The 72,089-nt window shown below is 40.8% G+C and overlaps 1 protein-coding gene across 1 annotated transcript; it reads right to left on the minus strand.

The window, feature by feature from the left end:
- Positions 1–6,718: 6,718 nt before the first annotated feature.
- Positions 6,719–24,361, minus strand: LOC131085936 (basic helix-loop-helix transcription factor scleraxis-like). Its single transcript, XM_058028516.1, has 4 exons — positions 24,252–24,361; positions 10,897–11,221; positions 10,368–10,751; positions 6,719–10,235 (listed from the first exon to the last, which is right to left on the minus strand). Exons 1-4 carry the CDS (start codon positions 24,359–24,361, stop codon positions 10,185–10,187), a joined length of 870 nt encoding a protein of 289 aa, XP_057884499.1. The 3' UTR covers positions 6,719–10,184.
- Positions 24,362–72,089: the final 47,728 nt, after the last annotated feature.

The following is a 72,089-nucleotide window of genomic DNA, read 5'->3' on the forward strand; positions in this document are numbered from 1 at the left end:
CAGAATTTTTTGCTGGGACTCACAACTGCTGTGCCTGACAATTTAGAGAGAAAATATCACTATTCTGTTATTTTGTGACTTTTTTAATACTAAAATTTATTTTAGAATTGCAGAACCTCCTTATATATGAAAATCTAAAACAGTAAAGCTCTTAATTAAAAAATATGAAACCATTATAATTTCAGAGCAGTATAACAGATTAAAATTTATCTTTATGCATGTACTAATGACGCCTAGTTATTCCTAGTTATTCCTAGGTACCTGCTGGTATTGTCTTCATTCACTGAAAGTGAATGTCTAAATGGATTTTCTAATATATAAATATTTTCAGACCATCTATTCAACTATGAATCCATCTCTTTCCACTGGTCTACTTGCCAGATAGAAACAGGCCCCAAAATAAAAGCATATAATTCAATTTCTGCTTTTTAGTTATACATCCAATTATAAAATGCAGAATGATACAAAGATTAGCATACAGAAATGCATTTTTTTTCATGACCTATTAAGTTATTATGAGTTACTTAATGAAATGGTGGGGTATGAAGATGGGCAGAACACATAGTCCTACTAAGGCAATAGACTGCAGCACTGCTGTTACTGTCACTCATGGGTTTAAAATACTCCTCATCACAAGCCTTTCTGTCAGCAACCTTGAATTAAATTCCACAAAGCTCCTAATTAACACAGAAATGCACAGTAGCCTCCTGGAACTGGAGATTTGTTACTGTATGGAGGACTTGCTAAATCTTGCATTGATTTCATTTAGAGATGAGCTCCCAAAGTAAGAGCTGCAAGTTAGTGTGTGTATTATTATTACTCATACTGTGCTGCCTGAATTAAAATTATTTATTTTGGCAGTGTCAAAGCAAAACAAACAACAAGCCCTCACAAACCCAGATGAGTTCTTTTTGCTAGATTACCAACAACTATCCAAGAGCCATCTGCAGAGGGCTCAGGCACCTCAGAATATTGAATGCTTCAATTTCCTCTCTGTTACTACATCACAGTGCTCAAGGCCACTTCAGTGCCTATTTGTCATGCTTGTGAGCACCTGAAATCTGATTTTTCTTACTCGCTGTGCAGCCTCTGCTAACACCAATATAGAAAGATCTATAATGGGATTGGAAAGTTTAGTGAACACGACACTTAATCAGTGCCATGAAATTTGTTTTAGCTATACTTTCATATACAATCAGAACAAGAGGTACTATTTTAATTTTCCAAGGTGACACAGAGTTATTAGAAACCTGTCCTTACCTATGCAGGCAAAGTGGGCTGTAGGTTTCATTTCTGCCTGAAGTGGGAGCATAATGGAGTACCAATCCTGAAAAAAGATTGGGACTGGGGCATTATCTGGTGTAATATTCCAGTTCTGCTTGGTAGTTGACTTGACAGGGATTCACAAGGAAGCTCAAACCATGTACCATATGCCATCAGGCAGCCTAACAGAAGGGGTTTTGTTATTTTCCTTGGTCAGCACTGTGATTTCCCTTTTCCTTCCAGGCTCCTGAGCTCTCCCTTTCCCTCCCAGGCCTGCGTGTGGCTCAGCTGCTCTGCTGACATTTGGTTGTGGAGCAGCAGTTGTGCAATGGGGACCTGCTCAGTGGAAATTGCAGAATGTGCTGTTTTCAGCTAAATGTGCATTTTAATTCTATGTCTTGGGAGTGGAAAAAGGAGCAAACACAGAGCAGAGCATCTTTCCCAGCTCCTCCTCCCTGTGCTGGTCTTGTTCAGCAGGGATGGAGCATGGATGGTTGACACATACTCTGTGTTTTTTGTGGAATTAAGCTGGGAGCAAACACTCTGTTCGTCACTTCTCAGCTGATGTCCACCCCTTCAAATTATTCTGCAATATTTTCATCATTTTCTCAATTTGGAATACACAAAGATGGTCCTTCTGTTTCTGCTCCTTTCCACACTGCTCAGTTCTTGTGGGGTTCAGGTAGAGGTTGATCTGGAAGCACATGCACAGAATGAGCTTTGTGTGTGTGTAGATGTTGATCTTTGTACTCATTGTGATTTTTATTCAGCATCTGAATCATAGCAAATTTTCCCCCATAAAGCCTTAGTTTCATTTTCAAGCACTCAAATGTTGCTGAAAATCAGATGAGTTTGGGTATTGAGAGGTAAGTTCCAGCAATTCCCGACTCTACACTTTCAGAAGGTTTTGTCTTTGCCTGTGGCAGAGTGAGGGACTAACAGAGCTGGTAAAAGGAACCAGAGCCTTGCCCACCAGAACCAACTGTTTAATGCTTTCTTTGAAACTGCTACTGATATATTTGGAGCTGTTTTCTCAGTCCAGGAGCAGTCAGTGGTGCCTACAAGACTTGATCTGTTTCTGCTGAAACTTTCAGCAGATGGAGGTGGTGAGCAACAAATTCTGAATCACTGCTTCAGCAATTGTCTTTTAACAGCTTTGATTTTTCTGCATTGCTTTGACTCTTAATATTTCTTTTTATTTTATTATTTTTTAAAAATTTTTGGCATCTGTTAAACAACTTGTGAAAGAGAAGCAGATCTGGAGGGTAATGGAGTGAAATTATTAGCCTTTTGGAATCAGATGATAATTATGCCAACATGAGAAGATCACTAACTATAAATAATGCCAGTGAAAATAAATCCACTAATTCTTATTTACATTATGGAGACCTTTGGACTCCTTTGTACTCTTTGAGGCCACAAGATCTCCAAAGTCCATAATGGAAATGAGAATAGGTCTTTATAATTAAGCAGTTTAACCATCTTGATTAAAACATTTCAAGAGCAATGGTGTTTTCCTAACAGTAGTGATATTTCAGGTAATTTTTCCTGTGTATTTCCCATCCTGGGGAAAGCTGGGCCACTTGAGGAGAGACAAACACACCAAGAGGGCAGAAAGAAACAATTTCTGCAGAGAAGATCTGCTCATTTGCAGCACATTGGTGACAGCTGCCAGAGGATTGCCTGGTGGGATGGAGGACATGGCAATGCTGCGGCATTTGCTGGAATGCAGAGGCTCCCCATAATGTGCATTTTGTCTCTGCTCCATCTCATTGCAGAGGCAAAAATAAGCCCTGTCATGTTTTACCTAGCAGAAAAGTGGTCTTTGCTTTTCCTCCTGCCTCTGGCTGGTTTCAGCTCTGTCCTGACTGTTGTGGGTTGCTGCTGTTGGCCGTTCCTCTTTGGGTTTTTCTTGTTGGCCACTGCCCGTGCTCCAGAGGGCCTGACCCACGCTTGGCTGCTCCAGGGTTGGTGTTTCACACTGCTGTAGATACTGAGAGTTCCAGAAGCTGCCTCTTACATCAGCCAGAAACTCTCACTTGTGCTGTTATCTCTCACAGCACCTGTTATTAAAGCCTGTCTTTTCCACTCAGGTTTTCTTTGAGCAGTGTGGCAAATAAAAATAATCGGTTGCAGTGGTAACAAAACAACACACAGTGGGACCTTGCTCCCTGCAGCCTGGAGCCTGTTTCCCATGGATGTATCTTGAATTACTTTGTTATACCTCTTACCACAATGCTAAAACTTCTATTGTGCATTTCTGATAGTCTAATTGTTGTATATGCATGTGTTTAGCATGTTCTCAGGCTCCAAGCACCAGCAGCACCAAAAGTTCTTTAAATGTTACCCTGGAAAACTTCAATGTCTCATAACTTCTTTTTATATTGCTGCTGGTGTCTTTGGGAGACATTTATTTGTTAATAAGATACAGATATCCTCTCTCACTGTTAGCTGATTTGGCATTCATGATCATCTCAGGTCCATAATTTCATTTGCACAGACACAGTGGTTAAGACTTTGTACTTCTCTACTTGTAATATTCTTCCAAGTTACAATTTTTAGCAGATTTTCTACCCAGCCAGATGCTTCGGACAAAATTCAGGGACATTCTAATAATAATAGAAATTATTGCCAAAAGGGGTCTTGGTGAAGTTTGGATCCAGTGTGGAGTTTGCTTTTCACATAAAGGCCTGTCATATGCAACACCTCAAAAATAATTTTCTGCTTGTCATTTGCTATCATATGCTTGTGTGGTGCATTATTCCTGCCAGCTGTGGCACTACCAACATTTCTACATTAAAATGCATCTTTTTAGGAACGTTTCTTGCTTTATTTTTCTATGAGTTAATCCCTGATTTTAATCAGCCCTCCAAAGTTGTCACCTGTACATTTAACCATCATCCAATCAAATAGTTAAAAACTCTTTACTAATTCAGGCCTGAGAGGTTCTTCTGATAGAAACAGAGCCCTCATTGTTTCTGGTTTTGGAAATTCCCTTTATGGGCCTGTTGAGCTCCTGCTTTCTCTGGGAGTCTTCTTTGCTTCCCTCTTTTTATGCATAGCTGGATGCCCCTTATCTTGTCTGGTGTATTGGATCCTGGCACTGACCAAAAGTGTAGGCTTTTCCTGTGAAGTCCTTGCACTTTTCTTTTTATTCTGTTCTACAAACTTTCTTTCCAGAGAGCCCTAAGCTCATCATTTCATAAAATCACAGGAAAAAATAGATTGAAAAGGACTTTTTGAGTTATTCCATACATCTTCCATTTTCAAAGCAAGGCTGACTTCAAAGTTAGACCCAACTGGGCCCTCACTGTGTCGAGTTCTGAGGCTCTCCAAGGAAGAGGCTTCCACAGCTTCCCTGGATGACCTGCTCCTGTCCTTGACTGTGCTTGTGGTGAGAGGCTTTCTTCCTTAAGCAAAAGAAAATAAAGATAAAATTATTGCAGTTTTTGATTTTTTCTGCTTGCGCTTTCATTGTGTGTCCCTTGGGGAAGTCTGGCTCTACCATCCCGTGTTGCTGTTGGGACACTGCTGTTGGGTTTCCACCTTCTTGGTTTTCTTACCTCCATTTTAACCACCCCTCTTCCCACAGCCTGTCCTGTGTTCCAACCCTCTCACTGTCCCATGGGTCTCTGCAGTGATTATTGTTGCTAAAGTCACCTTTGTTTCTAATATAAAGGATTAATTTCAGACTATAGAGTGAAATGATCCTCCTGCCCTTTATTTTTTACTGTTTGGTAAAGGTGTTATCCTCCTCTCATCCTCCATCTTTTCACCTGATACAGAGTTGGTATTTTAGATTAAAATGAGCTCTGAGAGTTTGTGCTTTCTCTACTTATCTGTTTGGAGACTTCATTTTGCTGCTTTGCATACCAGAGATGTTATTTCCCCAGGAAAAGTGAGCTTCACAGAACCCTTTCAGGATGGAGCACAGCTGTCTGATCTTATCTGGGCCTGACAGATGCCTACCCTTCCCACCAAGCTCCACTGTCTCATTGAAAGAATTACCTGTTTCTGCACTCTTTGCATTTAAAAATGATCTGCATACATATGCTTGGAAAGTAGGGCTGATTTTAATAATGTGAAGGAAACACAATAAGATGTTGGAGAGAGATGCCATAACAAGCGGAATTACTTTTATCACTTCCTTGTTCCATCACCCATTTCAGTGTAATTGTCTTATTTGTATTGGCTTCTCCTTTGGAAGAACACAGAGCAATTTCCAAATGTTTAATTAAAACCTCACAACACTTCTGTGATGTGAATGCTGTAAACGAAAGAGAGTAGATAAAGGCTTTCTAAAGCCACTTTTGTCTTAAGAATTTTGTTCCATTTTATCTTTCACCCAAACAGGGATCACTTTTTTTGGTGCACCATAGTTTACTTGTATCAAGATATCAAATCCTTGCAAAGAGGGACATTTCTTGGCACCACAGGGAATATCCTCCATGATGGGCTACTGGTTACTCTTCTTTATCCATCCATGCCTCCTCTTTCTCCTTCCTCTTCTGAGGAAGCCTCTGCTTCTTGTTGTACAACGCCAAACGTGGGATGAATCTTCAAGGTTTCTAAAACTTCGTATTATGTTGTAACAGCTAAAGGATTTCAGTTGAAATAAGAACCTGGGCTGCCTGGATGTGAATGTATATTCAAATTTTGAGATGGTTTTTAAAGAAATAGATCCACAGTAGCCAGTTTAGTTCTTCTCACTGTTAAGAAATGTCACTTTTCCACCTAAGCTTTCATGAAACTCTACAGTATTTTTTATCCCAGTAATAATTTTATTTTTTCCCCCCACAATCCTCATACTGATTTGTTAGAACCATTTTTCTTCAACCTTCAAAGGTTTCCTGGTGTAAGAGATCTCCCAGAATTCTTGCCTTATAGACAGGATGCTGTCTATTTTAGCTAATTTTACATAAATTCCTTCTCCTCACCTTGTATTATCCAGTAGCGCTCACTGTTAACCAAGACATCGTTCTCTTTTTTTGAAGGTGTTATTTAGGCAGTCAGTTTAGGTCTGATATTAGTTTTGGTGGCATTCTCTCAATGAAGTGTCAGCAGTCTCACAGTGACAACGCACAGAGACTCAGCAGGGGCTGCTCCCACTCTGGGCTCTTCTGCTCGTCTGCCCTGATGAACTTCCACTGATGAATCAACCTCTTCCTTTCTTCTCCCTCCCTTTCCCCCCACCCTTTCCCTCCCTCCATCTCCTCCTGTGTTTGGCACTTTAGATATTGCACAGGCCCTGAGCAGAGGAGCTCACTTTTCATTTTCCCAAGATTTCCACCCACTTCCCTTCTCTCCTGCCAATGCACACACATAGTGCACTCATACACATGTCAGTGTGTTGCTGAAATCTTGGAGAGATAGATTTGAAAAAGGTAAAGAAAACCATTAAATAATTTTATCTTGAGATGCCTATAGAAGAGAACTTCCATCTTAATGTTTGCAGTTTGTTGTTTAAATTAGTAGCAAAAATACTCTTTATTTTAGCAAATATAATCACATTTTGCAAACAAGTACAGATTTTTGTAAAGAAGCAGATTTTCCATGAAAGGGAACTTCTGTTTTGTGGACCAGAAGTGAAAATAGAAACTAACATATGAAACTACTTTGATTTACATTATGATTAATTCATAAATAACCAAGAACTATGTTAAAATGCTTCTTTAAACTTAACCAGTAAAATCAAACAACATGATTTATTCACTTTGCTAGGTGCTGTTTTTATACAGTGATGTAGCAGGCTAAGTAAAATGATTTATACAAAGTACCATGCTTGGATTATTTTAACAATAATTTAATGGGATCTGAGACCAAATGGTGTATATCTCACAGTTTCTGCTTTATTCATGCATCATGTAAATTGAATAGCCAAGTGTTTACAGGAAAACAAAGCTGGGATTGGCATCAGGCATGCTCTGTTCATACACAGAGAACAGAATGCACTCACAAATAAGTCAAACCCCAAGATCTGCAGAACTAGAGCTGGCTTGGCACCTCTGGAAGAACTCACATTATTCCAGTGCCTCACCATCAAGTAAGGTACTTGCTCTCAGACACCCTCAAGATTTTGACTTGTATATTTGTGCATGCCATGGATGACCCTGCCCCATGATTAAAAAAGTAGGACTGATAAGACACACAAGCTCATACAGTAACAATTCTGTAGAACATTGAATGATGATGAGCTCTTTATATGTGAAACCTGAGCTTCAATTCATCTGTGTCTCCAGAAATTAAATTCTTTTTCCCTTGATTTATAGAAAATCCATTACAGAGTAACAGCTTGATTTTAATTTTTTTTTTTTTTTTTTTGCTCCTGAGGTTAGAGAAGTTTTACATTACAAATATATTTCAGCAAAGTGAAGGATTTGTCCCAAATTTTCCTCATTTAAATACACACAGTTACACATACACAAACGTTCCTCAGAGAAATCATGGTTTTAATTGCTTTGCATAGACATTATCTGTCTATACCATAAATATTTGGGCCACAGTGCTCTGGGGTCTAATTTCTGCCACGATCAATCAGTGTTGCTGAAACTCCTGTATTATTTAGCAATTGAAACCCTGAGAAAATCTTCAAGCAGTTGAATTCAACAGTTTATCCTGAGTAAAGAGAGAAGAATTCAATGTTAAACTGAGCCACATTAAACAGGAGAGAAGGCCAAGTTTTAGGGCCTGCTCCTGTTTTTGTCATTGAAAAGCATCTTGTATAAACCCTTTACAAAACTAGGGAGATAAAATCCCTTTTAAAGGGAGGACATCAAATTCCTCTAGGATTGTAGAAATCATTCTTGAGAGTTTCAAGTTATGAGATTTCAGCTCTTACTTTGGTACAGAAGCGGACTTCACATTTTGTACTCATTTCCTTTAATAATTAAGCATAAAGATATCTCAGTAAATCCAAATATACTTCATTTGCCAAGAGCTACACTAAAACCTCTTAAAACTGCAATAAAATCACAGCATTTTGAAAACCTGAAATTAATAATTTTATTGTCTTTCTTACAAGTTTTGAAATTCAGAGCATACTCAATGAAAAATTTTCCTAAATTTGTTTGAAGCTGAATTATGTCCTGTCATTTTAGGTATAATATGAAATGATACAGCTAAATGAATAAATTAATGTTAACTGTCTATAAAGAGGTCAGATACTTTGTTTTAATGTGTTCACAAGAATGTAGGGCCTAACTGCAAGATCAGCTTTAATTGTAGAGCAAATAACTTTTTAAAAGATAAATTTCTTCAAATTGATTAAAAAGATCCAGGAAAATATGTTTGTAGAACTCTATGCCCACACACAGAGGCCGACACAACTCAAAAATTAAAAAAAGACTTTACACAAAACCGTAAAGAGTTCCAGCTTCACTAATCAGTGCCAAAGCAAACACAGACCATGATCTGGCAGCAATTGAAAGTTCCTCATTAAAAAAAGATTAATGATAGAAACCTTCTAAAAGCAAAAAATCTCCTCTCAATCCAGGAAAATGCAGCCTGTGGCTTTTAATAACCGAAGAGACTGACGTGATGTGGAATCGCTGGGATTTGCTTGGTATTTTTCTTTGTTAGAATTCAAAGGAAGAGCTTACTGCATTTCTGTGGGTACAGCAGATTTTTCCTCATTGGGTACAGAAAAAGTGTGTTGGGCAGGGGAGAAGGGAAATAAAAAGGTGACGTTGTATAGGAGTCCACCACGACCTCGTTCTTGCTAAGTTCTTGGTAACAACTGCCAGAATTTGCTTTGCACTTATGTAGGGCTAGAACTCTGTACAGAATAGAAAGTGAACAAAGTGCTGCTTCTTCAGCCCTCATGTTTGGCCAGAGCAGCGAGGCAGGCCAGGAGCACAGATGGCAGCAGGGGAGGAAAAAGGAGACAAGTTCTGCTTGCAGCACCTCTTGGAGTGGTACAGTTACCAGGCTTACAGAATACAGAGTGCCTCCCAAAGTAACAAGTTAAAGCCTGATTAATTATGTTATAAATAGTAATTTTGCAATAAAAATATTGCAAAATTAACCTCTGTGGTTTAAGATTTCAGCCTGCTGCTTCACTAATGTCCAAATCTGAAAACAGAATATGTTTATTTGCCTTTTGGAGTTACTTCTGAAAAACAATATACAAGTTAGTAAATTGAGGGGAGTTAAACGACCTCAGTGGTGTACAGGGCACAATTATGGAAAGACCTGGCTGATGGGTAAAAGCCCTTGGGAAACCCTCCCTGCCAGGCAGATTTAGGAATATCCCGCGCTATTTAAAGGGCTGGCAGGACTCACAGTGTTAATAAGAAAGGAGCATCGCTTACACTGCACTTCTCCCCTTTCCTCCCCTGTGCTGGCCGCGTCCCGTGCCCCTGCGCTCTGTGCCAGCGCACAGCCAAGGGCGCGGCTTTCTTTCACTGGAAGTTTTTCCAGCTTTCTGTGAACACCTCAAAATAATCCCCCAGCACGGCTGAGACCTCTGAAGCATGTCAGCTGTCGGCATCAGGCCGTGTCCCCGGCGCTGGCGTGCAGCTGCAGGGGTGGGCGGCAGCGCTGCGTGCAGCCCGGGCTGCGCTGGAGGCGGAGGGCACGGCGCGTTCGTGGCAGCTCCCCCTGACAGGGGACACCGTGTGTTTGCAAGTTCAAGTTTCATCATGCGACACAGGTTTGGGAGGCATCAGGATCAGGGCTTGGCTGCTGAGGTTTAACGTTTCTCGCGCTAAAATAGCTGCAGCGCCCGGTGCGACCGAGGCAGCGGATTTCACTTGCAAAACACCCTGAAAAAAGCCCTCACAATATGAAACAAAGTGCATAGGCTTAGAAAGGAACTCTTTTAGGACTGTGCTATCTAAATGTAAACATGCAGCACGAGTGAGGCGATGTTACCCAGAGCAGTGGTACAGTCACAGCAGGAGTGGTGCGAGACCTCAGCCTGTTCAGGGCCCGGTTACGGCTGGAGCAGGTGATGCTTTCTCTCTTTCTCGGTGCTGTTCGATGGACAAAAACACAGGTTAGGAGGCACCGAGGACAGCACTGACCCTTTTGGCAGTTCAATCCCGAACCTGCGGGGGATACCAACAACCTCCCCAACAGAGAGGCACTCAGAAGCCGGGCCTTACCCGCTGCCGCTGGTCGCTGAGGCAGAAGGTGCAGATGGAGCGGGGCGCGGAGGCACCTGGTGGCGAGCAGGGCTGAGCGGGCTGCGGACACGGCTGCGGACAGGGCTGCGGGCACGGCTGTGGACAAGGCTGCGGGCACGGCTGTGGACAAGGCTGCGGGCACGGCTGTGGACAGGGCTGCTCGGCATCCCCCGCGCCGTCCTGCGGGCGCTGCTGCAGCAGCAGCACGTTGGCCAGGTGCGAGATGTAGCTGGCCGCCAGGCGCAGCGTCTCCACCTTGGAGAGGCGGCGGTCGGCGGGGCGGGTGGGGATGAGCCGGCGGAGGGCGCCGAAGGCCGCGTTGACGCTGTGCGTGCGGTGCCGCTCCCGCGCGTTGGCCGCCGCCCGCCGCCCGCCGCCGCCCCGCGCCCGCCGCCGCCGCCCCGCGCCCCCCGCGCGGCCCCGCGCCGGCCCCGCGCCCGCCGCCGCCGCCGCCGCGCCCCCGCCGCCCCGCATGGCGCCCGCCGCCGCCCGCCCGCCGCTCCATCACTTTTATGCGCGGCAGGTGCCGCATCGCCCCGGCTCGCCCCGCGTCCCGCCGGCCGCGCTTGGCGGCTGCTCCCGGCCGGGGGCCGCCGCCGCACCTGTCGCGGTGCCGGGCTCGGCAGAGGCTCCGCGGAAACCCCCGCTCCTCCTCCTCCTCCTCCTCCTGCCGCTGCCGGGGGGGTGTCTGCGGCTCCCGCATCCAGCGGTGCGACCGGTCCGGGGATCCTCGTGGGGCGCACAAACCCCCGCGGGTTTTACCCGTTCTGCGCCCCCGCGTTCCGTGTCCGTTCCAGCATATGTGTGGGTACGGATGAACGGGATCGTGCAGGCTGGAAAAGACCTCAGAGTCCAACCTTTGACCGGCTGAAAGGTGATGACCTTGTCAATTAACCATAGCACTAAAATGTCATGTCCAGCTGTTTCTTGAACACCTCCAGGGTGGTGGTTCCACCACTGCCCTGGGCAGCCCCTTCCAGTGCTTGACAGCTCTTCATGTGATGAAATCTTCCTGATGCCCAGAGTCTCTGTCCTCTTGTCCCTTCACTAGTTGCCTTGCAGAAGAGGCTGATCCCCACCTGGCTACAACTTCCTTTGAGGTTATCTTTAGGCTGGAGTGATAGATCAAGCATGGAGGTGGATTTCACACCTTCCCCAAGCAACCCTAGACACATACAAATCCAGTTTCTCATTCTGTTCAGAATGAGTGTCTGCCTCAATCATTTACTTATTAAAAGGTCATCATAAGCACTAATTGATTGCACCTCTTTTCTTCATAAAAATTTGACATCCTGTCTCAGCTCAGGGACTCAGGAAAGGTCATGGCACAGGTTTCCTCAAATGAATCATCTCTACCTGATTAAGCAGCCTCAAATGACTCTTTCTCTTTGGTCCTGGAAGTTTATTTGTGGTGACCTAAATATGAATCCTTCTTCCCAAATTAGGGCAGGATTAGCAGAGCCTTATCTCTCTAATCATGGGTGCACACACTGAGGGCAGGCTGCTGCTTAGACAAGTTTGGCTGGGGCTTGTGCCCTCTGAAAATACAGAAGCTGGTACCAACAGGCAGGGCTACATCTCTGCAGTGCATTCCACTGCTGGGATGGCAAAGTGCTGGTTTGTGTTGGTTGCACTTTCTGTTTGGGCAGAACTTGTAGGAAAAAATGGACCAACACCTCTGTCAGCCATCTGCAGCAGTGTCCTACCTTGGCCTGTTGATGAGCAACACTTATTTAATGTGATTTTCCTTTACCTTACTTGGGAGAAAGAGAGGGAAAGTATTTTGATTTCCCATTGGGTAACGTTTTAGAGATTTTTGTGATTTCCATAGCAAAATATTGCTGCAATAAAGTTATCTTGAGGGGTTTGATAGCAAAGGCTGAAGAAATGCAAGGCTGCATGGATAGGTGTGTGCCATGCTACTGATCCAAAGGAATTCCTTTGGGGTGAGAGCAGGATGTGGCCCTTCATCATCAGATGCTGAGGAAAACTGTGTTCAAAGTCATGCAGTTTTCCTGAAGTTTGGGAATATAACCATATCCTCCTCTCACAGTAGGATATTCTGTCTGCTTAACCCTTCAAAAAGTAAATGATCTAGAAAGTTCTGGAGTTGAATTTCAGTCCTTAGAAGTGCTGCTTTTTTGAAGTCTCCGGGTAAGCCTGCTCTGTCCTCCATGCAGGCTTCTTCCTTTCTGTCACCCCCAATATTTCTAGAATGAAATTCCTGAATGACCAGACAAAGTCAACAACAAATCTCTCATTGACTGTAATGGAGGCAGGATTTCACCCTTGATATGTTCTGGTAGCTGAGCAGTGGAGATAATTGATTCTTTGTCAGACTCACTCATTTGCTTACCAGTCCTTAGCATCTCAGTTTCTTTGTTTTTTCTTTCTTTTTTTTTTTTTTAATTACTGAAAAAAATTGCTGTTAAAATCCTATAAACCAAAACAAAATCAACCCCCTTCAGCAAAAAGAACCCTGAGACAAAACTAAAACTGGTATTCTCAAAGTCAGAATTCATGGCTTATTGATAAACCAAGAATGACAAAAGGAATAAGCAATACTGAGGAAGAAAATGATGCAGAGAAAACCAGAATGATTTCCTGTGACTTTACAACAACAGCTAATTTGGGGGTTAAGGACAAAGGGGTGGCTGAATGAATCTTGTTCTGTTTCCAGTTGGAAATAGTAATGCAAGAAATGGTTTGGTTTTATTTTTCGTTAGATAAGGAGTGTTGCAAAAAGGCCAAAATGCTGGTGACTTTAATTACTAGGTTATTGATTGGGATAATATTTATGCAAGTGCTGGGGGAGCATATTCCTCGAGGAAGGTGCAGCATTGCTGTTATTTTACAATTTGCTGAATTGCTAATAGTGAGCAAGAATGGGGCTGCATGAATGCAAAGCAGAAGAGTGGGCAATATTTTATGTGCAGTGATAAGGTTTTGCCTGAAATTTGCCTTCGTGCTATGTGGAGAAAGTTATCTGATATCCATTGTAAGGAAGCATTCAACAGTATTCAAAAGACTGGAAATATGAAGTATCTCACTGATTAGTTGCAGTCTAGTGGCTGGCATTTCTTTAATTTGCCTTTATTTTTTGAAGAACAGTGTTAATAGGAAATAAAAAAAAAAAGAAGAATTCAGAGGAAGGCAATTTGGAAAAGCTATACCTATGAAAAGAGCAAGTTATTTAGAGGATAACAAAAGAAACAAATCTAAATTAGCAGCGCTGAATGTCTCTGGTCACAGCCAAGAAGCCTTCCAAATGTATTTCCATTAAATAGGAGGTATAACACAAAATTGTCCTCTTGCTAAAAAAAAAAAAAAAAGACATTCAGGGAAAAATGCCTTTAAAAAGAAGCACTTGAATGTTTGTGGCCTCATTCTGTGCCTGCAGGTCACACTGACTTCAATGAGACACTTGTTTATTCAAGAGCAGAAATATGGCAGTATCCTATGGACACATTTTTTGGGTTTTTTTCCCCAACTGTTCATATTTTTCTGCCTCACTCCATGGTGCTTCTTGCCACATGCTGTGTTTTTTGAAGGATTGTATTCTGTTTGCCTTCTCCATCAAAGCTGTTACACATACACACGTATTTTTGTTTCTGCATACAATATTGCTTGCACGTATGAGAAGATATAACTGTGTTGTAGGCAAAAGCAGCACAGATCTCTACAGATTTCCAAACCACTGTTATAAACTGTTTTATCAACCAGGACACTTCTGCAGTGCTCACCTGATAAGGCAGGTGCATGCTGTACTTCAATCACATTTGACAGAAGGGAGAGTCCAGCTCTAACAAAGAGAAGCAAATACAGGATGTCGATGGCTGGAAATAATAAATTTGACAAAATGTTATCAATTATGTGTCTGTCTTTGACTTTGGCTGGCTCTGACAACTGCTGCTGCCCTTCACAAACCTGGGTGATGGAGTTGTCATTTTTATTGCAATTTTTAATAAATGTGACTGCCATAAAATACCTGTTGATTGAAGAATCTTCCAAATAGCATTTTGCTCTATACAGGTCCTTTAAGGGCGTGATTTTAGGGAGAAAAGATTCAGGAGCAGTCAAAATATGGGATGGTGTAAGAGAATTTTTTGGCAAAGGAGGCCTTGCACAGAATCTGTTAAATGAGAAAAGGTTAATCAAGAGGTGGACTTAAGGCTTCATGTGTTAAAATCCTGTCAGGTGGGATGGTGAACCTTCCAGATCATAATAAATATCCTGCATGCATTTTGAAGTCTCAGTCTGGTAGAGCAGTGCAGGCACCCAGGCAGGGGAGGAGCAGGAGCAGCTCTGCCCTGCTCTGCTGGTAGTTGATTAATGTGGGACCTAACAAGTCCCTTCTTGATATTCCAGCCAGCCAGATTTAGCACGACACTTATCTCTTCACTTGCCATCTCTTCACTTGCAATCTCTGTTCTTCATCTGAATTGATCTGTGCCACGATTCTCTGGTGTGTTAATGAGTTTTCTGTATGGTGGAGTGCTAGAGGCCTTGTTAAACACCAGGGACATCCTGGCTGCTGCATTTTATTCATACACCCACTCTGATACTCTTGACAAAAAGAAGCTGAGTTGTTTATCTTCAGGTTTTTTTTGACAAAAAAATTTGTCTTACAGTAATTTTCTCTGCTCTGGCTGCCCACAGAGGCAAATCCAAATATATTATTCACCTGCTATTTCAAAACCATTTAAACTTGCCAAGTCTAAGTGGTGTTTTACACATTGTGCTGATACTCTCAAAGTTGTTATTAACTGCCTCAGAAGTAGTTTTTGATTGTGGTTGCATTTAGCAGAAAGATGACAAGGCATGTTCTTTTGTCTGTCAGGCTGAAGTGATATAAGGACAATACACCTGCCCTTGGAAACGAAATGTTTTGGAAGCAGTGTTTCTGCAGAGTCTGCTTTGCTCATTAAAGCTGCCAGAGCCCTCCCTTGCCTGCTGCCTTGTTTCACTGCTTTTAAAATCCATCCTGACACAGCTTGGAGAGTTGTCTAGAAGAACATTGAGCTGCTGTGCATGGGTTGGGAGCTGAGATCCTTTGCTAACCCGTTTGGAAATCCCTCTGTTGGTGACAAACCAGCCTTAGACGGAGCTGGGGTAGCCTGGGTCTCTCCGTGGCTGCCTGGCTGGCCTGGAGGGGCTCTCCCACCCTCCTGTAGTTTGCCTCAGGCATGAATCCATGCCTCAAGCGTGCACTGAAGGAGGGTGTTCAGTTTGGATCTATTGGGGAAAGGGGCTGGGAGCACCACCCAGCAAGGTGTGGTGCTCTTCATGATAGTGGAACCCTGGAAAAAGTTAAAGATAGAATCTAAAATGTTAGGCTTTGTGCTTTCCCAGATCAACTGCACCTGCGTAAGCAGTATGCTAAATTATATAATTGTTAGATGTGATGATTGTTTAGTAATTAAATGTAATTATTATATAACCATAAGAAGAATAGCGAGAAACTATGTTGGAAATTCAGAGAGGGGCTAAATTTATGTATGCAATAGAACAATATAAGTTTAATAATTAACATGAAAGTTATGTAACGATAGAGTATAAAACATGATCATTTCGGATGTATGGTGGGAGTCAGATTTGGGTTGAATATACCCCGATTCCCAGAGCTCTTAATAAAAAGCACCACATATAATCGCTCCATGATTATGTGTTTTTGAACGCTAACATTCAGACTTCTCATGACAAAGCCCCAGCAGCTCGTGCTCTCTGTCCGCTTCCAGAGGCTGTCACAGGATGGTCAGCCTGTGTGATGTTTTACTCCCCACATCCCATTTTTATTGCCTTTTCTTGGACCACTGGTGGAAATCCAGCTTTTCTGGAGCTTTCTGGGTCACTGAGAGGCAGAATGTATAGTATGAAATAGGCACTGAATTTTCACTTGTGTTCACTTCAGACTTGTGTTTGCTTGGTTTTTTTTTTCTTTTTTAAAAATAAAGGTGGAATGCTTCTGTAGAAATGCTACTAAATTTTAGTTATAAAATATAAAAACTCAGCTACTGTAATACTGTAATAATGAACAGGAACATGAGATGTAGAATCATCCACTTGTGTGGAACAACTATTGCAGACACTTCAAAATCCTTATTGCAACTTGATTTGTTCCATCTTCCCCTCCCAATCATAGCTGCATCTGCCAAAAAAGAAAGCTTTTTTCACCCCATACTTCTACTTTTACAGTACCCTTTTATGAATAGCACTATACTGCACAAGATTTTGTAGGTAGTTTAAAGAATGTATTTCCAACAATAGCTTTAAAGTGCTTAGAGCTGACTAATCCAAAGATATCCCAAAGCCCATGAAAGAAATATAATTGATTGTATAATTACCACAGCTTCTGCAATATCACTGCAGCTGAAATTGTTTGTATGGTTTCTGTCTCTCTTCTCAGCTTCCAGAGTCTCCTCCTATGAAGATACTCAAAATCTGACATTCTTTAGATACTTCTCTTTGTTCTCCTTAGTGCTTCAATTGCACACGAGCATTTCTGTTAGCAAAGACATCTCTGATCAGGATTTCTTAGTTCAAATTAGATTAAAGGACAGATTCCATTTCAGTCACTCAGGTTCAGGTCAGAACTTTTCAGGGCCATGTGATCCTACAATTTATAATAAAATTGTCTCATCCCTGACCTTTTACTCACATTTGAGGCAGGGGGAGTAGACACTTTTAATTCCAGACAGGGGTGTGGAAAGTTTTCTAAAATGTTCCTTTAGTCAATCACTAATTGAAAGTTTTAATGTGATAATTTCACAAGTTGGAAAAAATAAAACCAAAGAAATTATCTACTTAAAAACAGAATTGACTCTAAACCACTGTAATTGAAAAGAGTGTTTTGGAAGCCTAAACCCACAGCTGTTGGTGAAGATGTATTCAGTTGTTCTTTGGAGCTGAACTAATACAGGGTAATAAATAATAGGTGAATTATAGCAAACAAAGATTTTACAGTCTGAAAGCTTAGAAGAATATCCTGTTATGCCAAACAAACATGGAACAGTGCCAGTATTATGCTTTTGGAATGAATTTCTAGCTCTATCAGAGTAGATAGCATCATGTAAAATAAATCTGACTAAGCTAGTTAGATTAGGGATCTGTGCAGACCATAATAATCTCATGTGTACTGTAAATATAGGAATTAATTTTTAAAATGGTTTTATACCTATAGAATCTTCATCCATATCCTGTTGTATGGTCTTTCACACATATTAGAGACTGCACACCAAAGATCAAGCTCAGACACTAAAAAACCCACTACAAAGATTATTTGACCTTTCTTGGGGTGCCAGTGGGGATATCACTTGGGAAAGATAAATAATGCTCATTAAGATGCCTGCTGACAGCTGGCAGACCAGGTGGTCCTGCAGAACACAACTCTTGTTGTCTCTCATCCTCAGTCTTTAAAGATGGTGCAGGTATGAAGTGGCTTATTGGTGCTCCGAGTTAAACCAAACTCTGTTTTAATTTCAACATGAGCTGTTGTGTTTGCTGCACATGCCCTGCTCTCTCCCTGAAATTTGCTCAGTTTTCTGTGGGCTGACCTAGCAGCAAAGTTTGGAGTCTTGTAGAAATCTCCTTTTGTACTTCTCTTTAGTTTAAAACAAAGCTGCCTTGCGGGGTCCCCTTGGGTGGAATGGACCCCTTCCCACTGTCCCAACCAGTGCTCCTCCCTCCCAGTGCTGCTGCTGGATCTTTCCCAGAGATGTGGAGCCTTTCCTTGCTGGAAACACTGGCTCATGCCCCAGGCTGTCCTTGCCCACTGCAGAATGCCCCTCACCACTCTCTGCCCAGGGCTCCTGCTTCGCTCCGGGCCAGCACACACAGCCCAGGTGCTCCAAACACTGCCCCAGAACTAAAAACTGCCCCAGAACTCGGCCTGTGTGTGATCTCAGCTCTCATGGGCGCAGTGAAAATGCAGATCATATAAGAGACAAGGAAACTGGAGCTCCTGAATGGAGTGTGCCTGAAGGAGAGCAGCCTGGATTCACAAACACACAGCACCACACCTCTGTATGGGCACAGTAAGCCCTGCATCTCTGTTAAAAATCTCTCTAATTAAGTGATTAAAATTATGGTTTTACTAAAGTCCTTCCAGAATGGAGATTTTAAAAAATTTTAATCCTTTTGAAATGAAGGACATTTAAATTCATTTCTTGCTTTTTTCAATTCTATCTAAACCTCTGCTGCAATCATTGATGTTACTTACAGGGAGATGTGTTTGTATGGGTGGAGTATATAAAATTTTTTGGTGTGTCTGTTGTCTGTTCTCATTTTTCCATTTGTACTTGCTGGTTCTTTTGGACACTTTGCTCTCTGTAGTAATCCTCTGCCAAATCTTATAAAACAACATTTCCTTTTATATAAAGACTCCTACTAGAACCTTGTAAAAAGCAATTCTGCTCTTGTGTCTGGCATTAAGAAAGTGTGGCTAAAGAAACTTCAGTTTGACATATCCATCAACTATATTGAAAATTATTTCATACAGGAAATAATGGCTTTCTGCTGAGATCATTAAAATGAAATTCTTGACTTGTCCTGGGATCTTTGAAGGTGTGGGGAGGCAGGCTTGCACTCAGTTCTGTGCCTGTTAGGCACATATCTGCATGCTGACCTGCCTTGCAGGCAGACCTGAATGAGTTGCTTGCCTGAAAGGTGCTGTACAAAGGCTCATAACTCACTTTCCAGGCAGACAAGAACAGGTACTTGTCTGGGAGACAGCCCTTTGTTGATAACCTGCCTCCAAGGCAGATCTGTCTAGTTATCTCTGCTGTCTTTGAAGCAGCTCCACTCTGAGCTGTGTGTCCTTAGTGGGCTCGCTGCTGCCTGCCTGGGAGGTTCTTGGGCTGATCATCTTCCTTCTGGAAAATCCTGAGCAATTAGGCACCCCAACAGCATCTCTCCAAAAGGGACACTTACAGCATGAACTGGCTGAGTGCTGACTGATCACTGTGCCTGGTGTTCTCTATTAGCCTCCCATGTACAAGCACTGTCACAAACATCCCTCTCCCACGTTCAGAAAAATAAAATAAAGGGCTTGTCAAAAATTTCTGCTAATATAGCACAGAGCTCACACATGCTGCTTTCTGTGGCAGTAATCAGACTGCCAAACTTGCTGAAGAGAAGGAAGGGAGTAGGGAGAGTCTTTAAAAAATTTTTTTTTCAAAATTGCTATGCTGCATTGAAGGACTAAAGGGAAGGTGGATACTGTATTTCAGTGTTCAGTCTTAAAAATGGCATCTAATTATTATGTCAGGGATCCAGTTCTCAGCCACTTATACAGCATCATAAGTGCTACATGCTCATTTCTAATCAAAGAAATGCTTTATTTCACTTGGAAAAAAATAAAGAGCAATTACTAGTTGACTGTAAAAAGCATTTTTATTTCTTTTCCTTTCTTAGAGAAGTTGAGATTGCAAGTCAGATATTAGTCTTGGGAAAAAAGATATATACCTCAAGGCCATAAACCAGCAGCAGTTAAGTCACCTGATAAAGGAGAGATCAGATATTAAGCATTTTTATGTTTGGTGCAATATTGTTGTGTAAGTATATCAGTGTAATTCTGCAGTGGGTTGGTTGCAGTTGGTTATAATCACTCTGGCAGGCATGGAATGAGTTCAGAATTAGCCTCTTATTTTAGTTCTGCTTGTGTTTTGTGGAGGAAGCAGGAATTTTGCTTTAGCTATGTGAGTCCTGGATGCAGTGTGACACATCCCATGTGTTTGGAAAGCATTCTGTTAACTCAGGGAGTGCAGCAGCTCATGGCAGGGACTGCAGTACCTGTTGGTCCTACTCTGTTTCTTCCTGCAGTCTGATCCACTCCAGGACTAATATCTGCTGTCAGGCATGATTTCTCCCTCTTCCAGTTCCCCTAAACCTCTCAGCTGGGGCTGTCTGCGTGAAGAGCACTTAGGGATGGAGTCTCTGTCCCAGTGTGGCCACCCCGGGGCAGGATGCACTCCTCACTTGGCTGTAGGGAGCAATGCCCAGTGCAAGCTGCTCCCAGCTTGTGGCTGGCCCAGTGGGATTTGTGGATTTGTGTCACACCCCTGGTGCATGGAATGTGGGATTTCTGCTGCACAATTCTGCACCTGGGCTGGGCAGCAAGGAGGATATTCCTCCTCTCCTTACATGCACTCTGGTGGCTCTGTATCACGGAAGAAACACGATTAAAAAAGACAATCTTGTACTTGGAAAGGAAGGCCGTGAATTTTATATTAGTGCTTTAGTTCTAATCTAGGCTAGTTTTGTAGAATGGAGAGGCTTTTTTCTCCCTCTCCTGCCCAAATTAATTTCACTCATTGGGCATGAGGAATAGAAACTAGGAGCCTGAAGTCATGCTGTGATATCCAGAAATACAGGTATGACTCCCTTTGTTTTTCTCCTCATCTTTCCTTCCCTCAACCTCTTTCACCCCATCTTTATTGCGGCATATTTTGACTAATGATTGTGGCTGAAGAAATTGAAATCTGCTCATGGGTATTTCTCAAGCAGACTAAGCTTGTCAGCTAAATTATTCATTGTGAAACAACTCCTCAGAGGCAAGGACTATACCTGGTGTAATGGTGACCAGGCTGGACCTTTGGGTACTGCCACAGCACTCAGATGCAGCACTGACAGCATCCACAGTTTCCAAGGAGCACAAATGACAGCACAGATCTCTCCATCACACACGGGTGAGGTGCAGCTGAAAAGCAGGACCTGCTCATGAGACAGGAGCTGGGTGATGACAGGGGAGCAAATGCCCAATTACAAATGAAAAGCTGCCTGTGCTAAAATGTAATGAAACTGGGTATAATATTTGGGTGTAGGATATTTGTTTAATATCCCTCTTGGGACATGGCTGTGTCCAGTCCCTTTCCCAGCCTCTAATGAATCAGGGTCACTTTCTTGCTCATAAACCAGACCAGGACTGTTGCAAGTCATCAGATGTCCTGGTTCTATGTGCCACTAACTGGGGTAGCTTTTGATCAACAGGACTGAAACCATCCTTACTTGAGTTCATATTTTGCTTTCTGCAAGACCTGGAAATGTTTATACTAAAATGACACGTATGTATCACTTGATAATAGGTGTCAAGTTATTGGTCCAAATATGTTTAAATAATTTTTGAGGAATAATTTGAATAGCACGTTTGACAAATCAAAGTTTATTGAAGAAAATGCAAAAATCTCAGGTTTTCATCAATGACTGTGAAGGGATTAATAGGAAGCAATTATTTAGGAAGAAATTCTTCCCTGTGAGAGTGGGGAGGCCCTGGCACAGGGTGCCCAGAGAAGCTGAGGCTGCCCCATCCCTGGAATCATTCAAGACCAGGCTGGAAGGGGCTTGGAGCAACCTGGTGTAGTGGAAGGAGTCCCTGCCTGTGGCAGGGAGTGGAGCAGGATGAGCTTTAAGGTCTTTTCCAACACAAACCATTCTGTTTTTTCTATGACTTTCTTTTCATTGCTGCAGTGTACTTTTCTAACTCAGCATTTTGGAGTTTGCCAAATGTATTGCACAAAAATCCTCTGATGCTCATCTATGTGTATTTTGGGAAACATCAAACACTAAAGAGAAGACTTTAAAAGATATGGACAGAAGAAAAGAGACTGAAATCCCGTGACTGTGTTAGAGAACTAAATCTGCAGTAGACATGGGTAACCAAACCTCTGACCCTCCAAGCTTTAGTGAATTCAATAAAGGGTAACACAGATCTGAGCTCTCCTTAGTTATTAGTTTGAGTTTTGTGATGCTGAAGTCCCCGCCAGGCTTTTGCTGGTATTGTCCATGCTCTTCATCTCTATCCTGCATAACAAAATATTTCCTCACACAGCATGCCATGGTCTCCTACCTGCAGTAAGAATGATGAGTGCAATTACCAGCTGGGAGTGAAGTGGAAAAACCTCAGCTTGTCCTCAGTTCATAACCCTTCCCTGGATCCAATCAGACACTCAGGGCATTTTAGAAACTCAGGCCAGCTTCTTGCACACAGCATTTTTTACACCTTGGTCAAGGTTACTTTGTGGGGTGTGAGTACCCATTCTGATGCAGTGGGTAGAGACTAAATTGCCTGGAAGTGCTATTTTAGACATGAATGGAGAATATTTACTTCCACCCTTTACTTGGGCCAGACTTTTTCTCAGGCATAATGTTTTCAGGGTGAGCTATGACCTGTTTTTCATTTTCTGCTGGCTGTTTCTCTCAAAAAAAAAAATGGGTGTACTCTGTGCTCCTTTCCAAATGAAATCCCACTGCTCATCCTGTTTTTAAATCAAATCAGCATTCCACCCCATCTCCTTTTTGCCACCTGAGATGTAATAATTTAAATGCTTTGGGAAGGAAAACCAGCCACTAAATGTAGTGATGGAAATAAATGTGTTAGAGGAAGCATTAGTCCTACAAAATGCAGAAGTCCTGGATTCTGGATTCTTGTGATTCTGTGCTTGTTTTGGAGTTGGGTTATGACTGAGCTCTGATTCATGCTGCAGTTTTTTCCTGACAGGAGTGTGAAGTTTATTATGGCTAAGTGTTTGTACTGATAAACTGTGTTAGGGATACAGGGACTCTGAGTCTCTGCTGGGTTTGGTTAAACTAGCTCAAAGATTTAAAAACCACTGAGTGGACTGCCAGACACAGGCACACAAGCAAACTGCTTGTGTATGTTTTTTCCCCTGAAAATCCATGGAAAAAGCCTATCTCACCTCACCCCTCCCTGAGCTGCACACCTTCCATAGGCCCTGTTTGTCCCTGACATCCCTCTGAAGCTGGAGCTAAGCTTGCTCTGCCTTTGCTCCATCGACCTGACTGACATCAGCCATCAGTCTGATTCCTATCCACACAGCCTTTGCCTGTCCTGGGGCCCTTGAAACGCTCCCAGCTGGTTTCTGTGCCTTCAGCAGGGCTCTGGTTTTGGCCTTGCAGCACCATTTATCTGCTGCATCTTTTCATTAAGGGAGGATCCATCCTGGTGCAATGGGTGGCCCCATTCTTCTTATCCTTTGCCTTTGGATTTAAGCTCAGCAGAAACACACAACACAAGCAAATCAAGACATATTTTTCTGCAAAATAATTAAAGTCTTCCCCACTTCTAACACAGCATGTAAGGAACATATTTTCCACTTCCATATGCTGAATTTGTCTCTCATCATTACATCATTTCTGAATTACGGGCTCTCTTGTCTTGGTGCATGTCCAGGAGTGCACCTTGCCCAAAGGCAAGATGGCAGATTTTGCTCACTCTGAGTTTACCTGTAGATTGGAGAGCATGAAAAAAAATGTGCTACCGGCATGGCCAGCAGCTAAATGTCAAAATTTGGCTCTAAGACAATACTACTTAAACTATTTCTCTAAGTAAGTGCTCCTTACACAAGGAGGGATTGAAGGATCAGACTCATAGCATTGTAGAATCACTCTCTTAGGAATATTCAGAATTGCCTAGAACATTTTGAATCTAATTCTCCAAAACCCTCAGGCAGCTTTGAATATCTCAGCTGTAATACATTGAAATAACAGACACTGATATGAAGAAATGAGAGGGTGATACTGAGTTCCAGCCGGGCGATTTCCCTGCGGGGCTGCAGAGCTCTGCCCGTGCCTGGCCAGGGGTCACTCACCGGGCATCCCTGTGAGCCTCCAGCTGCCCAAAAACCATCATCTGCTGTTCTAAGGCATGTTTTGGAGGCTGATGTCGCTGCTACATCCGCGGCCAGGCCAGCTCTCCCTGCCCAAGCTGCCGCTGTGCCGCCCCTGGTTTCTGCAGCGGGCTGGAAACCTCTCGGTACAGAAGGGGGGAAATCTCCCTCCTCAAAGCAACGCAGCTAAAAATCACCCTGATCTCTGCATTAGATGGCTTTTAATAGTCTTTTATCTTACTTGCTCAGATGCATGTCCTTCAGGAAATGTTTATAGCTTCCCAAGCTGCCGGGGCGTGCTTTTCCCGGTGTGTGTGCGCAGAGGATGAGGATGGGCGGGATGCGCTTCATCCCCGTCTCCGGCGCGGGTACCACGAGATGGCACTGCGCTCCTGCTCTTCGCGCAGCCTCGGCTTTAACCTCGCTCCCGGTTAAGCATTTCATCAGAAGGATTTCTTCTGAGCAGAGATTTTATTTTCCCTGAAAAAACTGAGCGGGGAAGATAGTTTTTATTGTGTTTTTTTTTTTTTTTTTTTTTTTTTTATTTTTTTAAAATTTTTTTATTTAGTGGCTGTAAAAGAAGCTGGTGGAAACTTCAGAGGGTTTCAAGGGGTAACTTGAAGGGATGTTTTTTTTTTTAGTGTGCCACCCAGTTCACCATCTCAGGTCACCCTGCAGCTGCAAAAGTTGCAGTTGTGCAAGGGGGCTGAAAATGTCCCGCAAGCATCAGAATCTGGGCACCTGGTTGTATGACAAATTCATGTTTTTTGTCATTGTGATGAGTTGTTTCCTTTTGTGTTTCCTTTTGAAGAAACGGTTTTCACCTGACATCTCTTCCTGTTTCTTTTTTCCTACCTTTTTCTTTCTTTTCCTTTAATTCCAAAATCTCCAAGGGGTACAGTTAAGTGTCTGACTGAGAACCAGGATTGAGATGGGGTAGCTAGTGGGGGAATGATAAAAGAGTTACTTTTCTCTTGTGCCATCAACTGAAAAACATCTTGGAATGTTTGAAATGATATTATTTTATAAATATTGTGTGACAAGACTGTAAACTCTAAAATAATCACTTTGTAAATACTTGTTTGTAAGAATTGTGTGTTTAATTCCTTCAGCTGAGTGTCTGAGGAATAAATTCAGTGCAAGTAGAATCAACTCTCTATGCCATCAGTTTTCTCCAGTAGTTAATATTACATTTAAACTGATAATGATGGAAGTTATTTTTGAACAAAGTGCTATTTGAGATATTTGCAATTAAAAAAATTACATTTTAATGTGATCTTTGCTGTCTTATGCAAGCTTGTATTATGCGTGTTGTTGTAACAACAAAAATGAAAGAGGAGAACAAACTCTTTGGAAACAATTTCTCTACGGTTGACAGGTAGGTAAAATCTTAATTTACATTGCTTGGGACTCAGAAGGGAATAAATACATAGAGACAGCCTGTTCCAGTCCTTTCAGTGCTCCACAGTTCTGTTGGGAGCTGCAACTCCTTCCCTTTCAGTCATCGCTGGTGTAGTTCTCTACACAGATGAGTAGGAAATGCTTCTTTATTTCCAAAATGAATTCCAGTCAGAGGTAGGCTAAAAGCACCATTCATTTAGATTAAAGATCTTGAAACTATCACGTTTGCAGCCATTTGTCACAGTTTAAGTAGCAGTGCATAAATGTCGTGCTGTTGGTATACAATTTAATCTCTGCTGACAACAGCTCCATTTCTAAAGTTTCCTCAGCATCTTTTTTTAATGGCTTTCATTTCTTATAGACAACCTCTGCTGCTTATGCAGAAATGGGACAGCTCTGTAGGCTACCTGAATCTCCTCCAGATGGGGGAAAAATGGTAGAGCACCCAGTGCAGTGTGTGTGGGAGCATCAGGCAAAGGCTCTTTGCACCTGATTCCATGTGCATGCAGCTCAATGCATGGGCTTCCATTCTGCAGGAGGTTTGATGGGTTTTTTGTTGTTTCAGGTCAGAACATACAGGGTAGGTTTTGTTTTGTGACTTTTTCCTCTGTTCAAACCAGGGGAAAGATAACTCACAGGACAAGAGTTTGGTTTTTTCCTCCATGATCTTTCCAGTACATAGAAGAAGCCTACAAGAGCCATGGAGAGAGTCATCCTGCAAGTGCCTGCAGTGATGGGACAGGGGAAATGGCTTCAAACTGAGAGCAGATTTAGATTAGATATTAAAGGAAAAATTCCTTACTGTGAGGGTGGTGAAACCCTGGACAGGTTGCCCAGAGAAGCTGTGGATGTTCCATCACTGAAAATGCTCAAGGCCGAGTTGGATGGTTCTTTGGGCAACCAGGCTGGGTGGATGATGCCCCTGCCCACAGCAGGAGGGTTGGAACCAGATGATCTTAAAGATCCCTTCCAAAACAGGCCATTCTATGATTCTATGATGTTTAGAATTATTCTGGTAAAAAAATATGAGCAATGATTTTATCAAACAAGAATGCTTAATTTCTAGTGGGTGTCACTCTCATTGTACTGTTGGCAGAATGTTTATAGCTGCAAGCCTTTACTTGCATTAAAGCATTAGCTCAGAGAGAATAGGTTATAAATCCCAGTGTCTCCTTCCAGGGATAATGTTCTTTATAGACCTTCTATAGATCCTCTGGTTCTCTCTGTGCTTGAGACTCTGCCCAGCCTGGAGCAGGTGGAGGAAAAGGTTGTGAATTATGTGCCACTAAGAAACTTTGCTGAGCTGTGTCACAGCAGCTTGCAGGAGTTTTATGGGGATATATCTTCAATAGAGAAAATTAAGGTGTTGGTACAGGGAAGACTACACTGATAGAAACATAAATTGCAGAAGTCTCATTTGCAAACTTGCAAACAGAGATGCAAAAAAGTTTTTTACAGCACAAGCATGTTTTCACTAACCCAAATTGATAAGAGGGTACAACTGGGCTGAGGATATCCTGAAGGGCCTGGAGGTCTGTTCTAGTGGGATACTTTTGATACAGCTGAAGATGGCTCCTGAAGATCAGGGTTAATGTTCTTGCAAAGTCACTGATGAGAGTGGCTCATCTCAATACTTCAGAAAAACTCTCCAGTCAGTGCTGCCAGGCTTTTGTAGTTATCACCTGCAGCTTTTGAAATGTGTGCAATTGTTCTGGGTAGGAAAAGAGCAGAAAGTCTTTTAGATTAAAGCATAACCTTTATGACCACAGAACCACTGTAACCATTTATAACCAGAGTAACCATTATATCCACAGAAGAAAAATTTCAAGCATATGGAAATAGAATTGGCCCCAGCTGACACATTTAAGCTGTGCCAATGCTAAAAGATGTTAGAGCCTCCTGAGCCTGCAGGAGAAGGTCAGTTTAGCTGGAAGTTGCTGTGAATAAGTAGCAGCATCCAATTCAGGTAAAGGGACAGGACTGGCAGAAAGTCCAGGTTGAGACTGGAGTTGGTGGTAGGAATTAGGAACCAGGAGCCAGGCAGCAAGAAAGATCAAAGAGATCAGGGTTATTAGAGGCAAATACCTTATCCAAAATGCTATGAATTTTAGTTTGCAGGAGCAATTATTACATGAAAATCTGGAGGATGGAAAGGCAGCACTGTATCTGGGTTCAGCCTGCAGTCTGCTAAAACACACCATGTGGAAGATGGTTGCCCATCTCATGGGGTTATAAGGTTCACAGTGGTGCTTTGCACCCTGGCTGGCCCATTTGGCAGCTCAGTGGCTTTGCAGCACTGGTTTTCCTTACAGCACTGGTTCTCACAGTGCTGCAATGCTGTTACTGCACCTTTTCTGACACATGACTACAAGCGTTGGACCATCTCAACACCTGCTGCATATAAATAGTGTTTTCCTGTTTTCCTGTCTTCATTTTCATCCTGGATTCTCTTTCCCTGGCACCACAGTGAGTCCTCTCTGCCCCCTTTGTGCAGCTGGCAGCCACACTGGCCCATTTCCCCACCCCAGCCTGCTCAGCCCCACCACTGCTGGGATGAGTCCTCTTCCACCTCTTTATTTTCCCCTCCAGAAACTCCTTTTTTTTTAAAATCTGACACTTCTCTTTCTTCAAGGTCACTTCAGGTTTAATTCACCAATATGATATATCTAAAGAGTTAATTTAATATTCTAATATGGCATTTTTAAAAATTGCCATACAAATATATTGTACGTATGATCACATCTCTCTGAAATGAAAATCAAGACCACTCAATGTCCTTTTGTCAAACTGATTGTATCTAATTAAAAAAGAAAGAAATCCCAGCGATGCAGCTTTTCTTCCCATTAACATGCACTGCACAGGTTACTACCCAATTTAATACAGAATGTTGTCTTGCTTTGCTCCATTCTTGATGAAACTGCCCTGTTTAGATAAAGTTAAGGGAAATTGTGAGTTAGCAAAAGAAACAGCAAAGCCCACCCTACTACACAAAGAGAAGAAATAAAGAAATAAGTCATTTGACCATTTATTTCTTTTCCTCAGCAAGTGCATCCAGCTATGGAAGCAGATGGCCCTTGGCCTTGAGCACTGCTAGCCTGGCACTCTGAATTCTTGGTAAATAGATAAACATGCCTATAAGATTAAGTGACAAATTCACATCAGCACCCAAAGCTTTGATCAATACCACTAATCCGTTAAGGATTACAACAAAGCATCTTATGTTGCTGTCCCTTCTTTCTGGAATTAAATGTGAACCAAAAAAATAACAGAACAAAATATTTTTAAAATTAAATGAAAAAAGGAAATTACTCCTTGCACACTTTAAAGATAAAGAACCCTCATTAGTGCCTCTGCTTGCCTGGACAGACTGCCTTTGAAGGCAATTTAGGTGTAACAAAGTAATTTTCAAATTAAAACAGGAGCGGCAGGTTTATAAAATGAAAATGTAATGGGGCAGCCACACAGCCAGATCCAGAATCCCATCTATCTCCTGAATCTGGCAGCAGTTTATTTGACCAAATGGCAACTGCACCTGAAGGAGAGGGGACAAGAGCTGAAGTAAAGCCAAGGCAAACACCTGTTGAGAACTTAGCAGAGGATTCAAAGTCCAGTGAAGTAAGTGGGAATTTTTCTATTGACTTCAGTTGCCCAAATCAGGCCCTCACTCCTTTGAATAAATAAGAGTTTGTGACTCAGTGTATTCTCTCTCCCAGTGGAAAGAGCCCCTGCAAGAAGCTTCACAAGAGTGACTGCAGGGCAACAGGACTCTGCTGCAATTTATTTATTTTCATGCCTGAGAGTCTGCTTAGAGAGTCAGGTTCTGCATTGATGGGATTGGTGAGGATTCTTGCTAACATAATGCTAAGGTGACCCAAGTAAGTGTCCCCTGATATCTGTGACCCATTAAATAGCTTTGAAAACACACCTGACTGTAGAGAGAGGTTTGTTTATTGCTTGTGAGTCACTTGCCTCTGATTTCCTTCTGCGCCCTCGCTTTTACTTTCCCTCTCTTCTCTGCCATTGTCTTTTGCTTGTTATATTCGAAAACTGGTAAGAGAAATGTAACTTTTTTATACACATTCTCCGTGAAACAATGTTTAAAAATGTGGTGCTCGATGAGCCATCCCTTGGGGTTGTTAGATCAAGGTCATAATGAGTTGGTGCATTTGCTTACTACAATATATAGGAGCCTAATGGCAGCTGCAATCATTTACTTTCCCTCCCTGGCTCTTTGAGAGTTATTTGCTTGGTTACATGAGGTGTCAACATTAATGCAGATGGGGATGGAACCTGAAGAAATTAACATAAATCGTGTCAACGTGCTGTCTTCTGATGTAGTGCCACTTTCTTTAGAATTTCGTTTTATTGCTATCAATATTTTCCTCTGATCGTCACTGCTGCAACATAATTTCAACACTGAAATTTAATTTCGTCCAAATGTGCTGTCCTGTTCAATCAGCCATGGAGGGTTCACCCAGTCACTCCCTCCTCCTCATTTTTTCCCACCTACTGTGTGATTTTGCTGTTTATGGCTCGTTCTCTGGACTTTCACACCCCCAGCATTTGAGAGAGATGGAAAAAATGCCATGGCATTTCATTTAGTCGGTGTTAACTCCACTCCCCTGGGTTGTGAGAAAGTGAAAATTACTTTGTAAGATAAGACTTGGCTAACATAGGAGCAAATATCACTAAATGCTGAATCTGAAAATCCAAGTGTAGACATTAAAGCAATTCCTTTCATGATCTTTAGCCATGTCATTTCATGACCAGTAACTCTTGAATGTTTACAACTCAGTTACAGGTTTCTGTGGGAGAGAAAATGGCATTTCCATAGGGTTCCTGAGGAAAGTTGCAGTAGGGTGAATGCCACAGAAGAAGGATAAGATTGATGTCTTTGCTTAAGGTGTACATTTAAATCTAGTTTCTGAGTGGAATTCTGTATCCTGGAGGAAGAGGGAGAAGAAGATATCTCAGCGTGGGTAATAAAGTTCATGATTTCCAGCTATGGGGTCAGGAGGGATGGAAATAGCCCTGGGCTGAAGGCAAGGGCTGTACACTTATTGGGATTTGCTTTTGATGTTTTTCTGGGAGCAGATATAAATTCAAGGTCTTCTCTTTCTGCTCAGTACTTCCATTCCTCTATCTTGGAATTATTTTCTATCATTATCGGGTCTGTCTGGTTCTGTGGAGTGAGTTCCATCATGTGAAGTGAAATATGTAAGAGGGAGATAGGGGAACAAAGAAGAAGGAAAAAAAAAAAAACAGGCAAGAAAAGCAAAATAAGGAGCTAAAAAAGAGCACTTCAGAAGCACTTGAACAGAGTGGTCATATTTATATCCACGAGCTGCAGCTGCAGAGCTTTAATAGCAACAGCAGGGCTGTCTTGCTGAGAAAGAGCAGGAGGAGGCAAGAAGACCCTGATGTGGAACAAGGCTGGAGTGTTGTAACCCGGTGGGGAGAGGAGCAGGCAGCTGCCACAGGCGGCTGGAGCTGGTGGAGAGCCAGGGCTGGGGCAGCTGTGACAAGGTACCTGGGGGAGCAGGGGGCACCGAGGTTAAATCACATCTCCCTGGAGGCCGATGGGGATGCCAGGCAGTAACAGTATTGCCTTGGGCTCTGCCATTTTAACTCCATTTCTCTGAGTGCTGCACACCTTTTGACAAAATAAATCACACTTTGTTTTGAAGAATTTGTTTTCTGCATCACAGCCTTTTAGTAGTGCTTCTTGTCTTCCACAAGGAAAAACCTCAGTTGGAGAGAGGTCTAGCAGGCTGCAGCAGCAATCACCAGCCAAGGGGATATGATTTAGAGACCCACATCAGAGAGGTGCTGGGAGCTGGTGTCAAACACAAACCACTTCAGGGAGGCACCTGAGAAATGCACTCAGGGGTCTGTTGGAGAATCTGAAAAGGGGCAGGTGCCTGCTCTGCTCCTACAAACACAGCAATTTCCTTCTCCTCCTCTTTGGCACCCAGCAGAACAGGGAAATTTCACCTATCATTAGTCTGTATTATCATGGACAAACTGATGCCCCAGGCAGCCCCAGAAATATGATTTGGGCACCAAAAATAGGACATAGGGAGACCTGGAATTTTCTCTTCAAGAAATTCAATACTCAGATTTCTATCTGAGCAAGATGACTAAATCCATTTGGACTCTGTGCTCTGAATGGGAGCTGCTGTGCATGTTTCAGCTGGACATATTCCACAGTCTTCCTTTGTGTAGAAGGTAGGAGATTCTCAGGAATATGTTACCCACCAGGAGAACCCCACACCTTTTGCACAGATCTTTCATCCTGAAAGACAGATTCTGAATTTTGGACTTTGTTTCTAGAAGAAGTGGCAACGGTTCCCATTGTTTCTGAGTGATGATGTTACTTGGAGCTCTGTTTGCTGATAGAACAGAAATCACCAAGGAAATGGAAATGTCAAATGCATATAGGGTTGCCTTTCTTGCTCTTTTGCCTATGTGGGCAGGTGAATTTGACATTATGGGTCTGAGTCTGGAGTGACTCATTTCAAGGGCGGTCATTATGCTCCCTCCAGACAGATTTTCCTCTGTATCAATTTAGCACACCTTTAATTACAACAAGGAACCCTTTAAATTTCATCTGAGTTGTAGGGGGCTTTCTACATTCCAGTCTGAATTCCACCCTGTATCATTAAATTAGTCCAATTTACATAAAACTGACCTTGCCAAACCAATACTAATATTAAGGGGGAAAAAAAAGCTCAGAGTACAAAGTCAAGTAAGTCAAGCAGTTAGAAATCCCAGGATCAAAGTCACCTATGAAACTTTAAATCACCCCTTTCCTAGTTCCAGATAAGCTTTGCTTTGCTCAGCATACAGAGTACCTACTGAATAAGTACTTGGTCAGTATTTATTTTAGTCCCTTTTCTTTGATTATTTACTGAATGCTACTGAAGCCTTGCATCAACAAATCAAATAAGTAGCCTTCTAGTGGTTTTGCATCATGCTTTCAGTGTTGTAGCTAAATTAATTAGCATGACACCCCTGCAAGTGTTGGCCCCTGTGTGACTATGACCTAGAACATGGATTAAAAGGGAGTGTTAATGCTGTAAATCTAGTTTGAAATTACTCACATTTAGTTTTTGCAAAGTAACGTGTCTTTAGTAGCATGCTATATGTTCAAACTGCATTTTCTGCTGGTCTCAGTTACAGAGGTGAATGTTTGCTTGTTTGCAAATCAAACCCTGACTGTCTATGCTTGAATTCACAATTCTGAACTCCTGTCTTTAAAAATTAATACAGTCATGTACATAGAAGTTGTATTAGGAACTTTAGGTCTGTGGGAGCTAAAGAAATGTCCAAGTGCAGTTCTTATTTTGACATTTTTATTTTTGGAGAAATCGATTTTTACAACCCTAATGATTTTTTTTGACATAGTGTCTTGTAATGGAGCTCTCAAAAGTATTTTTATGTATGTGTGCATAGTATATGTTGAATGTGTATACATATATAAAAAAATTATTTGCTTATATATGTGGTTGCTGACTGTCTGGTCAGAGAGAAAGTCAGATAAACTTTCCCAGGCATTACTCTGGGGATTTTTTAGCAAACTCAGAGAAAGAATTAAAATAATCCTTAACCTTTGCAGCAGATGTTTTGAACTTGTAAGATGTTTACAAGAAGGGTGTTGTTCCTAATTACCCAATGATGTGAGGGGTGTTGATTGAGGCCCAATCAGGTCCAGCTTTCCTCAGAACATTCTATAAAAGAATGTGATGTATAAAAAACTTGACATTTGCCTTTTGACAACAATAGGCAATAGGAGTTGTCACTTCATTCAGCTGTCCCTAATACAATAGCAACATACATATATTTAAAACACATTAATTTACAATTGTATGTACAATTCCACTCTGCATCCCAACCCAGAATGGCTTGGACCCCTTTCCCCTTGGGCAACGTCCACTCACACTGAGGGAGCTGTGAGGGCACAGGGCACTGAGCTGAGAAATTAACTGTGAAATTCTACTGGGTTCCTAACTGAGCAAATATTTCCAGAGCCTCAAAAGCAGCCAGATTTGAATAGTTTAATGATATGGCAACAGGATTTTCCTTCTGTGTGATTTGTCCCTCTGCTAAAAATTCAGTCTCTGCTTCCGAGCAGGAAAGTTTTAGATAAGGCTGTCCCAAATGTTTACATGCAAAAAGCATGGTTTCACCAGACTTCCTTCCAATAAAACAGCTCAGCTGCTTTTCTCAAGATAAAAAAGAGTCAACCAATGTCCAAACCTGAACATACTATTTGGAAATTTCCATTGTTACTCTGAGAGAGATTTAGGTGCAAGGAAAAACTGGATGCTGAATAGAAAATTCTAACTCTGCTTAACTACAGGCATCAAAAATCGTGAAATCAATGTAAAGAATTTCCTCTGGGTCAGATACAAATTTTTAGGTCACATTTGAATACTCCAGTAACATGCAAAAATTGCAAATGTGCCAGATTTCCTCCTACTTTTTTCACGAAAAAAACCTTCCAGTTATCTGCCCTGCAAGGCTTCTGAGAGATTTCATTTCCTCTTGAATTTAGCTTGGTTTAAAGCCTCAGAGCCAGCCATGGAGCAAACCAGGAGACAGCCTGCAGTTCTTACGGGTGTGTTGGACTTCCAGCAGCACTTCCACAATTCTGCTGCCTTCAGGCTGCTCAGGCCACCATTTCCCACTTTTGCTTTTCCAAACACTCACAAAACATGGATGAGTTGAAGCCTGACCTTTTCTTTGCCCTTTTCCCCTATGATCTTGTATAACTCTTCCCCAGCCAACCAAAATTTGCTTCCTTTGTAAGTGGTACTTAAGTTGGTTCACTTTCGTGGCATACCTACACTCCAGAGAAAAAGAAAAATCAACATTAATTAATTAATTAGCTTTGCATTCTCCCCCTATGTTACTCTTTTGGTATTTCCTCCCTTTTAGCTGGGAATGAGTTACCAAGGGCCAGTCCTGTAAAGTCTTGCATTTATTTCCCAGTTCTCTCTTATTTCAGGGGGTGTATAACTCTTTCAGGACCTTGACTCAAGTCTGGATTCAGTCACTGGATTATGGAATATTCTTCAAAAGATAACTGTGAAAATCTCATTACTTCAAACTCTTATGAATGAGACATTAGGAAATACACCACGAGAAGCAATTGCACGTTATTATTTAAATGGCCTAGAGATAGATCCTCTTTTTCTTTAATAGCATCTTTGACCTCCCTTCTTCCTGTAGTCAAGCCACCCAAAAATTACATTTTGTAGCACACATTTGTACATGGAGCTGTCATTTGGTTATTTCTTTTCCAAGTGAAAACTACTTTGCTCCTCTTTTTTTCCCCACTAGCGAATAGAAAATTGAGCTTCCAGGGATGTAATGTGCAAACTCCAGTGTTACATCCTGCAAAATTGAGATTGCTTAATGGAACCAGAAAAGAAAGATTTTTTTTTATTATGATCAAACTTAAACAGTTTTGGATAGTCTTTTGTGGTCTAGTGAATGCAGGGAACTAAATCCAGAGTGAATGCCAGAAGCAACAATTACAGTTCTTTTTTTCCTAATTGAATTCTTTGATGATTTCCTCAATTGAATTCAGAAGCCCAAGTACTCAGTCTCCAAAATTCACATACTTGGGACATTAAAATTATGAATTTACAGGAATATTGCAAGTGTATTTATGACATTCATGCCAACTGAAATTTGTGACAGTAGATTTTCTTCCCTTAAAAAAATAAAGAAACAGCAGAGCTGGAATTTTTAATTTTTTCCTACTTTTTCCACCCTCAAACTAGTAAAAAATAATCAAGATTATCCTTAGAGGAAAAAATGGCAAATTTCTGTAATTTTTGTGGACTTTTCATAAGTTATCCATCAACGAAAAATTGCCCACTGTTTCGAAAAATATTTCTGCAAACTTACCCACACTGGCTGCTCCCATCTGCACCCAGTAGAAAATAATCAGTGCACAGAAAAATTCAGTGGGAATTTTTTTTTTTTTTTAAACTAGAAGACTGGTGTTTGGCAACAAACAGAAAAGGGAGCTTCAGCAGCTTGGGGAAGGCTGCTGCTTGTGCAGCAGAGCTTTGGGGCAGCAGCGCTGTGCGCGCAGCGCATCCGGACGTGGCTTTGCAGCTGATCTGTAGCAGGACACTGCAGGGTGCAAACGCCCAGCTCTGGTAGGAATGGGCTCTGTGTTACCAGAATAAAGAATATTTTGAGTGAATCCAAGCAACCTGCCTGCTGCAGTGGATGCAGGAACGTGGGGTGCCTGAGAGCAGCGTGAGGAAACAGCCCAGGCGCTGCATTTGCTTGGTAGCTTTAATTGGCCATTCTCCTCTCTCTGTTCTCAGGCAGGATTCTCATCCTTCAAACACATTTTAAAAATTCATAATGTTTACTGCTTGTTCTCATCGCAAGCCATTTGATTTTTGTGTTTTTTAGCTTAAATTTTTATGGTCTTGCTGGAAAAAAATTACTTATGTCCTGTCTTAAATCCCTTTCTGCCTGGTCTTTCTTGGTCCAAGTTTTTTGGTCAATTTTATATATGTCATAGATAGTCAAATATCCTTTGTACACATTTTCCTTGTCTCTTTCCTTTAGAACATCTTTATGCCTCAAAGAGTTTGACTCTTTATTTCTTAAAGAATCTCAACCTTATCTCTCTACTAAATCACTGGTGCACTCACTTTATTAATAACTTGCTTCCCCTTTTATGCTTTCCTTATAGCTGTACATAATTTGTATTAAAATGTGGCAGTTCAGATTTGTTAACATGAAAAAATAAGGATTGTGCTGCTAAAATTCCTTTAAGGAAGGAAACTGGGGCTGCCACTGCATCTCCCCAGCTGCAGTTTCAGAATTAAATGCTTTCCCATCCTTCATGTGAGTTCCCAAGCTTGGTTCTTTGGTGCTTCAAGCACTTTTCTTACATTGGAATTTTGTAGAATATTAAGTTTTTTGGTTTTTTTAAATTTGTTTTGGAGAGGTAAATAGACAGTAAAATTAAAGAAAGAAGATGCAATGAAAATGATTTTCTATAAAATGAGAGTGTAGTAGAAGCAGATGGAAATATAAAAACATTCTGGCTTTGATTGCATGATAATATATAACCTCTTCCTTTAAGAGTTTTAGGAGGTTATGAAGCTGAAGCATAGAAAAAAGAATATCAAAATCTGCAATTAGAAAGGACTGATGCTTTACCTAGTTTCAGAAGAAATATTTTCCAGGGTTAGACCCAGTTTAGCAGAAGAAGAATAGGTGAGTATATATTTTCAGTGTTCTTCTACTTCCCAAAGCTTCTTTTGTAACATTTCCATGCCAAGGGATGGTGTACATCTTCTATCTTCCCCCTCCCAATTTTCAAACTTTTAATTTTTTTTTATTGTGAAAGAGCAGCCTGTTGAAAATTTAAGACCATAATCTGCTATTATACAAATGTAAGCAATTTTCAATACAACTGAGCTATCAGTAAATTAATCACCTAATAGGCTATTAACTAAGTATATTTATTTTTCCATGTTAATGTTATTAATTTCCAAAACACAGGATCATAATGGGAAGCATCAGTCCCTGTGGAAAGGCAGAGTAAGATCCAGCTGGTGTGATAACACTGCAGCTGATGCATTCCTGTGACATGTGAGCTGCCTAACTAAGCTTCTTTATTGTTCCTGGAGGTTTATTAAATCTTGTAATTTTGTGTTTTTGTGAGCGATGTCTGGAATGGAGGTGCTGCCAATGCAGATAAACAATGCAGAAGGGTAAATAACGTGTGTGGAGAGGATAATGGTGATTCCTTGTGTTCCATTGATGACTGGGAGTGACAAAAGCCAGGACAGCCTTGCTGATGATCCCTGGGAATAGGAAGTGTGCTGATTTCCAGAAGACTTGCTGAGTCCTGAGCCAGTAAAGTGCATTATTTATTAAATCTCCTAATGATAGGAGATCATCAGATCATCATCAGATATTAAATCTCCTAAAGCAAAACTACAGCACCTTCTAATTGCAAAGTTTAATTGCTGCCTGTGACCAGCCGGAGTGGCTGGAGTTCCCTGTGGGGTTGAGCTGTGTGTGACCATGGCACAGGTGCCCTTTTTCCAGATGTTCCATGCTCCACCTTCATCCAGGATTCCTCCTTAGGAACAACTCACTCTGCAAACTGCTTCTTTTCATGTTTGTTTTTCCCCTCTGTCCCAATCAGTTTCTAAAGAAGTCTCTTGTTACTGCTAACATGCCCATTTCAACATTTTAATTTCTCTTATAGTTTCTACATATTTTGATGCAAACAGGCAGTTTATACCTGTTAGCAACACATTTGACTTTCTCACCCCAAAAATTCAAATTCAAAAATTTCGAATTCAAAATTGTCACCTCAAAAAAATGTACCTCTCTAAAAGTTATTTAAAAGTGTATCTGAGGTAGGTGCTTAATTCTGATCCAGTTACATTCAATAAACAGGCACTTACACAAATTCTGCTACCCTTAGAGTTTAAACATTCAATTAACCACAAGATTGATATGTGAAATATTTACTTGCATAATCGTTGGATTTCAAAATGCCTTGCAGAGGGGGCTGTGAGGCATTTCCTGTTTGTGGACGGGGAAGTGAGGTGATTCACTGATTAAATCAACCTGAGAAGCACTGGCAGAGCTGGGAGCAGACTGAGCCTTGCCAAACCCCATCTGTTGCTCTGGTGGTGACAACAAGCTCATTTCAGCTGAAGTCTTGCCTCAAATAATTACTTATGCAATGTTAGGAATACTTCAGGCAATTATATGTAACGAATATAATGCATATATAATATTTAATGTTATATCTGTAACAATTATTTAAGAATTACTCATGTATCTGCTAGGAAATTTTATATATCACATGGGTTCTACACAAGAAATTTTTTAAAAATAGGGTTATTATGCATTTGCTCTAATAATTTACATAATTTGCTTTTATTTGTTTAAAATATTTAAAACAATTTCTTGAGGGTCTACATGCTGTGTAAGAAAAGTAATATTTAAAAATAAGATTTTCTTATCTCAAAACTCTTGGCAGAGTCAGGGGACTTCATTAGCTCGTGGAGCTCATTTTGGTGTCAGAGGAATGGTGTCAAACTGCAACTTCCACTGAATTATAGGGAACTCATAAGTGTGGTATAAATGAAATTAGAACTGGGTGAGAAAATATGACTTCATCATAAATCAAGTGATATTTCAGGTGAGACAAAAAATACATGTACAGGCAGAATTATATAATTGAGTCACATTCAGAAATATTAAAAAGCTTCAAAGTGAGGAATTGTTTCCTCTGGTGAGCTCCTTTCCAGCATTAAGAACATGTGTAATATTGATGCATTGCCCCAGTCACCTGCAAGTCTCCTTATTGCTGGAGTAAACAAAGTCACTTTAATATTTTTGAAGGTTTCTCTGCATTATAAGGAGCATCATGGGAGCTTATTAAGTTCATTAGAATACTGAAGAAATGTTAACAGCAGTTTTAAGTGCTTCTTTACTCCAAGAAAACTTTTGTTGTTTTTTTTTTTTTTTTAATTTTAAGAAGGAAAATACAGGCAGTGAGCATTGACAAGAGACCCAAGCTGGATGAAATGAGGAGAAAAAAAAATGTAGCCACCATTGCTATTAGCAGTTGTGGAATCTTTTGGGGAAACTTTTGAGTTTAGGGAAACTGTGTATTTTCACTCTTTAAACTTCATTTCTTTTTTTCTTTTTGCATCATGTGAAGAAATATCTAGCAGGAGATAAAACACTAAAATAAAGTTTTGGTAACAAGAGGCAGCTTTGAAATCGCTCAGCAGAGGGATCATGGGGGTGTCTGGGGCATCTGTTGATCTGACAAGCTGTATTATATACAAACAAAATCCATCCCTCAGAAAGCTGGAAAGCTGTGCATCACTCCTGCACCACGAGCACTGCCTGCAGCTGCTGCTTCAGACATGAGGCTGCAGAAAGCTCCACTGCTCCAGAGCCCTGTCTGATTTCACCCCTCACTGGGATCCCAGATGAAAGCCTGACCGTGTGGATGCACAAGAAAGCCCTCAGATAAGAGAAGGGAGCTCCTGGAACCAGCCTGGACGTGAGCAGCAGGGGTGAGGTTTGAATCAGAGCTGATGCACATGGGCTGGGCGTGTGAGGATGCTGCTTGTGCCTGTGGTGGATGGAAGGGTCCCCTGGGACTCAGCTGAAAACTTCCTGGCCTTTGGATGACTCCCTGGCTGCTGGAGGATGCTGAAACAGAGTGCCTGGGCAGATCTGCCTGAGCTGGAAAGCAGTTCTGGGAAGCATCAGCCTCGGGGCAATGACAGAGTTCGTGGCTTTGATGGCATTATCCAAATAAATAGTGAGCAAAAAGATAGGAGCAAAAAGGGTGAGAATGGATGCAGCTCCATGGAACCACCTAGGAAGCTGGAAGAAGGGATAGAAGGGTAGAAACATTCATGAAAAAGCAAAGAAGGAGAAGGAATGAAAACTGGGAGGTGACAAAGAGAGCCAAAGAAAGACATAATTTGTGATGAAAGAAGTTTGGTTGATTGTTTTTAGTGACTATTTTATTATTTTCTTAAAATAAGTTGTGAAAAAACCCCACCATCTAACCACTAACTGGTAGCTGACAAAGGATACAAAGCTTGAGTCAAGGCAAAACATGGCTAAAGCGCAGGTCTGAAGAGGTTCTTTTCATTTCCATAAACACATCTAAAGCACTTATTAATTATGAAGCAAATTTTCCTGCTTTTTATGTCAGATGTGTTGCATTAATTTTTTCCAACCTGTTAAAACAATGTTCCAAAAAAGACTATGGGACAACCCAACACATCAGATGTTATCGAGTATATCTGAAAGCATCAAAGACAAAAATAGGTACTTCACCTATTTTTACTTTCTCAGTAGAATTGTCCAATGCTTTAACTCACAGTGGAACCACCTAGGAAGCTGGAAGAAGGGGTAGAAAGTTAGAAACATTCATTAAAAAGCAAAGAAGGAGAAAGAATGAAAACTGGGAGGGGACAGACAGAGTCAAAGAAAGACAAGAATTCAAGTGGGAGGCTGGTTGCAGGACAGTGATTCACAAATGAAGAATGGAAGCTAATTCAGGATTTTGGAGACTACATTAAGGCTAAGTTAACGACACCTAAGAGCTAGATTGAGCAGTCTCTAGCTTGAGACACGAAAAGAACAACTCTAATCAACTATTGTGGGCAAGAGCTTCAACAAACTGAGAGAGATGATCAGCTGAGGATCAATGGCACCAGTGAAAGGGAAACTCTCACAGGTTTGTGACACAGGGACACCAGAGCTCCATGGCAAGGACCAGAGGAAAAGGAGAGTTTGAGACATGTATAGAACAATTCTAATCAACTGTTGTGGGCAAGAGCTTCAACAAACTGAGAGAGATGATCAGCTGAGGATCAATGGGACCAGTGAAAGGGAAACCCTCACAGGTTTGTGACACAGGGGGACGCCACAGCTCCATGGCAAGGGCCAGAGGAAAAGGAGAGAGGAGGAAGTGCAGACACTTGGAGGGAGATCCAACGCTGGGATGGGCAAGCAGAAGAGAAGATGAACAGATAACTCATTATGCACCTCTGGCATGGGAAAAGGAGAGACTTGAGCCTGGCTCTGCAAAATGAAATATGGTGCCAGCAGGGCTGTAAGAATCCCTCCTTCATCCAGTTCCTCCTGTCTGCTAAGGGACATTTTACAATTTTGTAGTTAATAGGGGGCCCCAAAGGTGAGAGCTCTGCTGTGCACAAAGCAGAGTCAATGTAATACACTGAACATAGAGTGATAACAGTAGGGGAACACTCCAGCAGACCACAGCCAGGTGATGCAGAGGTTGCTTGGTTCATGAACAAACTTATTATGCATTGTGGTTGCCCACAGATACAGAGGGTAGCAGTTGACCCTCTGATATTTTCTTCAGTTCATCCTCAATTTCTGAACTGGCATTGTGGAACTGAACTTTTAATTGTGGAAACCAGAAGTGGCTGGCGTCAGGGTCCTCCCAAACACCCATTTTCTCCTTGGGTACCCAGTATTTCCAGTCCCTGCAAGGGATTTCAAGTTAGCTAACTACACTGTCCTTCTTTCTTTTTATTTTATTTTGTTTGCTTGGGTTTTTTTTTTTTTTTTTTTGGCTTTGTGCCTGTTGTGAGGAGATATGAAGCAGACTAAGATCTGCCCTGTTATGCCTAACTAGAAAGGAAATCTTTCTCATCCTTATGTAAGTGTTTTGAGTCCTTGTCGAAATGATGTATTCCCAAATGGCACTGGTGTTAATGTGAATATTGAATTATGAATAGATTTTTATGACACATTTATCAGAGTTTTGAAGATCACAAGGGAAAAAATTTCTACTGACTGCAATTTGATGAAAAGCACACAAAGCCCAAAATAGCTGCTGATTTCAGGCATTGCAGTTACAGGTATAAGGACAAAAACAAATAGGTAAAGCAACATTTTTCCTTCATTTCATGTGTTCGTACTAGTTCCACTGTGAGATTTAAACAGCAGTGATTAGCTCTCAAAATAAATAGTTTTCAAAATTTGAAAAAATAAAAAAGTCCTTTGGAAACCTCTAATTTGATCATTGATTTTGGCTGACTGTAGGAGAAATTTTGGAGCAGTAGATTTACAAGTCTGTGATGCAGAGTTTAAACAAAGCCCCATTGATGGTGCAAAGGCTTTTATTTCTTTGTCTGCAAAATGACACAGAACAAATAGAAGGGTGCCTTCACAGCAAGACATTTTGCTCTTTGATTTCAGCTTTGATTCTCTTCAAACATGCAGCATTAGCACCTTTATTTAGATGTTCTCGGAAGAGAAAATAGGTGAATTCAGAGGGGTCCTATGAAAGAAGACAGTGCATGTGGGAGAAGGATGTTTTCAATATTTATTTTCAGGTTGGCTTTCTGAACATTGAAATGCTAGTGCTCTTGAAAGATAAGTTTTTCTAGCAGAAACTGGTGTAAAAATGACATGATATAGTAATTACTAATGGAACACAATCTTGGGATGTATTAATGGAAGTTTTTGTCAGTAAAAGGCAGTAAGTTTTCTGGGTGTACTTGTTCTTTATTATCTCCTTGACTCAGTTTTCTTATCTGTAAGATGGGGATAACTGTTTTTTGGGATTCTTGAGTAATGCACTATAAAAATGCACATTTTTATATTTATCTTTCAATAATGGGCTTAAAATTCCTTAAAACAGTCATAAAGAGAACCATTTTAATTTCCCTTTGACTTTTCATTCAAAGCAAAATAGTCATTCAAAAGATGGCTGTGTATGTGGTCAGCTAAGTTCCCTCTCTAGCCTGCATAATTAATTTTTAGAATTGCTGAGTCAACCATTTATAACAGTCTTTAAAGTTCTTGGTAATAAGCCAGAAAGTCAATGTTCAGAAAGGTCAAGAAGACCAAAACATGATCTTTCTCTGAGTAGCTGGTGCTCTTGATAAATCTCTTTTCATTTGTAATTTATTGTTTGCCCTCTCTGTGCCTCTCCAATGCCAAGGCTTCTCATGTGCCCAGGATAAGTTGTTTTTTCTTAAGCTGAGTCTGCAAACTCCAGTGCCGGTGGTTAAGTTTGGGTAATAAAGGAACTGGAACAAGTTGGTTTGATCTCACAAATTCCCTGAATATCTGCAGGACAGATAAACTGCCACCACCAGATCTGTGTGTAGGGGTTGGTGAATGAAGCAGAATCTCTTGCCTGTGCCTGCAGAAATGGTGCCTGTGGTGGTCCAGCATCAGAGGTGGGTTTGAGCCCTGGGTTGCCATGGGCAGATTTAGGAAATCAGCAGAACCCATGTGGAGCCCCAATACTCTGCTGTGTAAAATAATGCTCTCAAACTCTTGTCCTTGCATGCATTTTTATTTGATTTTATATTTCCTAACACACTGACAGCACATAACAAATAACAGCCAAGTAATACCTGTGGAGGTATTATTTTTTATTAGTATAAATAAATACATTCAATCAGGCATAATAGTTTCATTTATTTGAGAGACTAAGATTTATTGCTTTATTTTTTGGTCATTTAAGTAAATAAATAATATTCTGTGTGGCTCATAATCTTCTATGAATCATTGCTTTATTTTCCTTCATTCTAGCAATTTATAAATGCATTAAGCACAATTCCATATTTAAATAACATTAAAATGGTGGCACAAGTTAAAGCCACCACAGCGTAAAAGAAGTACAGGCTGCCAAGATAAATGTGAATGTCCTAATTCTGATTATTTATGCTGCAGTCTAAATGCTGAACATATTTTTGTAATGAATATGTTTGCAAATTTCCAGTGGGATTTAAATTTTTCCAAGCACAAATTTACTGGGGAAAAGAAAATACACGTTGACTGTAATTTGACGGTAATAATGCTCCTCTGCTGACACAAACAGCTACACAAACTTCAGAAGTGTGTTATTTTATCAGAACACATTGAAGCAGTGCAGCACGATGGGTGGTGTTGTTTTGGTAAGATAATCACCCCCCGAGGTGTGCTGAGGCACAGTGTGCCTGATTACCCCTAATTCTGTTGGGATGTAATTATTTCATGGTAACGATATTCTTGGAAGTGCCTTATTGCTGTTATCAAATTTCTTTTAGCTTTGTATCTAAACACATTAAACAATGACTTTGTCAACTTCGAGGTCCACTGAGATTAAACTATCTTTTCACAACGTTTAATTGGCAGTTGAAATATATTTTTTCAAGTCTGGTTTTGATTTCCTTGTAAAACTCCAGGAGAATTGCAAGCAGAAGAGTAGAAGATTGTAATCCATCTCAATGAAGCCTCAAAGCACAAAGAGTTTTATAAAATTAGAAAAACAGACCTGTTGGCTAGCAGGGATTCCTAGAAAATTAAGAATATTAGGAATTTAAATAATGTGAAGTTATATTTGAATTATTTTTACATTAAAGTCCAATTTTATTTAAATAATATAAAGGAGGCACAGAAGTCTCATCAGCTCTGCAAGCCTCCAGTGCAGGGTAAAATATTTGAGTGAGTCTGACCTATGAGTGCCAACCAGGAGGGGCAGGCTGGAGGTCCATTTCTCTTTTTATCTTCAATCTTCATCAATCATCAAATCAAGATATTATATATACATTATATATATTAAATATTCAAGGAATATTTGATGTTATATCTGATTGATGCGGTCAGAAGTTATACTTAGACCACAGGGCGGAGATTTCACAGCTGAGCTCTTTTGCTTGAAGGATGCAAGATTATTCCATGGCTCTCCTCCAGCATCCTCCTGCCTGCCCTGTCCAGAGAAATCAAGACACAGGAGGAAAAGACCTCTAACCCCAGTGCTGAACCAAAAAAGGGGGTTGAGGAGAACTCTGTCATACATCTCAGCCAAAGACACTGCAGCTCAGAAGCCTCTCTAGGTAGTCTGTAGAACTGAAGAAGAGATCCAGGAATTAGAATGGATTCAGCTGAATTTTCTGTTTTAGTGCAGGAGAGGGAGAAATGCAAGAAATTTGTCAGTGGATAAAGGTGTGTTGTTAAGTCATCACATTTTGAAACTATTGAGCCCTTCCTGGAGATGAAGAATTATTCTGCTAAATCCTCAGAGCCCTATTAACTTGAGCAAGGATAAAGAGTTGAAGAGTCTCTTTGGGGCAGAAGAGATTACAGAATGGAACAGGAAGATTCCAAAGCAAAAACCCCTAGAAACAGTTTTGGGAAAAGGCTTAGAGTAAGATTCCTGCATTTTTGTTGCATAATTTATGAAAGAAAGACTCCAGAAAACTGAAAAAGTCGGACCACTGTTTAGATACTGTGTTCAAAGCAGATTTAGGATCTTTTTCCAGCATGATAGCAAAAATTCAGGAGGCTTATTTTTGTTTATAATTAGTGTATAAGTGGATGTTGGCTCTCAGGGATGATCTCATTACAAAGAAAGGAGGAAAGGACCAGCAAGATGTAATGTTTTCTGGACCTCTGCCCATTCCACAAATCACATTCTCCTCCAGGCTTTCTCAGCAGATCATCTTTGTTCTCCACTGAATGGAGTGCTCAAAGATGAGTTGTGTTCATTTGTTTTCTAAAGTAGGGCTTGTTTGCACTCTATTTGAAATAGATTTCTGTCTTATTATACTAATGCACGTTCAGCCCTAATCTAATAATCTGCTCTAGATTACTAAGTGCTAACAGAGCTGTTATCTATCAGGGCGAGTTTATCTCAGCCAAGGAGATGATTTCCAAAGGGAATAAGCAAGATTTCAGAGTGTGAATGTGAATTATAAATGAGGACGCAGGTAGCACATTTCAGTAATGAGGAGGTAAAATGATAATTGACTGGCTCAAACCTGCTGTGATCTAAAGTAGATTTTAATTGATAGAGATTTGCAAGGTGCATGACCTTTTTGCAAGTTAACAGTGTTGAGCTAAGAGGACAGGATACTTCAAAAATTGTTTTTACAACAGGGGAGGTTCCAGCTTAAATGAATTCAACTCAAGTTCCACCTGCTGTTGTTAAATTCTGTCTCTCTTTGGGGTTTGACTGTAATATATTATTTTAATTCTTACCTACCAATTTTGCATAAAGACATGGAATTTCTCATCTGAGTCATTGTAAATGGTTCTTAGAGTGTATTCTAACCTCAATAAAAGCAATTTTCATTATAAAATCGATTACTAATTTTTCATAGAAACTCACATCAGGTCCAAAATCACAACTCTTGATGGCAATGATGTCACTCCTGCAGAGTAAAATGTTAAAGTTTTGTCTTGGAGATTTTTTTGTGTGTGTGTCAGTAAGGTAGTGGGTCTCTGTGACCTGATTTAGGAGTTCAGCTTTGATCTGTGAAGGTTTTGTTTGAGATATGAGACCTTGATCTCATATTTGAGTTTTGCTTTAGTGAGTTTGCTGAGTTGCTGAAAGAAGAGACTGATCAAGTTTAAATGCTGCAACAGCAAATATTTGAGTAATAAAAATAAATTAGTTAATAGGAATATTTCTACTGGGAGTTTGGGCTCTCACAAGTCCATTTATTGGTGTCAGTGATAAGAAAGGAGAAAGAATGAGCAATTCTTTTGGCCTCTATCTGACATCTTCTACCTGTCTTGAAGAGAGAAAAGACTTTGTTTGCCTGAAATGTGAGTTTGTACTTCTAATGGAGAAGATGGCTTGTGATCCTGACAAGTAGGTGTCTCTGTTTCCAAGCTCCAAAAGCTACTGAGGGTTTCTTGCATCCACAGATGTCACCCATATAAAAGCAGGTCATATAGGAGAGGGTGGAGGAATGAAATCAAGGAGAGAAATAAATCAGGAGGGGAGAAAAGGAAATGTTACTACTAAAAACGCATCAGTTTCAGAAGTAGAACAATCTGGAGGCCGCCTCCAGAGCTGAAAATGTCACATTGCACCAGGGCTCAGCAAAGGGGATGAGTGCTCTGCAGGCTGCAGAAAGTAAGCACCTAAATCATGGGCAAGGAACGAGGTTAGGACAAACAAACAAGGCAAGGCAGCAGAACAGACTTTCAGTAAGGATTTGGCTAATTGTAAATTGCACTTCACCAAACACAGTTGTGGGATTTGGGGAGAGAACAGAGGGAAACTCCTATCTGTTCTTAATTCTTTTCCCCAAATCCTGTCTGTCCCTTCAATAGGAGAGGAGAGACAGGATAAACCACTGAAGGTGAATGATGCTGACCTGGCCCTGCTGCCTCTTTTGGTGCTGCTTTGTAGCAGATCTTGTACCGGTTTACCTGGGTAAATTTTTGTGTGTTTCAATGTGAAACACCAAGAAAACAAACTTGCTTATGAGGATGACTTGCAATAACAAAGAAAGCCTTTGGAGATGTTTTTCAACTCGAGGTTCAGTGAGGGAAAGTTTTAGAGCTAGGGCAGCTCCTTGTAGCTATGATATTTTCTGAAAAATCCTTTCCTTAGGATTTTTCCTCTTGAGAAGCTGAGAGGCCTCAGGAACAAAATATAAACATTGATTATCTGCTGCTGTGGAATGCAACAGGTGCATCTGGGATTGGTCTCATGTGGTTGTGTCTAATTAATGGCCAATCACAGTCAGCTGGCTTGGACTCTCTGTCTGACACACAAGCCTTTGTTATTCATTCCTTCTTTTTCTATTCTTAGCCAGCCTTCTGATGAAATCCTTTCTTCTATTATTTTAGTATAGTTTTAATATAATATATATATATAATAAAATAATAAATCAAGCCTTCTGAAACATGGAGTCAGATCCTCATCTCTTCCCTCAATCTCGGACCCCTGTGAACGCAGTCACAACTTCTTGTCCTCCTTTGCAGGGAGCACCTTCATTGTTGGAAAAGCTCAGAATTCCAGCCCTTCCCTCTCTTGTCCATGAACTGCAGGGCCATAGGGCTCAGAGGAACACATACAATATCTATGACTTTCAAAAAGCTGACAAGTCTTGAAAACAATCCTTAAAAGTCTGTATCTCTTGCAAATAAAGAGAAAAAAAAGTAAATTGCCAAACCAAATAGCTATTTTCTGCAGCTACTATGAATTCAAATGTTTAAAAGAACAAGATAGATTTACTCTTTCCTTGGTTTCCAACACCAGAGTCTGGGACTTGGCTGCAGACCCTGATGATTGCTTTTTTAGGCCAATATCTCACTTGGCCTAGCAAAGGCTTTTAATTTCTAACTGTTATTTATGATGGAGATTCCAGCTGAAACCTTGGTCTGGATAGGCTAAAATGCATTTAATTTTCACTCAGAAATGCAATTTGTCTTACAAAATGGGCATAATTTAAGGTCTGAATGATTTAGTATAGATTTTTAATAACTGTTTTCTTAGTACTAGATAATCCCTGGGTTGTGCAGAATATTATTCTTAATGCAGGAAGGCAGAGTGGCTGCTTTGGAGAGCTTATTACCTTTGAGCAAGAGAGTTAATATGGTTTAAATCCTATCAGGGCCTGGAGGAATCCCTCATCAAACCCCGCCTCTACCAACTTCCTATTAAACTTGTTCCTCAGAGCTGTTTCTTAAAAACAAAACGAATTGTCTGTTTTACAAATGAGTTGAGCAAGTGCGTATTTATGAAGGACACTGGTGGTGCAGAGGCCTTGAAGACCAACATGTGGGGTTTTTTTGGGAGCAGTACTGGGAGTGTCTGGTAATAAGAAAGCGAGGCTTGGTGGCTCCTGGGCAGGCTGTGGCATCAGCTGAGGAACAGGAGAGCTGGGTTTGACATTCTTGGCTGCCCTTGGAGGCGTCAGCAGAGCCAGGCTCCTTGCAGGCCAGCCAGCAGTGGAGTAATAGGTCTCTGAGAGAGTTCTTGTCATCTCCTGTCTGCAGTTCATTACCATTTCTTTCTCTCTAACCTCTGGCGTTCTGATCCCTGTGGCTGGCAGGTTGTGGTTCTCATTCTGTGACAATTTCAGCTCTCTCAGGGAGATGAGTGCTCTTATTTTGAGAGTGTGAGTTGGAGAAAAACGGTGAGTTACAAAGGCACAATTTTACCTGTGCCTTGCAAGCTTTTCCACCAAGTTACTGCAATTGTGATTAGTCAGCCTTCAGTAATCTGTGTGACACGACCTCTGTGTGTGCAGTTCCTCACATTCAGAAGCTAAACTTTGCAACCTGGGCCTTTACATCTATACCTCAATGAGCAGACCTCAAATCATCAATCACATTGCTGATGTCTAAATAGGGAACTGCAAAGGATGGATGGAATGCCTGTGATGTGCCCTGCAGAAAGAAGGGAATCCTGCTGGCTTTAGTAGCAGCTGCTGTAGAACCTCCATGTGGAGGGCAGTGTAAGTGCTCATGTCAAAGTGATCTGCTGCACCAATGGAGAGTCAAGGCAAGGATAATTAAGAATTTCCTAACTGAAATATAACTCCTTTTTCATTTTTAAAGTAGCCTTATAGAGGAGCCCAACTGAATTCTAAGTTGTTGAGTTGGGTTTGTGATTGCCTTTAATTTATGGCTAAATTAGATGTGGACTCATTATTTACTCTTCTTACTCCTAATCTCCTCTCTCTTCAAAATCAGACTCTCCCAAATGAAAGTGAGACTGTGAACTTTAAAAATGGGCTTCTTTTCCAATCTCTAATGCCCTTTAATTCTTTTCAAGGTAATTTTCATCCTCGTAGCTCACCTGACTCATCACTGTCTTTGCCCCTTTATATCTTTGTCTGCTATTTTCACACTTCATTTTCTATTCTTTCATTTCCCTTTTTTTTTTTTTTTTTCTCCCCTCAAGCTTCTGACATCCTTTGCCCAATTTCTTCCCTAAGTGTTTCTCATAAGGGCGGCAGCCAGGATCCTTAATCAGGGCTGATGCACGAGGCTGGCCCTGTGTCCTGCCTGGAGCTGCAGAGGCTCAGGAGGCTGGAGCACGGATCAATAGACCATGCAGAGGACGCTCCTCATCCCCCCCGTGATCTCTCCTTGGGCTGAGCTGATATTTAAGAAACTCAATCTCACAGCACAGGCCAAATGAGATTGTTTTCATTAGCCCAGGAGGGTCTCAGCAGAGAGAGTTTATATCAGATATGAAGTGAGGATCAGATCCTTAGGCAGAATTAACCAAATGCTGCTCTGGTGGGAGGCAGGGAGGGAGGGAGATGGCTCTGATTCCCCACAGCAGCAGGTGTGGAATGCCACGGTTCTGTTCTGGCTGTTACCTTTCCAGGCACCTCACAATGCCAGTGTTTTATTATTTAAAGACAGAACACTTGCAAAGAATACAAAAAACCTCCACCACCACACTGAATATTAAGCTTATGAAGCCAATATAAGGAAAACAGTAGCTGAGCAAAAAATGTGGTAAAAAAATTTCCAATGAAGAACCAAATCAAGAAATGAACACCTGTACTCCAAAAAGTAAATGCAAAAGTGCTTTTGGTCACCAATAGTTACAGCAAATTTCTACATTCCTGTAGAAATGAGACCAAAAACTGTTTTATTTCTGGATTAGGTAGAAAGGCAAACTGGAAATCTTGACCTGCTTTATGTTCTTTAGAGACTGAGCTGAGTGCTTGTTGCTGTCAGGCACTGTCTGGTTCTGTCAAAATGGTGGAAACAAAGAAAGTATCTTTCTTTTATGTCCAATGTTCTTAGCTGGATTCCTTGGATTTTTCCCTGTGAAATCTTTATTCTTCTTCTGCTACTGCTATTTGAAAGTTATTTCTTCCTGAGAAAAATTGTGGTGGAGGAGCTGGCTAGGCTGTCTTTGTAGATTAACTATTTGCAGGTAGGGTTCTGACTGCTTCTCACCTTTTTATTTTAATATTGATTTGAATGACTTTCTCCTAGAGATAAAACCATGGCAAAGGTATTGCAGGTACTGAAATCTTCAATATTTAGAAGCCCAAGGAAGGAAACACCCATTTTGTGCTGGTTTTTATGGGCATGTATGAGTTGGGTGCTGGAAAGGGAGCAAGGCACCCTTTGTATCCATGGTATTTTGGAATGCTGTTCTATCTCTGCAGAGATCCACTGGATCTCCACCTCTGGAGGTGCTAGCACAGACAGTGGATCTTCAGCCTCTGGGGTTTCCATTTCCTTATTTTAGAGTATTATTGTGATCAAAACAGAATGAAGAGTTGACTTCCAAGCAAGTCAGGATTTAGGTACTGTAGGGACACAGTTTGTGGTGATTGGGAGTGGGGCTGGCCCAGCCTCATCCCCAGTGGGAACAGCTGTGAGAAGCAGGTGAGCAGCATTGAAGGGAATGAGATGAGGGGCACTGACCAATCACCAAAGGGAGCAGAGGGCACACAGGTGCAGTGCATTGACCATGAGGGTATAAAAGGTTGGGCTAAAGAACAAGGAAGAGCAGATACTTGCAGCCTTCTGAGGTGATGTTACTCTGTGTGGGCAGATGCCTGAAGCCTTCTGGTGAGGTATGGTGTTACTCTGGGTGAATGCTTAAAGCCTTCTGAAACACTATGGTGATATTCTGTGTATTGTGGCCATCTCAACTATAACAAAATATGGGTTTGAATTTTCTCAGCTAAAAGAAATTGTGCCCCATGTATCTGGGACAATTCTAAAAATGTCTTCTTCCAACAAATGCTCTGAGGTCATGAGCTGTTGCAGGTATGTTAGCTGACAATATGTGTTTTGTTGCCTTTTACAGTAATGATAACTGAAAATGTCACTGCTATTATACAGCACATTTTATGCTCTTTGTTGAATGCCCTTAAGCTTCCTGTCCTGCTCAACAGAACTGCAAATTACTGGTCCTGGGTAATCTTCCCTCAGTGGTTTGATATTTGTGTTTTTAATTGTCAAACTAATTACTGGAGCTTTCTGCTAGAGATGCTAATATTGCTTTGTGCTTAGCCAGGGGAAAAAATAATAATCATCTCCTAGGATGTCATGTTTTGAAATATAGGAATCTAAAAATACATATTTAAAACTCAGGAAAAAAAGTGAAAATATTGGTTTTATTTGGTAACTCTTGTATACTTTAATCACAGCAGAATTAATATTGTTTTTAATTTCTGTAAGTTTCACTGTGGTGGTGGAGTGTTTTGAAGGGACTTGTAAAAGCTTTGGTAAATGTAACAGCCTGTGTTGAAAATCATTTACGAGTTTCTTACAAACAGGGTCACTGCAGGTTTACATCGTGTCAATGGGATCCATTTTGTGCTGGGCTAGGAGGTCTTTTAGCAGAATTTCCCTTGCACTTAAACTCTGATAACTCTGATTCCAAAGGCCATGGGCTGTTTTAAAGGCCCACTGTAAATGTGAGCGTTTACACTGATTGCAAAGAAGTGCTTTTGATCACAAACCTCACCTCTGCAGAGGAGTGGAAGGACAGGGGCTGGAAAGGCAGGAGTGTGAGAAATGTGAGCCAATTCTCTAAATCAGAGCTACATGGTGGACTTTTTTTTGTTTATTTTTCCTCTCTGACAACGTTTAAAGAAAAACTTCCCTGGGAAACTTGTATGTGAAAAGGAAAGCTGTATTCTTCCTTCATTAGAGTGCTGTTTTTCTGTTAAAATATGCAGAATAATTTTCTTTAGCACTCAGTGTTTTCAGAGAGGAAGTAATGGGCTGGGCTCGCTTGGAATAAACTGCTTAATGTGAATGAATCTGTCCAATCATGTGTAATCCAACCAGGCAATAAGGATGACATGGTGACAAGAAAGGTTCTAATGGAGCATGGTCATAGTTTGGACAATTAGGGGGCTGTCTGGGGCTGAGCCACAATGCTCTGTGGTGCAGACATGTGCTCTGGTCTTACCCTCATATGAAGTAATGTGACCTAGGCATAGAATGACTTTTTAATGATTAATACTCACCTGTCCCACTCAGGACCTCCTGCAGCCTGGCTCTTCCTTCTGAAATGTGCACTCCTCCACCCACTTTGGTGTCCTCAGCAAACTCTGCCAGGGTACACTTGATCTCACCTTCCATATCACTTGGGGAGATAGTAAACAGCATATTGTCTATAAAGAATGAATAGATGCTGACTATTTAGATACCTTGCTCAGCTATTCTAAATTGGCAATGTGATTGTACATTTATTGATAAATCCCTGTGTTTTCCTGCTGATGGCTCTCTGCTGAGCTGCTTTATCTGTGACGTTCTTTATCAGCTCTTTGCCAGCTGAAATCTTTGCAGAGACTCTGAATGAGCACAGTGCAGGTGACCTCTGGGCTGAAATTCCCTCCTGGATTTGGAGCTGGGATGGGCATCCAACCTGACAGATGGGTCCCACTGCACTTTGACAGAATCCTGCTTCTTCAGGTGTCTTGTCATGCCCTGGCACCTGTGCCCTCCAGGGCAAACTGTTCAGGTGCCACTGAGGGCACCGGAGTGGATGGATTTCTTTTAACCAATGCTTTAGCCATGACAAAGAGGAAATTTGGGTCTCTTAGCCTGGAAAAAACAGAATTTGAATGAGAAAAACAGAATTTGAATTGATCAAGCTCTGAGTGTTTGTCCTGGGGGAGAGGTACCAGGAGAGGGATCCACAGGTGGGTCTGTGTGAGCTCAGTAAGTGAGGGGCGCAAGCCCAAAGAAAGCAGTGAACACTTCAGATTCTTGCTCTGTTTGTATCTGGCTTTCCTGAGGAAGAGAAGGATAACTACCTTCTAATAAAAGATAGTTTTTCTCCTTTATAACAGAAAATAAAGATCTTAATTTTTCATGTTTTTTCATCTCCTTTACAGAAAATGGATTTTTTTCTCAAGCCACAGCAATCATAATTACAATCAAATGAAAATTTTCATCCATCATTTGTTTGGTTCTTTTTTATTTGTGAATTTAATATTTTTTCCCAAATATTTTTTTTTAAATTGGAGAAATCCTGAGACCTGTTACAGTTTTATTTGTATCAGTTTCATATTTACTCTCCACATGGCAGAGGGAGAAGGCCAAGTAATCGGTAGAATGCTCCTGGAAAGAAACGTGGAGGAACTGTTCACAGGCTGGCATGGAGGCGCATGCAATTAAAAATAAACATCAGTACAGAACAAACTTTAATGCTAAGTGATCCTGAATGTTGAGATGACAGCTTTGCCCACCTTTACAGTGTTAAATGAGGATGTCTTCCTCTTTTATGCCCTTGTGGTGAAATGTAATTAGAGAATGATATGGTATAGATAGGGAATGTATGGCTGAACATTATTTTTAGACACATAGCGCTGTAGATGTTTAAGAACAGCTTGCAAACTGATTAGTTTTAAATCCTGTAGTGTGGATAGTTTCTGTATTAAAAAAGGAACCCACCAGGTGGAAAAGATATTGCTGGCAAAATCCACCAGCAACAAAGTATTGCTTCTCCACAGGAATAATTTTGTGGCCAGATCATTTTTAATAACTGTATTTTGTAGTGTTGTGAACTATGTAGCATAACTTTCCCTATTTTTCATTTGAAAAATTTAATTTATTATTTTTATTACATATTCTGCTAAGTGAAACTTTTGAAGTTCAGTGCATGCATTGATTGAACTGAGCAATGAGCTTCAGGCTGCCCGTGGCAGCAAGAGGACAATTCCTATCTTGTCCCAGAAACTTCTGGAACGACAGTGCTTCAAACTGATCTGTGATGGAATTCTGCTGCCATTGATGAATCTGCAGCAGGAGTTCATGTGCCTTTTTTTAAGAACAGGACTCTAATGAAATGCTGAACTTCTCAAGGACCTAAGCATTTATCAAATTTTAGTTTGGATTTTTTTATGATTGTGTCCTCTCCATGAACCAAATTGCTCAAGATTCTTCACCTTTCCTGCATCAAAACACCTTTTACCCCTCTTGATGTCCATGGCCAGTGGCAATATCTGCCCTTTGGTTCTGGCTCTCCCATTTTCACTTGCATGGATCTACAGGGTGAGAAATCCTTCCTCCTCTATTAGCATGCATCAAAAACAGTTTAAAGTTTCTTCACTTCTTTTCTCTCCATCACTTATGAAAATTATATCAAATTGTTCTGAAATGGGAATGTGCAACCCTACCTGCAAGTTTCAGTGAGGGTTAAACCATGACTTTGGGAGGTGCAGGTATTTGTGCTGTGCAATCTGTGCCCCCAGAAATTCCTACACTTCCAGCTTTTTGGCATATCTGCCAAAAATCCTAATGGTGCATGGGGTAATAACAGCATCATCTTTATGGCTTTTCTCCATTTTCAATGCTACCATGTGTCGTGAACTTGAAATTCATTCAACTACTTATAGAACTATAGCAAAAAGGGATCTTGCCTACTTTATATTCCATTTTCCTTGTTCCTCAGCTGGAGCAAAGCCAGCTCATGTTACTGTGGCCCTTCAAATTTACCTATATCAAAGGGAGGGGGTTTAAATCTCATTTATGTATTTTATTTCCTTGCAAAATACTGAAATCCAAAAATAAAAAAAAAAATTTAAACACCATGTGACTTGAAGTGTTGTACAGGAGTCAGGACAGACGCAGCTGTCACACAGCACTGAGACTAAACAAGCTCATGCCTTGCAATACTTTTATATAAAATACAGCCTTGCTTAGAGGTAGCAAGTGTGTCTTCAACTCCCATCCCTGTGAAAGATGATTTAATGATGAATTTGATAGGATTTAAGAATTGCCACTGAAAAAACCCCAGCAGAAGTGCATTGTTGTGGCTGCACAGGGATGCTGGCACTCAGAGCAGAGAGCCAATGGCCTTGAAATGGCAGAGCTGGGCTCTGTGTAACCCGGCCTCCAGCCCAAAGCCCCGAGGATGGATCTGTAAATCAGCCCAGGAACATGATCAGCACAGGTTAATTAGACAAAAGGCCATTTTTTTACACCATGAACTTTATCTTGCCTGTGTAACCTGCCTCTAGATAATCCTCTTTGCTGAATAGTCATCTCCAGTGCAATTTAGCCACAACCTTGTTCACATTACTCATTGTCTTGAGGGTCTCTGTGCACAGAGAGGGAAAGGACAGGGCTGGGATGTGCTGCTGCCTCTTATCCTCCAGCCATGCCAAAGACAGAAAACAAATACACTGCATTTCTGTTCAGGGGATGCAGAAATAAAGAACAAAGAGGAAAACTGCACTTCTACTGTCTGAAAAATCTGTGTTTCTCCCTGAAAATTTACATTTCTTCTTGGAAATCTGTGTGAATTATGTAAAATGTTCTGGAAAATCAAACCAAGCATTTTCAAAGTTTATCATAGACATGAGGTAAACCTATCCACAGGCATGGGTAGCTGAAAAACTAGTTTTGTCCCAAGTAATGTGCTTCCAATTATACTTTAGGCAAAATACTAGGAGGCAATAACTCATAGATAACATCCAGCAATATTTAACTATCAGATATGTCTTTCTAATTAAGAATTCAGAAGGCATTAAAAATCATTAGAGGAATAGATGGGTAAATGTAAGTGACCCCTTGTAGATTTTTTTTTAATTGCCATGGATGTCATCTTGAATTTGCTAATGAATTCACTTTGAAAGTACTTCCACTTTGAATTTACTCTTTGTTTAAAACTCTGACTTGGCTCTCATTTGGGATCTGAGCTTTGCAGGACCTCATTCCATATGTGCACATCCCAAATACACCTTATTCCTTTCAGCAATATTTCAGTGTGTCATTTTTTGGGATGCTGCTTCTCACAAAGAGGAGCTTTAATTAATAGGATAAAAACTCACAGGATTTGGTGTCCCAGCATGATTCTGCTGCTTTAATACTTGGCAACCAAACTTTTGTCACTGCTTGCAAATGTCTGAATGTCTCCAGGTCTGGCTTGGATTGTTCTTGCTGAGGAACCTCACCTAACTCTCTGGTTATGCTTTGGATTAATTGACCAGCTGTCTTTCTGGTCTAAATTACTGTTTCTGTTTACAGAAGGCAATTTTCAAAATAAACAAGTTGTTTCCAGTTCCAATTTTATCGTAATGATATCCTAAAGTTCAGGAGATAATTGTTGCCCTTCCTGCCATGTGTGAAAATACCATGGATTCCAATAAATTAAATCCCTGTTTTTCCAGTCTGGAGTTCAAATATTGCAAGTTCCTTTATTAGAGCCAAAGGGGAAAAGTGCATAATAAAAAAACCCCTAAAAATCTGCTCAAGCAGGTGACGCAGTAAAATTACAGCACCATTTACCACTCCAAAATGTTGCCACCAGGCCCTGTGTCTTTGCTCTATATCTTCACAGTTCTCCTTTCTGCATTATTGCTGCTCCCAGAGATATGTGCTTCCATCCTTCCAGCTAAGAGCTTAACCCTCTACATTTGCAGTGTGGGATTTCTAAAGAAGGGAAAGCTGTCCCTGGAATCTTGTATTAATATGTAGTCGTGGTAACAGATCTCTGAGAAAACAGCATGTGTTGCATCTTCGTCTAATATTGCAGGATATTGTGATGTAGAAAAAGAATCCTGTCAATAGATTTTTATCTGTAGAGAAAATGGCATTTTGCTTGCAAGGTAATATCAGAATGCTACATGCCTACAACTGCCAATGCACTTGTTAGCATTCAATGGAATCATAGTAATAAAAGTGGAATTTAAATATGGACTTTTAAAAGAAAATTGAAACTGTTTGGAAAAAAGCCCCATGTCTGTAGCTAGATAGTCCTCTAGAAAAATCTCTACTGTAAGTTTAGAACAATAAAAAGTTGTATAGAAACAAATTGAAAATTAAACTAATTTTTCTAATAGTGATTGGCTCAAAGTAGAAGTTAGTGGATGAAATAGCACAAGATGTGTCCCAGTGCCAGCAGGGATGTCCTTTATTCCCTGGTGGAGTGCAACATCTTGCTCCTGATATGGTCAAACTGAATCAATGACTGTCCTGAGTGAATGGTCCATGATTATCAAGAAAGGCTCTTCTGTCTGGACAGGACAGTCTGGTAGGCTGCCCTTCTTTCTGGTAGGTTTTTGGCATTTTCTGCAGAAACTTAGAAGTTTGTTCTTTGGTGAAATGTGGTTTGAATTTATAGATCTGCTGTAAGAGGCTTGAATAGGTCAATACTCACACTGAACCTGAGCACAGGCCAGTGGGATCTCATGCTGGTTTTAGGACAGAAAATGATAGGAATTTCACAGGTTATGACGCCTCTTTTTATCAACTGCTCTACAGCTCTTAGGGGCCAGCAGCCTGAAGTGAGCCTGTGATGGATTTCTGGTGAATATAGGTGCAGGAGGGACTGAAATTCATCTTCCCAGCCATAACTCAGATGGCATCACACAGGGCCCATCCATGACTGCAGTGATCCCTTCTGGAGACTGTACTCAAATCTATATTTGAAGTCTTCTGCTCTGCTTGTCTGTGCCTGATGCATTTGTCTGTAGAACTCAAACCACAAAGATTTCCAGTGAGCTGAAACAGGCAAACCAGTAAGTGTGAGGACATCTGAGAACCTCAAACAGCAGGAGCAAAGCTGCAGGGGTGGCAGAGGGAGTGTGAAGGTTACAGCCACAAGGTTGGAAGCTCCTCAGGATGATTTGACATGGATAAGTTGTTACCAGAGCCAATAAGTCATGTGAACACAACCAATTCCACCCTGAATAATCCAGGCCTGACAAAGGGCAGTGGTTGTTCATTCAGTCTAAAGGTTCTAATCAGCTTTTTGTGCATCAATATTCTTGGAAAACACCCAGAACAGTCTTGTCAAAGTGGAAATGGTATTTTATCTTTGGAATTAGGGTTAGAGAATTTCATTTCCATGAATATTCAGCACTTTTCTCACCCCGGCTCTGCTCATTGATCATGCATGTAAAACATCAGTGGCATGCTGGGTACTGAATTAAATTCAGTCCTTGCCATTTGCAATTCTACTCACTTTGGAGGTCACTGAACGTGGCAAGGCTGCCTTTTGGTTTTAAAAGCCGTGTAAACATCTCCCTAGCCTGCTGCTGCCTCTCAGCCCAGGGAGTACTGCTGGATGTCTGCTAGGAACCAAGTGCAGGCCACAGCAAATTAACTGGCTCTGAAAAAACCCTCTGTAAATCCTTTGAACCTGATGTGCCAGTTGGATTAGCAATAGAAAACTGCAATATAAACTATCCATGGGGCTGCCACAAGGACCAGGAAACAAGGAGTAACAAGGCTTTCCAAACCATGGCTGTTTACTTTCCTGTTATTCTTGCATCCAAATTTACTTCACCAATGTTTTTCTTTCTTTTTCCCTTTCAAGCCCAGTTCTTGTCTTTGAAGTCAACCACACAATGGACAAAAGCATTTTTTAGAGATGATGGTCTTTTAGACCTTGAATATTTGAAAGTCAATTATGATTGTTATAAATAGCAATTGCTATTAATGTAGAATTATATACATATCTGAAACATTGGGTCACACATGACATTGCAAAATAACAAAAGACTCAATTACAACTATGGAATTGAAATCCATGATGTTAAATATACTCATATGTGTCCTATGCTGGGTATACCTTTGCCTAAAGGTGTATTCCCTCCCTGTTTTTTTTTGTTATTTCTTTGGATCTTTATGGGGGGAAAAAGTGACAATAACAGCCAAACCCTTACAATGTCTCTTAAAGATTCAGTAAATGTAATAAATTGCCTCTACTTCCACATTTGTATGACACTACATTTCCTCTGAACTGTCTCAATCTTGGTGTCAACCTCAAAAATCCCTTTTTTCTAAGTAAAATGTTCCATTGAAGCAGAATAGGACACCATAAAATTAATTGGAGATCTTCCTGGGGGAAAAAACCTACAGCCCCAATGATCCAGACAAATTATCCATGCAAGTACTGCAGTTTCAAATTGTCCTGGTCACAATAAGATAAAACGTAATTACAGATGAAAGGTTGGAAAGCAAAGTTCCATAGGCATGTGGAAATAGGCATAGACTATACATTTTGTGTGTTACCAAATGTGCATTTAATTGACAGCACAAGGTAATACAGGTGTGGAATGATGTTTCTTAGAGGACTTCAGCTTCTTCTGAATATTTTAGAATATATTGCCACCACCATATTTTACAGAACTATAAATTTTTCTTCTTCCTAGAACAAATGTAAGATTGACCTACTTGTTGCTCGAACCCCAAATCCCACAGCTGGTGGAAGATCTGCTTTGTTTTAATCAGATTTAAATCTTCCTGAGGTCAAAGAGGGACTCTCAAGTGCTCAAAATAAGCAGGAGTTAAGTGTTTTGTTGGAGTGAGTCAGAAGGAGCTGCACTTTGCTGGATCATAGCCTTACTGATTCATGGTGGGATTAGCTGGCTGATTACAAGTAGCTCTTTGTGTTTTATTAAGTTACCACCCAGGGAAAATGTTGCAGAGGCTTTCCAAAAAGAGCTTTGAATATTTGTCTCTACAGATTTATTATTTTCTTCTTATTTTAATTTTTTATATCATCCTGATCTTTACCCATTCCTTCCATGCAGGTTCTCATTGTGCTCTTTGCCCTTTGTGTGTGTTTACTGTTGCCTGTCTCCCTTTATGCATCCTAGAAAGTTAAATAGTAAAAGAGGATAAACAAGCAGGAATTATGTGATAATTGAACCCGTAATGTCAGTGTTATGATGCAAGTAATGCAGCTCAAGGTCTCTTATCCTTCAGTAGCTAGACTGTAATTGCCTGATGATAATCATGATAACTGCACTCCCTGGAGTTACTTTACTGCTGTGGAGAGATATCTTCTGGATCTCTTGCACGATCATGATGAAAACCCCCACGTTCAATTATTCTGCTGAAAGTTGAATGATGATGATGCATGTTCCCTGACACGGTGATTTACACAAATAGAGGTTTTATTCTACAAGGAGGGATAATATTTTAAAGTAGAAGTAATTAAATCCAATGTGGAAACTTCATTCAGTGCTGAATGCAGAGTCTGCTTGTTTGCAGAGCAAGCATTTTATTACCTGCATGTTACCCACATTACACCCCCCAGCAAGTGGGGATGTAGCAATGACTGACTACATCAAGAGGCTATTTTTGAAAAATATGGCTGTGAGGAATAATCAGTTCAGGTCTGGCATGAGGGATGAAGGGAGATTACACACTTTTAATTGTTTTGGCAAGTTTGTCATTGTGTGAATGATAGTGCCTTGTTACCCAGCACAGCTACAGCCAGGCTACAGCTCACCCACACAGCCCAGGAGGGTGCATTTTTCCATCACAACCTGGTTGTTTAGACCACCTAAGCCAGGGACAGCTATTGGTGTGTCCTGAGTATTAGTTTACTATGAAAAATAACATTTTTTGTGATGAATATCATGGCAGGTTGTGGATATTAATATTTGGTTTCCTATGCAAATTATCAGAAACATCTAAATCTTGGAAATGGGCAGAAATATGCCAAAGTGCTTTTTATTGCTTCCTTGGGAGGTGAGGAGTGCTGAAATACAGATGGTGGAATGTCTAGGCGTCCTTTACAGGAGAATGAGACTTTTGTGGCCCTTGAAGTGCTTTTACTGTAATATTTGGTGTGTCCTTGGGGATGATGTGGTGATGGCAATGGCTGAAGGTCATGAAGGTGATCCAAGGTGACCTATGCTCTATGGGGAGAGGCTGAGACAGCTGGGGCTGTCTGGGAAAACCTTGGAGCACCTTCCAGTGCCTAAAAGGGCTACCTGAGAGCTGAAGAGAGGCTCTGGGCAAGAGTCTGGAGTGACAGGACAAGAGGCAATGGATTCAAACTGATGATGGCAGATTTAGATTGGATGTTGGGAAGAAATCTTCCCTGTGAGGGTGATGCTCTGCTACAGGTTACCCAGAAAAGCTGTGGCTGTCCCATCCCTGGAAGTGTTGCAACCTTGGATAGTTGAAGGTGTCCCTAGATGATCTTTAAGGTCCCTTCCACTCTGTGACTCCATGATTTTTTTATGGTAGATAGTGGATTAGTGAAGATTGCACACTCAAAGCTCTTTGGGAAATCCTTGTCTTCTCTGCAGGTGGTGATGATTCCAAGGACAACTGGTCAGTTGTGGATCCCTTCTTTGGAAGTCTAAGGCAGCCTCAAAGATTTTAGACCACATATTTCTTACGCCGTTTCTATAATGTAAAATGCATTTTTAAGGCATGACAAGTATGTCCTACAGCTAGCTTTGAAAAATAACTCCTGCAAATCACCCTGTTTTCTCTATCCCTCTGTTCCTTTTTAAAAAACATTCATATAGAACTATGCAAATTATTTTAAATAAACCCCACGCTGATGCCACTGTTTTAAATGTGTAGCACCACCGTGGAAGATGTCAGCATGCTGATTAATTTATTTGCAACACAAGATCAGCATTTCTCATATTTTCTCCTGTTTTTTTTTTCTTAATGGAAAGATTGAATCCATGAGAGAGCAGCAGACCTTGCATTCTGCTCAAAGATCCATGTCCCCCTCCTGTGTGGGGAGCACTGGGAGGATGAGGGATACACTAATAATATTTTTCTACCGTAACCACCTCCATTTTCTTCTTCAGATGCTTTGTTTCCTGCACTAATATTCCAGTTCTCTCAACATAATGAATGAGCTTAGGGACTTGCAGGAGTTTCAGTACCATTTGTTTTTTATCCTAAAGGAAAATACAAACCCCTCTGTCAGATAGAACTCTGCATAAAAATAAGTGCTTTCTTTAAGACAGAATTTGAAGGTGACCTACAGTAATAACTGGCACAAACTTTTTGAAGATGAAAGCATTCATCCCTAGGTTTTATTTGTTCTAGATAACATTTCCTCTGATGATTTAGGGACTGTGTAGTATTCAAAGCATACACATTTAAATGGTAATAGATAATTGAGTGTCTTAATGGACTGTCTTTTAGCTACCAAATATTGTTTACTGATTTGCTTGGTGGGAAAATGAAATCGAACTTGGATAGAAATAGATTTCTCCATTTGACTTCTAAAATCTGAGAATGAAAGCAAGTGCTTTTCCAAATCAAAAGCTGTTAAAATCTTTTCTCCAGTCAAAAAAGATGTTTACACTTACACCTTACTAAAGAAAAGCTTGAAAGGAATAATGTAAAAAGAGAGCAGAATCAAGAGTTTCTATTTAAAAGGTAAGAAGTTTGTGTGCTTCTCCTGTTTGTTACATTTTTTTCTTCTATTTCTTAAATCCATGTTATCAACAACAATTTTTATTTAAAATTTGGCTGTAAATTTCTTTCTGTAGCTTTACCTCTCTATGAGAAAGAACATGTATTTTAATATGACTCAGTGCTATTGATCAATATTTGTGCCATTAACCAAGCAGTTTTTAACAACCTGTCTGTTCCAATACTGAACTAAAATATTTCTTTCTCCTTTCTATAAATTGCTCCTTTGCATCTCTGGTTTATTGAGTGAACAAGTTACTGTATTTCTTCAGTGATAAAAGCCAGCCTCCCACAGCTGGAAATCTTTGGGGAGTCAATAGCAGCTGGGGCCTGGAAAAGTGACAGAAATGCCCCAAGCAAAGACAAGAAAGAAGATATTATTCTCCTTCCTATCCAGAGATGTCACAGTTGGATTAGGAGCTGCCTGGTCCCTTGAATTGGAATTTTCCCCCAGTTTCCATAAAGGCGGGACCGAGGCCAACAGAGGCACAAAGCTCTTAACAAGCTAATTAATATTCACAAAAGTGAGTCAGGAACTGGGAAGATGAACTAATGAGAAATGATTAAGAGTTAAATATGCATGGCATGCCTTAACAACTACTAAAGCAAAGGACACAGTAGTTGCCTGCAAATACAGAATGTAAATAGAAGGGGCAGAGGAGTTACTGAGGTTGGTTCTGGAACTAATGAAATAATATGCAGTAAAGTTGTTGTCTTTTTGCTTATTAAACTTTCCCTTAAGCTCTAATGCAATAGGACTTACTGGAAAGAAATGTGAGAAGGAAATTTCAGAATAATAAGATTGAGAAAAACATCAGATTTTAATGTCACTTTCTGCATCTGAAATAATGAAGAAATGCAGGGAGGGGGTTTTAGGGAGTTAGAAGAGTGTCAGTCTCACTGCAGTGCCTGAGGAAAGCACAGAGCAAGTCTCCTAGAGGGATCTGAACAGACTGGAAAGACTGGTCAGTGGAAAACTCACAGTGCCAGCCTGCAGTTCAGCACCTGGGGATGGGGATCCCTCTCCTGGGGGTGGCACTGGGGCAGCTGAAACCACAATGCTGTGTATTATTTCAGGAAATGTACACAGAAAGGAGGATTTTCTGTGGGGGGCTGCTGGAGAAGAAAGGGACATTCTGTATGTCATTGGACATACAGAATAAAAATTGGCACAGTGAGCAGGGTTAAACACCAGCACAGGAGCCCACAGGGGCTGTGAGGATTTTCTAAACTTGAGTGGATGCATCTGTGGGCACACTGAACTCCCTGGGAATCTGGCCTGCTTCTAGCAGGAGAAGCTCCAGCCTGCATTTTGCTGTGATTTTTGCAGTGGCCCAAGGATCTGGTTGCTACTGAAGGAGGAAGTTCAAAGAAAGAGGGAGAGAGGGAACAATCCAATGGATTGGTTGTATATAAAGAAAATTTCTGAGTGGAGTTGAGGTTGTGGTTAAAGACTGCATGTATTGCAGCCCAACAGAGGTTTGAGGTACCCCATGCAAGCTGGCACCTGACATCAAAAGGTGCCTTTCCTCATGGTGATGGTGCCTTTCCATCCCCTTTCCTCATAAGGACATCCCTAAGTTGTGATGTCCTCATGAGGAAACCAGGACCTCAGCTGGGCATTGAAGCACCTTGTGGTCTGATCCCACAATGCCCTCAGAAGCCATTCATGAGAGGTTTTGTGTTGGTAATTGCTTTCTATATTGTTTTAACCAGATTAAAAATGCAGGTCTATTGCAAGATTTGTTTTATATTTATTGTTCTAGTTTAGTTGACAAATTGATGCTACTATAAAGCCAATGTTCTGTTAAATCTGGTTTGCTTGAAACAATACAGGTGAGACAGCAGAATAATTGAAGTGTGCTGCCTATTATGCTGTTTAAAGTGATTCACCTGCCTTTGCATGCATTCAGCAAGATTTACCTTAATCATATAATATAATAGAAGATTTCAGAACAACCTGCAGCTCTAAAATGCTGTAACTCTTTGGCAAGTCGAGCAAACAAAGAGTAGGCTCACAGAGTGATAGGGCATGTGCTTCCCCAGCCTGGAAAATGCAGCTCTGGAGCCAGGTTTGGTGGGGTGATGGCACAGCTGGGGCCTGGTGAGGTTCAGAGGTGCAAGGTGAGCCCTGAAATGGGGCTCCTGAAAGCATTTGGAAAATATACCAACTTAGAGGCATAATTAGAACTTTACTGAGAAATCCTGATTCAGGTTTGCTGGCACAGTAACATCTATCTATCTATCCATCTATCTATCTTCTCTAGAATTTATTTTATTTCAAAATTGAGCTCTACATCCCAAATAGCTTTACTTGTGAGGATGTGAAGGAAACACAGGGTGAAAAATTGAAGATTTCAGTCCAGCCATAGATTGAATATTGTTGATTTATATTGGCAGTAGTGATTTCTGTGCTTAGAAGTTCAAGAGTTCCTTTAAATCTGTATCTTGCAGTAACAATATCGGGTCAGAAAGCATCAACCTCATCTAGGATAAAAAAACAATCCTTGCCTTTCTCACAAGAAATAGTATTATTGCAAACCTGAGGTATGGAAAAAACCCATTATTGCCTCCAAGGGGGTATGCCATCTTAATAAGACTTATCTTCAAGACAAGAAAAAATGTACTTTTCAAATCCCACACGCATTATAAACCACCACTTACAAAACCTTTGTTCTAAAGTGCTGGCAATTTTACCTGGGGCAGACATTTTACTGCATATAAAAGGTCTCCACAGGATACTAGTAAATCTAAGGTGAACCATAAAGACCTATGGATTCAATGAAATTTCAAGGTTTTGTTTTTCCAAGTTTGTTGGTTTTATTCTTTTTTTTAAAAAAGGAAATTCCATCCCACCAATATGATCTCAATTTATATTTAGTATCACATTTTATGAGAGAAATGGCTGCTGAAACAAATAAATTGATGCCTCTTCAAGAAACATCATTAGAAAACATAGCACTGTGGCAATTAAAGCAAATAGATATTTGAAGTAAACTAACAACATAACCAGCAATCTATCTGGGTCATGAGCCAGAAAAAGCCATCTGGCATTCCCAGGGATAGCATGAACAAGAGCTGCCACTTTTTATTGTGTATTGATAGGGTCTGGTAACTACTGGGTTGTTCCACCTGAATGCAAAATTGCAGAATTTCTGGGTAACACTTCTGGGCACTTGACCTTTCCAGTTAGAATCTGTCTGCTTTGCTCCAAAGACCTGCAAATTGAAATTCTGCAACCGAAATGCTTATTTGAGATTAAAAACCCCAATCAAATATGGGATTGTTTGTGCACAAATAGATCTAATTCCTGGTGGGTCTGACTGACTGTCAGCCCCGGAGCTCTGCAGCACCACAGTTTTAACCATGGATTCATGGAATGGTTTGGGTTGGAAGAAACCTTGAAGACCATCTTGTTCCAGCTCATTTTCCACATTTCACTGGACCTCATCCAGCCTTGGACACTTCAAGAGATGGGGCACCCTGTGCCAGGGCCTCACTGCCCTCACAGGGAACAATTTCTCCCTGATATCCAACCTGACCCTGCCCTCTGTCAGCTTGGAGCCATTGCCCCTTGTCCTGTCACTCCAGACCCCTGTAAAAAACCAAACTCAAATCCTATGGGAAACAGTCATGAGATGACAGGCTGAGCACAAGGGGGTTTTCATTGCACCCATGAGAAATCCAGCCCTGGAGGAGTTTGCAAGCTGCATCGTACACCTCCAGCAACTTGGATTTTAAATAGCACAAAGCTTGAGTGAGAGGATTTTTTTGTGAACTTGTGGACAGGTTAAGATAATGTTTGGAAAATTAAATTTTATTAGATTCTTCTTTAACTGGGTCAAAAACTCATGTTAGGAGGACATTAATTTTGTTTTTTACTAGAATTTTATGTGCAATTGTAAATACTAAATGTTTTCCTTGTGAAAACAAGGCCCAACTCCTAAATTACAATTAACATTGTACAAGTCGCTCTTTAAAACATTAGAAATATTCATGTAACTTTGTTATGGTTGAGAGCTTCTGTGTAGTTACTGGAAGACCCATTTTTCATAGCAGTGTTAAAAAAAGAAGAAAATGGTCAGGAGGTTTCCTATTCTTCCTTACCAGTAATTTTCCTGGCATGTGTTTGGATGTCTCTCAGCCTTTTATACCTGGGAGCAAAGGTTATGATAATGGCTTTAAATGTGTAATCTTGTGCAATAAAACCCCTGCCATTAATGCAAGGTTAAGTACCTGATTTTTAAACCTATGAAGGTCAGGAAGGAAAGGGGATAAAATTACCAATGCAATTTAGCTCGGGAGCTTAATGTATTAGACAGAGTTTACAACTGCACACTGCAGTGGAGGAACATCTGTCACAATAGAATGGAAAACATGTTTATAATGACTTAACAGCTTCTCTGACTGATCAGGAAGCACAGAAATCAATGGGAAGATGAGGCAGGACCCCAGGACGGGGAGCTGCAGTTCCTTGGGTCAGGGAATCATCAATCCTGCTCCCTTACCACTCCCCTCCCCACGAGCAGGAGTTTATAGGGCTCCAATGCTCAATGGGATATGGGGCTGGGCACTGCTCAGTTATCTGGACAGAGAAGGAAAAGGCCTCTTCCATCAAAGATTTTAACTTCAGGCTTCAGATCAGTGTTTTCTGGTGGGATTCCTTGCACCATCCTGGGCAAAAGTCTGAAATCGCAATTGGAGAATGGTTACACAATACAGACCAGTTATTGTGGAAGGTGACAGGCTGCCTCATCAGTTTTTTTACAGAATCTATAAAAACAGCAGGAAGAAAATTGCCTCCTTTTAACTTTCCTCCCTGTTTTTTTTTTGACCTTTATGAAGCCTGGTTACATCCTTTTGTCTCAGAATCCTCCCTGATAATTTAGCCATACTGAATTTAATGTCTTTTTGAACTTGATCTTGGTCAACAGCCTGATAGTCTGTAATTATGGGATGCATTTTGCCTGTTATTGACTGTGAAATGTTATGCTAGAATGCCATACAAGAGTTTCCAAAAAGTTTTATAGTTTCTTTGCTTGCAGTGTGTCCTGCTGCAGCAGTATTTAAAAACAGAGAACTAGGTGAAAATCTCCCCAAGGATTCAGTGCAGTGATTTCAGTTTGCTTTAATTAAGTTTCCTTCTTCCTCCCTTGAAACTGGGGCTCCTCTGAGGCTTGGCACATGCTTTGGAAACAGTCACCACAATTCTCATCAGCCCAGTGAAAACTGCAGCAAGGCTCAAATTGCAGCTGAGCTTTCAGAAACTCAGGACTCCTCTCTAATGGGTGCCACTTGTTTGAAATGAGTCAAAATTCAGCATGAATTTAGTCTCAATCAGACCTGAGTTTTTGTTCCATGGACCTAATAGCCCTTAAAAAAGCACGGGTAATGATGTGCTAATTTGATGTTTATCAATTGGATGTGAGATTTTGAGGAAGCTCACCCAAGGATGCAGTTTAGCAGAGGAGAGAAGCTGCAATTAAATAGAAATAATTACCTGTCCCTCGGGTGATCTTTGCAACTGCTGCATTTCCTTTTTTTTTTTTTTTTATTCCTCTTCTTTCTTTTCCATCCTGTCATTACCAGAAACAACTTGTCCTCACCCATCTTCTTGCTCAGCCTCTTTCACACCCCTGGTTTGGTGTGTTCACCTCCTCCATCCTTACCAGGGCAAATGATGGCCAGGTGGGCTGAATCAGAAAGGGAGAATCTCTCCTCTCCTGGGTTCTTGCACACATCATATCCATGCCATCCTTGTGCCAATTACCTCGTGGCAGCTCACATATTGGTAAACAATCATTTGGACAACCTCAAAAAATTATTCCAGGCTACAGATGTTATTGGTTGTGCTGGATGATTATCAAAAATAACAGGGAGGAGAATTGTTGCCAGAGTGGATTATTGTGTGCCAAGAATGAATTTCTACTCATGGCATAACTCAATTTGAGTTCAAAATCAGTCACATTGGTGAGGCTGGTGCATCACCAGTGGGGTGGTGAAGAGGGAAGAAGAAATTGAGGATTACAGAATCCCATGTGTTCCCTGCTGATCCTCACAGGTGTGTGATACTTCTGGCAGCAGCAGGTAATGGTGAAACATGCCTGAGGATTGGTGGGACCTTGGGGATTTATTCTCCACAATCCTTTCCATGAGCCTATCCTTCTAAATGGAAGATTTTCAAAAGAAAGAGAGCTCTTTATAAGTCTTAATAATGGAAGCTACTGAAGTATAGAACATTTTAATGCCTTTGCTGAAGGTCTATGGTAAATTTGTGGCAGATTTGAGTCCTAAACACAGTCTCACACAGATTTAAGAGTCTTTCTGACTCAGTTCTGTCTGGCAGCCTCTTCCAAAAGCTATGAACTGCTAACTCGTTCCTACAATGTCTTCTGCTCCTTCCTGTGGTAAACAAAACCTAACCACATATATTTGGAAATTGAAGAATGGATGATAATCTCCAAATAGCAAAAAAAAAACAACAAACCCTGGAGAACAACTTAAATGTCAATAAGCTGATCACTTTCTGACCCTGGGTGCAAGCAAGATATTGTCAGAAAGTTATTAATGCATAAAATTCTCTTCTGGAAGGCCAAATAGAAGAATGTGTTCCCCTCAAGACTATTTTCCAATAGGTTCCTTCAGCTGAGCCTTGAGCCTGATCTCTCAAAGATAAATATTCAGCTACATGGAGTTTTACTTAGCTATTGCATAAAGTAGGCTGAAAAGATATCACATGTAAAAATAGTGATGGCAGTAAGAAGGAAATTGGTGTAATAACTGAGAAGAGATAATAGTTTATGGAAAATCTGTTTATAACCTCAAGGGGCTCGTTCATAATTGTTACTGCTTTCCCCAGAATGGCTGGAGAACATCTCATAGCCTATATTTTTTTAAAGTGCAGTAACCAGTGTGTATTTTCATGGTCTATCTGTAGGAGCCTTAAGATTCATAATAAAATAAACCAACCTTACTAAAGTTTAGTTATATTTGTTTGTTTATTTTAAGGTCAGAACATTTATATTAAAATACAGGTATAAGTAGGACAGCATCTTATAGCTATGATGTATGGTAATGATGGAAATTTCAGAATGCTTTTAGCACATTTCTGCCTGAATTGTTTGTCATAAGCCTGTGTTTAATGTGTGTCTGTTCTGTGTGTTCAACACATAGTTTGAGAATTGAGTGATAGATATTTGAGTCCATTATGGTAATGGACAGAGAGCTTAGAAAGGGTGAAATTGAACATTATGCATTTTATTGGAGTTTGGTGAAGTTGCAGCCTTCAATTTGCTCCAAACCAGTGGAGCTAAACCAATGTTCACAAAGATGAGAAATGTTAGAGAAATAAACCTATAGCTTTTTTTCTGTCTTAGAGGTTAAAATTCTCTAATACTTTGGGATAAGAGTAAGCTTTATTACATATATTTTTGTGATATTTCAGACTGTTGCTGCGTGATACTGTTACATTTTAGCATTGACGCTAGATGTCAAGTTCCAGGTGGAAATGTTCTGGAGGATTAGTGAATTTTATATGTCAGTGGAGTCTTTCTGTTAATAGGTTGTATTAGACATAAAACCACACTAAGCTACAATGAACTCAAGGTTTATTGATACCTCTTTTATACAGCTCAGGTAGAGAGCAAGCTTAGCACTTAGAGAAATTAAAGGATGTGTGAACTCATTATCTATGTAAATGTCATCTGAAGTAGAATTAAAAGTGTCTTTTATCAATGTGAAACAGAGTAGAATTAAAAGAAGAAAAAAAACCTTTTTGGTAAGCTACCACCTGAAATATCATTTATTTAAACCTCTCTCCTTAAATTCTTGCTTTTAAACTTGAAAGTAGTTTGTTACAGATCAACTTTGCATTTCTTAATGATGACAATAGTGGAATAGGTTGTTCAGCCTATGACAAGTGATTTAGAAATAAAAGAAGGTATTTTAATATTAATATAATCAGTAAATTGAACAAGTGTTCATTATTGGGACGTGCATATCCTGTGAGATGAGCACTAAATGCTGTTCTACCATGGTAACAATGACAATAGTATTTACCTTCAAAATAATCTTCTGCTTTTAAAATAATATGGTTGTCCAACTACTAGAAAATACTTAGTATAGCTCTAGAACTTAAATTTGATAAGTTTTCTATGTTTGACTGTTTTCTTTCACATAACAGAAGAAGTTCAGTTAGTGAAAATGATGTACTAAACTGGTAAAATGCCACCTCACTGTTAAAGCTTTTCTTGCTTGTAAAATTGACTTTATTTTTAAGGGGAAAACCTTCTTTAGTTTCTTTAATTATCAGTATTTAATCAGGGAAGGCGCCTGAGTTAAAAGAAGGAAATCTGCTCTGTGCTGAGAGGGGAGAAATGTCAGATTTGTGGCACTGTGTGCAATTTGGGTGTGACCCCTTCCCCTGTCCATATAGAGCCCTGGATGGAGCAGGACCCTACAGAAAAGTGTGTCCTTGCAATTAAAGCCCATATCACTCCATTTATGAGGGCTTTGTCAGGGTTTACAGGATAAATGTCAGTCTGGCATTATCTGACAACGACAGCCTGACGCAGAAATTTTAAAAGAGAAATTGCCTGGTTTTAGGAGAAAGCCAGCCTTTGAGCATGGTTACAGAAGATACTGCACTTGAAATCCTTATTCTCCTGGTGCCATTGCAGGAACAGGGACATTATCTGGCTGTCCTGGGGTGGGGAATAAAGGGTTTATGGGACCTGCTGCCTCCAGGACTCTTCCCTGGCATCCAAAGTGGCTTTGCAGACACAAAATTACTCTTGTGAGGTTGTTTCTGCTGTGCAGCAGAGCTCCTCCATGATCCTACAGCCATCCCATGTCCCAGCCTTGGCCAGGCACAGTTTGCAGCTGTGTTCCAGAATCTTGAGGGATTCCAGCATGGGAAAACTTCTCCAACTTTTGGGAAGTTGGAGAAAAAACCTAAAGACATTTCTGCTCCCACAAGCTGTGGTCCTGGCAGCTGAGGGCTCACAGGACACAGTGAGGCCCTTCTCCCTCTGTTCTTACTAAATATATCAGATTTCTCTGATTAGGCCTCCTGTAGGACTGTGTTAGCACAAACCAGAGTTCCCATGGAAAATAACATCCCACAGCCAAATTAAGTTGTTCTGCAACGACTTGATGAAGCTGTGCTGCTGGAGGCTCCCTGTCTCTTTTTCTTTTCTCAAAACGCCTTCTGCTGTATGAAATCACCAGCCAAGCAGGCTGCTTT

This window comes from Melospiza georgiana, chromosome 7 (genome assembly GCF_028018845.1).
Source record: "Melospiza georgiana isolate bMelGeo1 chromosome 7, bMelGeo1.pri, whole genome shotgun sequence".
Taxonomy (NCBI): Eukaryota; Metazoa; Chordata; class Aves; order Passeriformes; family Passerellidae; genus Melospiza; species Melospiza georgiana.

Coding starts and splice junctions, on each gene's coding strand:
- LOC131085936 (XM_058028516.1), bottom strand. CDS start 24,361: ATGAAGCGCATCCCGCCCATCCTCATCCTCTGCGCACACACACCGGGA. Junction 11,222..24,251: donor AAGGACATGCATCTGAGCAA/GTAAGATAAAAG, acceptor GGTCTTTTCCAG/CCTGCACGATCCCGTTCATC. Junction 10,236..10,367: donor TCAGCGACCAGCGGCAGCGG/GTAAGGCCCGGC, acceptor TCCATCGAACAG/CACCGAGAAAGAGAGAAAGC.